The sequence below is a fragment of the Podarcis vaucheri genome (genome assembly GCF_965113315.1).
Source record: "Podarcis vaucheri genome assembly, chromosome: 7".
Lineage (NCBI taxonomy): Eukaryota > Metazoa > Chordata > Lepidosauria > Squamata > Lacertidae > Podarcis > Podarcis vaucheri.
The window spans coordinates 93,672,950-93,743,563 of record NC_138765.1 but is presented as its reverse complement, the minus strand read 5'-3'; the positions used below and the strand labels follow the sequence as shown (position 1 = coordinate 93,743,563).

General features: G+C 47.5%; 2 protein-coding genes and 1 long non-coding RNA gene across 3 annotated transcripts in view; 2 read left to right on the top strand and 1 right to left on the bottom strand.

Annotated features, from left to right (window-relative positions):
• Window positions 1-1,272, bottom strand: part of LOC309536563 — a 2,739-nt gene extending 1,467 nt beyond the window's left edge. The window contains exon 1 of the long non-coding RNA XR_014221624.1: window positions 1,194-1,272. This is a non-coding gene — a long non-coding RNA (uncharacterized lncRNA). The remainder of the gene's footprint in view (window positions 1-1,193) is intronic.
• On the top strand, window positions 1,235-5,421 carry LOC309536287 (protein phosphatase 1 regulatory subunit 3C-B-like; the record flags this gene model as incomplete). The annotated part of the gene is made up of 2 exons (XM_082230374.1): window positions 1,235-1,467; window positions 3,461-5,421. 2 exons carry the CDS (start codon window positions 1,235-1,237, stop codon window positions 4,359-4,361), a joined length of 1,134 nt encoding a protein of 377 aa, XP_082086500.1. The 3' UTR covers window positions 4,362-5,421.
• An 18,575-nt stretch (window positions 5,422-23,996) lies between these two features.
• GPAT4 (glycerol-3-phosphate acyltransferase 4) lies at window positions 23,997-55,378 on the top strand. Its single transcript, XM_082230244.1, has 13 exons — window positions 23,997-24,137; window positions 39,073-39,839; window positions 42,194-42,263; window positions 42,345-42,642; window positions 43,012-43,086; window positions 44,245-44,334; window positions 50,012-50,105; window positions 50,863-50,978; window positions 51,219-51,274; window positions 51,709-51,794; window positions 53,386-53,514; window positions 53,616-53,695; window positions 54,758-55,378. The coding sequence occupies exons 2-13, from the start codon at window positions 39,675-39,677 to the stop codon at window positions 54,864-54,866; spliced, it is 1,368 nt and encodes a 455-aa protein (XP_082086370.1). The 5' UTR covers window positions 23,997-24,137; window positions 39,073-39,674; the 3' UTR covers window positions 54,867-55,378.
• Window positions 55,379-70,614: the final 15,236 nt, after the last annotated feature.

Below are 70,614 nucleotides of genomic sequence, written 5' to 3'. Positions count from 1 at the left end.
GCTTTGGGAATGCAATGCTTCATACTAAGGGGGTGGGGGCCTGGGCCCCAAATGCAGCCCTCCAGGGGGTCTGCCTGGCCCTCAGGACAGTCCCCAGGCCATGCCTCACTCTAGCCCTGCTCCACACCCTCAAAGGCCTTTGCCCAGCTGATAAGTGTCCTTGAACTGCCACTTTCCTGCCAGGATGGAGAAATGGGCATTGGTGCCACAAACCTCATTTTTGCACAGCTGGTATGTCTGCTGCAGCAAGGTGGGAGCTTACACCTGTTGGCATGGGGCCGCAGGAGGTTGCCTATGGGCAAATAGACTCCCTGGCCTGATAAAGGTTCCCTGACCCTGTGACTCAGTTTCCAAATAAGGTTGCCACTTTTTTGCATGTGAGGCAAAGGGTGGAGGAAAACTTTGCAGGTGAATTCTGAGCTTGCACCCCTCTGTGGCTCTTTGCAGCCGTTGCCTTAAAATTAACCCCACACACACACACACACACACACTCCAGATCTTTTAAACAGCCCAGCCTCCATCTGGCCCACAACTTCCTACACTTATCACAGCAAAGCAAACTGCTGGCCATGGGCTGCCTCCTGCTACTTAATTTCATATGAAAATAGAAATATGAAATATGAAAAACAAAAGGCCATGCCCTGTTTTTGCACTGTCTCCCATTTTACAGCTAAGGTGGAAAGGGAGCTGTTTGTTGTGTTTATCACATTTACACCCCAGCTTTTTCTCCAGGGTGGCATACCCTGTTCTCTCTGTTCAATCCCCACTGCAATCCAGTGAGGTGGGTTAGACTGAGAGGCAGAGACGGGCCAGAGGCCACACGGTGACCTTTGTGGCCAAGAGTGGGGCTCTGAGCCTGATCTCCCAGGTCCTACTCTGGCGCTCTACTCTAATCCAACTGGCATCCCCTGCAGATTCTGGCCCGCGGACGCTTTTGCCATAATAAACTTGCTTGTATTTGTGGCACTACTCCTTGGCTAGCTGCCCGTCTGTTTTTTTGCTGCGAAACCAGCCTGCCCCTTTGGAAATGGATTGGTGAGAGAGAACCATTGCCTTCGGGAGCAGAGCCTCTCCCTCCCCAGCCCACGATTTGGAGCCTTAGCTGCAAGTTCCTCGCTGCTTATGGAAATGCACTCTGCACGTGCTCTGGGGTTTGCTTTTGCCTGCAAACCACCTTGCGGGTTGTCTGTTACCTGTCTGGTTGGTTGTAAGCCGCTTGGGGTTGCGCTGGGCAATGCTCACAAGGGGCCTCCGCTGCTGCTCCCCCCCCCCGCCCAGCCAGACGCACGTGGCAGAGTTGGGTCAGGTAGAGGGGCGTGGCCAGAGCGGTGGGGGCGTGGTCACGCAGGCATCGGCTCCTCCTCCCTTTCCAGCGTCTTCATTCATTTCTTCCTTCCTTCCTTTCGGGAGCGCCTCGAGCGCACGACCCGGGACCGTGGCTGTAGGCGGCGCGATGAGCTGCGGAGAGTGAGTGTCGTGGGAAGGGGACACGCGCGCAAAGGAAGGGGGAAAGGGGAGCAGACTGGGGCGCGGCGCTTTTTCAGGCGCTGCTGCCTCTCCCCTTGAGCTCTGCCCGTAACTGGGTTCCCATGGAGGCAACTTTCCCCTTCCTAAGGCTGCGGCCCCAGGGATGCGCTTCGAGGCAGCAGGCGGAAAGGCTCCGGTTCAGATCCTGGCAGCTCCCGTTAGGTCTGGAACCGAGCCCTGGAGTGGAGAGGGAAGCCTTTCTGGGAGACGCCTCCGGGCTGACCCAGGGGGGTGGGATATAAATAAATGTAGTACTACTAACTATCCTAGTAACAGTCTGAAACATCGGGAGGGCGCCAGGTTGGTGAAGGCTGGAACTGAAGCTGCTGAGCCAGATTGGCTACACTGATATTAATAGCACTTTGTGGTATAAATCGAATTAACTGAATAAATTAACTAATCATCTCAGTGTAAGGCAGCTTCCTCTGGGTCACGGGACTGTCTTTCCATTTCAGTGTAAATTGGGGGTTGAGCCGGCAAGAGGGGAGAATGGGCAACGCTCAAATGCTGGAGGCGTGTTGGAGGGACCCCCTCCAGGTTTTCTTGGTAAAGCCACTCTTGGGAAGAGCCCTGTTGCTTTCGGAGGTGAAAATGTTGCCGGTCTGACCATCCAGGTCGGGAGCTGAATTCAATAAAAAAGCATTTGCTCCTTATAAGGGGAGGAGGTGGTAGGATGGGTGATGGGGTCACCAACTTCTCCGTGGAACATTGCACCCTGTGTCTTTTAAGGGGACTTGCAGTGTAGATTTTAGCAGGGAGTCAAGCTTATCTCTGTGCTGCAAAGAGCCTCTTCTGAGTTCTGGGCATCAAGAATCTGCTAAAGGCACAAGAGAAGTAGCCCTTTGAAGACAGATAGCACTGGGTTTCCCTTATTTGGCTGCATGCACACCATAAAGTTGCACACCCACCCCAAACATGCACACCTTAAAGCATGCACACCTACCCCAAACAATCCTGGGAACTGTGTTTGTTGAGGGTGCTGGGAATTATAGCTCTGTGGAAGGTAAACTACAGTTATCAGGATTTGGGTGTGGGTGTGCTTTAAACAGGTGTTGTGTGTGCAGCCTTAGAGACTGACCATTGATTTTGTTGTGATCTTTAGCCATGGTGCAAGTAGGCTTAACTTTATCACCTGCAGTCACACTGGTGCCTTGGTGTGATCCCTGCTGGCAAAACCCAGGTTCAAATCCCCGCTCCCTGGATGGCCTTGGGCTGGCATCTATCACATAGATAAAACAGCGTGAGGCAGCCCTGATCTTCTGGGACGAAACACAGGGATATAGCCAAAATAGGAAAGTATCTGAGTGGTTGAGTGCCAGCTTGACATGCCAAAGATTCCAGGTTCAATCTTTGACATCTCCACCTAAAAAAAATCTAACATGGGTAACAACTTCCTACTGAAAACCTGTAACTATACATACCACAAATATCCAGAGGGTTGTTGTTGTTTGTTGTCCTTTTGTTCTGCTGTAGTACACGAGTGCCCTTCCAGACAACTAGAATTTGATAACACTGCGGAAGAATTGCAGAACAGATAATAAAGCTGAATGATGTGTGGACAGTCTAGTATAAATCCACCATTGATGTGCTATTATTGCATCAGTGGCATCTTGCAGAAGAAAGCTGCAAATCAACAACAACAAATGTCTGGAAGGGGCCCTGAGTGGTTGCAAACTTCCCTTTCTGCTATTTTGGTACTTGTATATCTGCCTGAAGGCTTTTGTGTGCATGCACCAGCCTCCAATCACAGGTATTGGGAGTGAAATGGATGCTCACAATCTCTACTACATCATCTGTGTGGAGTTATCTGCCCCGAATATGTAGATTAATAATCTCTATGTTGAGGGGGAATAAGTCACGCCAAGACTTGTGCTGTCTCTGATCCAGGCTAGGTGCTTCCACGTGAGTCCCTAACTCCCTCTCCGGCTTCCAGCCTTTTCCAGGTCTTCAGCACGCGGGCGATGGTTCCCCGAGCCACCTCCGTCGATCGGGCCATGAGGCTTTGCCTGAGCCACAGCCCTCCCATTCGCAAGCTGCTGGATTCCTACGAGGAGCTGCGGGAGGGTCTTGGGCACCAGCCTTTGCGCCCTTGCCTGAACAACTGCCTGGAAGGCGAGAGGCGAGACGCCATCAAGGGTTGCCGTGGCAAGAAAAAGAAGAAGGTGGTCTTTGCCGACATGAAGGGCTTTTCACTCACGGCTGTCCGGATCTTCTCCAAGATTGAGGAGGACCTGTGTGATTTGCACCAAGCTCTGTCTCACCTGACCAACTTCCGGAACAAGCTACATGGCTCCCGTCCTGAGACGAAAAAATACATGCTGGATTTTCCCCAACCTTCTGCTGATTATTTAGCCTTTCGCAACCGCTTGCAAAGCAGCTGTGTGTCTCTGGAGAACTGTGTGATCCAGGAGAAGTCCCTTTCAGGGACCATCAAAGTCAGAAACATCAGCTTTGAGAAGAAAGTGTACATCCGCATCACCTTTGATTCATGGAGGAGCTTCCGCGATGTCTGTTGCCAGTACATGCCCAACACATACGGCCTCACCGACACGGATGTCTTCTCCTTTGAGGTGGCCCTACCAAAGGCACCAGCTCCTTGCGGGAATATTGAGTTCTGTGTTTCCTTCCACTGTGGCCAGAAAGTCTATTGGGACAACAACCACGGGAAGAATTACAGAATCCGCCCCGTAATGGGTCCTTCCCCTCCCAATGCACTCTCCCGTCTGGCAAAGGGCACCTTCACGGCTAGCGAGCCCCTGGGCACCTCTCGTGCTGCCGCTCTGGTCCTCTCTCGCTTGCACACCTGGAGGCGCTCCGATGACCAAGCCTACTAGTAGGGATGCTTTGGATTGAGCTCTCTCGGCTGAGCTCCAGATCATGACTCTGACCCATTGCTCTCCTGGCGGCTCTTGCAAAGACTGTTCTGTGGCCAATGCCACATGCCGAGTCTATACTTTGGCAGTGTGCAATTTGATCTTCATTTGCAACCAAGCCATAAGCTCTTGAGGTTCATGGCAGAATTGGGGTTGGCTGCACCAGAGAGACTTTGACGGCCAGAAGATGGCCAAATCGGAGGTGCAGGTCAAGGAGAAAGCAGGCTCTCCCAATTATTCCACTGCAGGTGGGGGGAAATGGACGGTGATCTGGGAGGAGGCTTGCCTGGTTTCATCAGCATGGATTAGAAAAACTGCCTAGGACCGTCATAGCGCCATATTGGTTCTTCGCCCTGCAGGCCATTCTTAGATCAGGGGTGGGGGAGCTTTTTCCTGCACAAGGGCCTCATTCCCTTCCAGGGAACTTTCCAGGGTCTACATGCCATTGGTGTCTGGGGCCAGTAGTGCAACAAAATGTCCCAATTTCTACATACCCTCATACAACCCCCTCTGTTGTCCATCCATTGTCATTGCTGCCCTGGGCTCCCTTGGGAGCAAGGTCGGAATGTAAATTTAATAAATTATTATTAATAATATCAAGCAAGTTCAAGGACACATTCCAGCCAGGCAACAACCCTCAAAGACGGCCAATAGTGGGTGGGGAGAGGGGTTTTGACCTGCAGAGAATCCTGAAGGTCAGAATGAGAGGCTGGGAAGGCCATGTTTTGGCCCTGCTCCAGATATTCTTTGCCCCTGACTTCTGTCTGCCTCTCTCTCTCACACACACAGACAACCCTGACTCCCCATATTGCAATAAAGGTACTGACCTACCTGACCGGGTGGTTGTAAGGATTATGCATGTGAAGAGCTTTGCACGTCTAATATCTCCAACCCTACATGCACCTACCGGAGAGTAAGTCCCTTTGGCAGGACTGACATCAGGAGTAAATGTGCATAGGATCTTGTGCTGCACAATGCTGATGTAAATGTCAAATTGTTCATTAAATATTGTTCCTGTGTAGACCCTGAGTGATGCTGCCGGTCTGGCGACTGCAACCCATCTCCTTTTCCCTTGAAGTGAGCAATGGTTTAGTTTAGGAGGTGCTTCTAAGCCGTCCTGGGAAGGTGTGCCTTGCTCTCCATGTGACCCTGGCTGGATTTGAGCCCCAGTGGCTGGAAGTGCAGCTGAAAGCCCACAAACTGGGGGGGGGGGTAACCAAGTGTGATGGCAGCAGGTCTCTGTGTTACCACCTGTGTCTTCTGAGAAAGTGGGTGGCAGGAAAGTGGTGTAGGCAAAGGAGCAGTGGCCGAGAGAGGGGTGCTGAGCCCTTCCCCTGCTTGCTGCAAGCACTGGTGCCAGCGGTCAGTACCAAGCAGGGGCCACACTGCCAATCTCAGAAGCCTCCTCCCTTGCTTCTCCTCCTTACTTTTGGTGCCTCTTTACCTACCTTAACCCAGGGAGTGAGCAGCTATGGCAGAGGGGAGGAGAAAGCATGGGAAACATCTGTGTGGCTTTGCCTTTCTCCTCCTCTCTGAGAGGTGAAGCTGACCGGATCCAGAGGGAAGGATCCCAGCTCAGTGATAACAGCATCTGCTCCAGGTTAAACCCCTGCCATACCCTGGTGCAGCTGGGAAGTGGCTCCTGTCTGCAACCCTGGGAAGCTGCTACCAGTCATTGTAGACCAGTGCTTCCCAAATGTGGGTCTCCAGCCTGTTTTTGGACTGCAACTCCCATCATCCCTAGCTAGAAGACCATTGGTCAGGGATGATGGGAATTGTCCAAAAGCAGCTGGTGACCCAAGTTTGGGAAACACTGTATGTAGACAATAACAAGCTAGATGGACCACTGAGTTACCGTATTTTTTGCACCATAACACTCACTTTTTTCCTCCTAGAAAGTAAGGGGAATTGTCTGTGCGTGTTATGGAGCGAATGCCTATGGTCGGCGGGGGGGGGGGGATCTCCTGCAGTCGTGAGCAGAGGATCCATGGTTCCCCTTCCTTCCCTCCTCCGTGGCTCGCTTTGAAATAGCAAAGCGGGTTGGCTGCTTTAAAGCAACTGTGCTCTGTGTCCCTCTCTCCTCCCCACTCAGCTCGCTAAACAGCAGCAAAGCTTTTCAGCTCTCTAAGCCGGGGAGGAGGGAGAGAAGCAGAGCCTGCTTGTTTTAAAGGAGCAAAGCGGGAGAGGAGAGGAGCCTTCTCCCCTTATACCCCTCTTCTGCATTATTAGCAGCATCCTTCTCCACACACCCCACGCATACTCCTTGTCCCTTGAGTGCTTTTCCTTCCCTCCCCACTTAAAACGTGGTTACAAAGCACGGATCCACATGGATCCTCTGGATTTTTGCATTGGGCTGCCCCAAACTCACCGTCAGATCACATGTCTGTGGCCACAGTATGAACCACAAAAATCATCCACTGTTTCATTCAGAATATTTTTTTTCTTGTTTTCCTCCTCTAAAAACTATGTGCGTGTTATGGTCAGGTGCGTGTTATAGAGCGAAAAATGCGGTATCTATGCCCCTTCTGCAAGGAAGCCCTCGAGCAAGGCAGAAGGCAAAATCCTCTGTACCTGCTATGATCCTGTCACCTCTGCTGAACTACTCTCCTTACCTTATGGTGCCACTATTATGACCTCCCTAGTGGTGCAGCAATAAAGCTGCTAGCTAAGGAAGGTCCAGTATGGTTTTGCATTGGATGGGGGGCCATGTGTTGAGATTCTTGCATTAACGGGGTCCCTTCCAACTCTACAATTCCAGGGTTCTGACTTGTCTGTGAGGAAAGGGTACATTTGTGGCGGTTTAGTTGAGAAACAATGCAAGCAAGGGGGGACATAGAGAGAGAGAGATTTAAATCTTTCATATCCCACTCTTCCAGCCCAAAAGTTCCCAGAGTGGCTCAAGGATTGTCATTTCATAGAATTGCAAAGAGTGGGTTTTCACAGGGAAAACACAGAGGCAAAAAACAACAACAAAGCACTCTGACAGGGAGCTTTAAAGCACAGACCTGTGCCTAGAAACACAGCACAAGAGAAAGTCTGAATAAGCCATCCCTCTGTGATTTGGCATTTATTCGTGGTGCTTAGAAAGAAGTCGTCCATCCCTCTCTTGCTTTACTAGAACCTGGGAACATCCAGGCAGGCTCTGTGCTAAACATGTTCTCTGTAGGTGACTGCATAAGGCAAGTTGGCGAATGCTGGCAAAAGGAACTTTCCAAAATTATGAGGCTGTTTCAGACTCTTGCTCTTTTGTGGGTCGGCTTCTCTTGCGCACCAACAAGTTCAGGTTGTGCAACTGCAGTTGAGTTGGAGTTCTTGCGCAGCAAACCCACTCCCTGCAGCCATAGATTTTTGTGCTAAGAAAAGTGTTGGGGACAGGCCCTGGGAGGTATAGGTGTGACATCTCCCCAAAACAAATCAGAATGATTGCTCCCTAAACAGCATACATTGTACAACCTCCCCACAGATTTGTGGAAGCAAATCAGGATGAATACTCCATAAACGGGTTGGCAGTGACCAGAGTCTCTTTCCAGATTTTGTATGCCCTTCTTAGCTCTTTCATCTTAAGCTGGCCATTAATCTGGTTCAAGAAACCTGGATTTCCTGTGCCTGCGTCATGGAACTCAAATCCTTTTCGTTCCTGTGTCCTCTGCCGCTGTGATTAGCAGGTGACATGATGGGGAAAGTGGCAAACCAGAACTGACATCTGCATTCCCCTAAGCCAAGAGAGGCCGTTTAGAAGGAAAGCCTTTCTTGCAGAGGAGATTTTGTCTCTGCAGCTGCTCCTGGAAGCAAGCGTGGTCCTTTCCACAGCAGGTGGAGTTGGGACCACTGCAGTGGGCATCTACAAACAGCAGCATCTGCTGCCTCCATGCCAGAGATGCTGGTGAATCGACTTGGGAGCTTACCTTCTGCATGAAAAGCAGGTCCTGTACCACTGAGCTATGCCCCTAGTTTAGAAGAACATACAGGCATTTCATGCCTTGGAAGCAGGGGCTCTACAACAGAGGTACACAGGAAAGTCCAGTCTGCACATGCTGCAGAATGAGTTGGCAGACTAAGCAGAGTCAGTTCAGTGTGTTTCTTAAACTTTCCCTGTGTAAAGACAAAACAAATCAGGCCTCCCTGCAATTAGTAAAGTAGTACATCAGAGAGAGAGAGAGAGAGAGAGAGAACATAATAAAAGCCACTTCTTGATGTGCTATTTTTCTACATGCAAGGAATTTTGTACCAGATGAATACATAGTACAATTTTAACTTGGCAATAACCACAGAGTAAAAGGTCTGGCCCAAGCTGAGGTGGATTCTTTAACAGAAAGTCTGCCAAAGAAATAGAAAGGCAGTTTAAACAGATTTAGGAGAAAAAATTGACACCTTTTAATTTGGCGTCATTGAATGTATGCAATTTGTGCTTTTTTTCTTTAAAAAAATGTTTAGGGTTACTCTCATTTTGACTCAAAGCTACCAGCATGAGTTTGACCAAACTGCGGGAGGCAGTGGAAGACAGGAGGGCCTGGCGTGCTCTGGTCCAGGGGGTCACAAAGAGTCGGACACGACTGAATGACTAAACAACAAAAACAACAACATTTTGACTCAAGAAAATCACCATTTTATAGTTCAAATCAGGAAAAATAAATACAGTAAATGGACAAAAGTACAAAGATTCACGAAATGTTTGGGCGTTATGCGTACCCCTGCGTCCCCCCAGAAAAAAAGCACTGAAGCACATTATGACATATCTCAGGTAATGAGGTTTTTTCTTTTTCTTTTAAGACCACTATAGGCAGTATCTGAGTTCTACTCAGAGTAGACCCACTAAGTTATTCATGTCTGTGGGATAAATGGATACGAAAAGGCTTAGCAGAAGCAACCATGCCTCACCTTGCTGTTGTAACTGTTTGGATTGCAAAGACAGAGGAAACTCGTGGTAATATGTAATACATTAAGTATAGAAATTGCTGAGAGTAGCCAAAAGGTATTAGAGCATGGGTAGGCAAACTAAGGCCCCGGGGGCTGGATCCGGCCCAATCACCTTCTAAATCTGGCCCGTGGATGGTCTGGGAATCAGCATGTTTTTACATGAGTAGAATGCGTCCTTTTATTTAAAATGCATCTCTGGGTTATTTGTGGGGCATAAGAATTCGTTCACCCCCCAAAAAAATTAGTCTGGCCCCCCACAAGGTTTGAGGGACAGTGGCCCGGTCCCCTGCTGAAAGTTTGCTGACCCCTGTATTAGACAATCTGTGGGTGACTCAAAATCATGAGGAAAAATGGAAGAGAACAGTTAGAAAGGCATTGCGCATGATTAAAAGGGCTATGAATATTAGTCAAACCGCCCCTGGTGGAGCTATAGCTAATTAACATGAACATGTGATGTATGTAACAGTGGGGGTACATATCAAGGAGAAAATATGTAATAGGCGGACCGGGAAGTCTGTAAACTTCAATTTCTTAACCAAAAGGAGATTGTAGAAGAGAAATTTGGACAGGCTTTAGGGTATAAAGTGCTTGTGATGTAAACAGGACGGTGCCCTCCCTCTTTGCAGAATGAGCGGGGAGGGCTCCGTGCAGCGCTGTCTCGAGAATAAACAACTTGTGGTTTTGCCTGATCGTGGTGTCAGACTCCTTGACTACCTCTGGGGAAGATCCCTGGGGCAAATTTGTCCAACAGTGTCCATTAACTTCAATGGGTCTACTCTGAGTAGGACCAGCACTGGACACAATCCTGAATAAAAGCACATTTTCCTGCACACAGATGCCAGTGTGCAGGGCTACCTTTTGGATTCTGTGACATCATGTCTCCCTCGACTTGTGACCTCGTGTAGTGATTATTGCTGACAAGATTGTAGCCAAATTGAGGCTGCTGAAGAACAAGAGAGGAGTATTGGTATATTTGGGCCATCCTAAGGCCTAGGACTTGCCGATCAGAAGGTTGGCGGTTGGAATCCCCGCTGTTAACGGAAAAATCCGAGGGCTCTCTTGGACAAAACAAAGACACCAACCAGGATTACTTGGAGCAAAACAGCAGCCTGTAGGCTTGGCCTTTATTGAACTGTTGCAACAGGGTATTCCCTTCACTTGCAAGAGAGAGGAAAGACCCAGAACAATGGGCTGCAAGACCTTATAAAAACTTTTGAAATTCCCCTCCTCTAGCTCAAGCCCACCCCCAGAAACATCATGCATACATTACAGAAAGGAGGGGTTGACATCATGCATACATTACAGAAGGGGTTGACATCATGCATACATTACAGAAAGGAGGGGTTGAGGGAGGAGTTGTGGTGGTAACCTGAGTGTCCTGTCACCCAGCTGGTTCCTCCTTTCCCCCTCCCCATGAGTACTTTCCAGGTGACAATGGGGAGTTTGCAGTTTCCTGCCCCCAGAGGGAAGATCTGATCATTGTCCTTTGTTTCAGCCTGTGGTGAATCCACTGTTCTTTGTGATTTTGATTGTCTTCTGTCTGGGATTATCAGGGTTGACATAGCAACTGGGCAGGGCTCCTGTGGATGTGCTGGGATGGTGAAGGGATTATGGCTGACCAGAAACCAAGCACCCCCCTTTGATAGTCCTTGTCACATGGAGTAAAAAATGGAACAGTGCAAATCCGATGTATGGTTGATTTTCTATGAATTTATAACAGAAATGTGGCGTATGTAGTGTGTGAGTGTGAGTGTGTGTGAAGTTTGTGCAAACAGAATGATTGGGGTGGGGGGGTTCCTGCTACAGTTCCCCCCTTCGGAGATAAGATTGCAAAGGTGGCTACTTTGCAATCCTTTTCTCCGCACAATTTAAGGTGGTAAATAATAACCTGGTATTCTCCGTCCCAGATGTGTGTGTCCATGTGAACCTGAAAGGGACTTGGATATCATGCTACTTGGATATCATATATTTGCATGGAAATATAATGGTGTAACAGTGCACTGCTCAGTTACTTGTGGTATTCTAGCACCTTGGAAGAAATATTTTCTCAATAGTGATCTATGCTTTACATTTAGGCAGGAAGGTCCACTAATGACTGAAAAGTGCAGTTTGCTTCCCCCCCGCCATTTGTGTGTTCTCAGGTGTCAAGGTAGCTCTTCTGTGGTCTCACATCGGCATGGTGTCGCAGTAGTGGCAATCCCTGGTGAATCCACTTAGGGCTTTCATATTTATCATGTAGCCTGGCACCCACCACAGCTGGCACAGGTTTCGGACACGTCCTGAGAGAAATGTCTTTGCCTTGGCCAAAATCCATGGGATTTCTTATTATTATTACAGGCTCTGGTCTTGCAGTCCTGGGAAGTTGATCACTTGCACTTTAAGGACCAAAAAGCTAATTGCAGCCTGGATACATTTGCCCAATTCAAACTGAGTCCAATTTGAATTTATGTGCCCATGGTTCTCAACCTTTCAAACCAGTCTGTTAAAGGAAAACCGTTCTTAAAAGGGCATTTTGTCCAAATAAGTCAATTTAACTCTATAAGGGATCATTCCTGCTAAACCAAAGCATGTGCACCTTTATGTATCTTATAAGCTTCTCCTTGGTAAAGCAAGTTTTAGCACATTTTAAAATGGATAGGGAAAGTCGGCAGAGTGCCAGGTGGGACAATGAAATGTGGTTATCTAAACATTGGACTACACAATAGTGTGAGCTATCAGAAAGTATAAAATGCATGAGAATTGGTGTGCAAGCAATAAGACATTAAACATAACAATTACACACAAAAATACCCCCCTTTGTGGAAATAACACACTGTCGGACACATTTCAACATTCCTACATAATAACACTTAATACAAAACAAACTAATTAAATATCAGTTGCATTTGTTGTTGTTGTTTAGTCGTTTAGTCGTGTCCGACTCTTCGTGACCCCATGGACCAGAGCACGCCAGGCACTTCTGTCCTCCACTGCCTCCCGCAGTTTGATCAAACTCATGCTAGTAGCTTCAAGAACACCATCCAACCATCTCATTCTCTGTCGTCCCCTTCTCCTTGTGCCCTCCATCTTTCCCAACATCAGGGTCTTTTCCAGGGAGTCCTCTCTTCTCATGAGGTGGCCAAAGTATTGGAGCCTCAGCTTCACGATCTGTCCTTCCAGTGAGCACTCAGGGCTGATTTCCTTCAGAATGGAGAGGTTTGATCTTCTTGCAGTCCATGGGACTCTCAAGAGTCTCCTCCAGCACCATAATTCAAAAGCATCAATTCTTCGGCGATCAGCCTTCTTTATGGTCCAGCTCTCACTTCCATACATCACTACTGGGAAAACCATGGCTTTTACTATACGGACCTTTGTTGGCAAGGTGATGTCTCTGCTTTTTAAGATGTTGTCTAGGCTTGCTATCGCCTTTCTCCCAAGGAGCAGGCGTCTTTTAATTTCGTGACTGCTGTCACCATCTGCACTGATCATGGAGCCCAAGAAAGTAAAATCTCTCACTGCCTCCATTTCTTCCCCATCTATTTGCCAGGAGGTGATGGGCCCAGTGGCCATGATCTTCGTTTTTTTGATGTTGAGCTTCAGACCATATTTTGCGCTCTCCTCTTTCACCCTCATTAAAAGGTTCTTTAATTCCTCTTCACTTTCTGCCATCAAGGTTGTGTCATCTGCATATCTGAGGTTGTTGATATTTCTTCCGGCAATCTTAATTCCGGCTTGGGATTCATCCAGCCCAGCCTTTCGCATGATGAATTCCGCATATAAGTTAAATAAGCAGGGAGACAATATACAGCCTTGCCGTACTCCTTTCCCAATTTGGAACCAATCAGTTGTTCCATATCCAGTTCTAACTGTAGCTTCTTGTCCCACATAGAGATTTCGCAGGAGACAGATGAGGTGATATCAGTTGCATATATATATATATATATATATATATATATATATATATATATATCAGTTGCATATCTTGACACAATTATGATCTTTTACGCATGAATCTTTTGAATCCTGGAGCACAGAGGCTTGAGGTTCAAGTGAAAAGATGTCCTTGCAAGTCAACTCCACCCCCCTTTGTCAGGCCCACTCCCCTGGCAGTCTATATCCTTTGAAAGAGATAGCTGTGGGCACTTGGAAACTCTGGTGTCTTGTGATGACGGAAGAACTGAGTTGAGGGGTTGTTGCTGCTTTTCATCATTGCACATCTGTAGACGTGATATCCTGTAAGGGGGCAGGGTTTTGGGGACTTAAAAACACAGACAAGGAAGGGGCAAAAGGCAAAAAGGATGTCCTCCAGTTTCCATGGGAAGCTGCAAATAATAACAATCTTAGCACATTAAGCATTTTATTCATTTCAATATTATTATCACATTTCCACATAATTACTGTTATTATCTGCTAAGTTTGTTTGCTTTCCTTCACTTAGTTTTTGTTGTTGTTGTTCTTTTCATATTATAAAATAAAAATTACTCCACATGTATAGAAAGAGAACTGTAAAAAATACAAAGGTTAAAAAATACAAAAGAAAGCAAAAAATTAGATTACCAGTCAGATGAAAACAAACTTGACACAAAGACATCAGATTTAGAAAAGAATTATTATTAAATATATTATCAAAACCACGGAGATTACTACTAGACTGAAAAAAATGGGAAAACCATGGGGGAAAAAACTTTAAATTCACCATGTGCTATCTGATAAAAGAACTTCATGAAACTGACTTTCAACATGTGATGAACATGTCCCCAAAGTAGAACACACACACACAAAATTACCTATGAGGAACCAAAAGTAAAGGGATTCAGACTTGTTTCACAGAACAGAAAGAAAGTTGCTGTGGGAGGAAAAAGGGACAAACACTTTGTTATCGGGGTTCACATATCCTGTTAAAAGGGAAAATTATTTCATGTGAGAAGCCTGTCAGGAAATGGGAAATGCTGTTCCTAAAATTCCCATTGACGGGGGGGGGGGGGAATGCTTTGATATTTACCTGTGAAAAGAATTTGGCATGTTAAGATTTGGAACCTGGAAAGCTCTTGACTTTTGATGGGCTAGTGTTTTTTTTGTGTTGTTTTTTTTTTAAGCCTTTTGTCTTACGTAGCCCCTGGAGCAAAGAAACATTTAGGGTGATTTCCCTCAATGGTTCCAAGTTTTTGCATTTGGATAAGTTTGTCTCTGCAGTTCTCGAAGAAACATGTGAGAAGCCTGTCAGGAAATGCTGTTCCTAAAATTCCCATTGACGGGGGGGGGGGGAATGCTTTGATATTTACATGTGAAAAGAATTTGGCATGTTAAGATTTGGAACCTGGAAAGCTCTTGACTTTTGATGGGCTAGTGTTTTTTGTGTGTTGTTTTTTTTTTAAGCCTTTTGTCTTACGTAGCCCCTGGAGCAAAGAAACATTTAGGGTGATTTCCCTCAATGGTTCCAAGTTTTTGCATTTGGATAAGTTTGTCTCTGCAGTTCTCGAAGAAACATGTGAGAAGCCTGTCAGGAAATGCTGTTCCTAAAATTCCCATTGACGGGGGGGGGGGAATGCTTTGATATTTACCTGTGAAAAGAATTTGGCATGTTAAGATTTGGAACCTGGAAAGCTTTTGACTTTTGATGGGCTAGTGTTTTTTGTGGTTTTTTTTTTAAGCCTTTTGTCTTACGTAGCCCCTGGAGCAAAGAAACATTTAGGGTGATTTCCCTCAATGGTTCCAAGTTTTTGCATTTGGATAAGTTTGTCTCTGCAGTTCTCGAAGAAACCTCCTCTCCCCCCTTACAGTTCCCCCCTTCCTCTCTCTCTCTCTTCTTTAGCTAATCTAGCCTCTGTGCATGTGCAGAGTTCATGTCTCAGCAAACCTTTTATACCATTGAAAATGTTGCATCTTTTGGCTCAATTAGAATAAGGAAGGGAAAGGTAAGGTAAGGGGTAGATTTTAAAAATAGGGTTAGATTTTAAAACAAAAAAGAGAAACTCAGCAATTTAAGTATTCACCAAAGCTAGCAATTTCAGCCCAAGCAAAGGAGTGCTTCCTTTATGTACAGGAAAGGGCTATCATTATTGGTCATTTTATCTGGTCATTCGCGGAACAATCAACCGCTCTCTTATTTATGAGTAAAAATGGCCAGAGAGTTAGAATTCATAGGATTTTTTTTTATTGTTTTTTAACATTCTCAGTCATTTCAGCCTTACCATTTGGTCAAGGCTAATTCTACTTGACTATATGAATTTTTTATGTGCTTAAACTTTTAATAGACTTTTAAGTTTGATTTTTTTTAAATAATAGACAAAACAATAAACACTGTAATCACTTAAATGCCTGATATCACCAGTTCTGCTTCAAACATCATGGCTTCACCTCACACCTTTTAAAAAACAAAGAGCAAATCTGGGCTGAATTTCAACTCATCAGCCACAAATTGGGAGAGTTGAAAGGGACCCTGGGGTCATCTAGTCCAACCCTCCAAAATATAGGGTTCACAGTAAGATTTCTCAGCAAGATTTGTACTACCAAAGAGGCATACACATTTAAGTACAGATTTACAGCTGGGAAAGGAAACATCTTTACTCCTGAGAGGATCTCTTATAAAGCACAGTTAAAGCAGCCCTAGATTTGATTTTTTTAAAGGGAGTACACAAGTGTTGCCCCCTCCCCTCTTTGCAGTTTCCTTTAAAGGAAGCTTACTCGGGAGTAAATTTACCTGGCACAGAAGTAAGAAGGGAGAAAACAACTGAAAGAGGCAGAGTGAAACAAGGGGGAGGGGGGCATTTTCTAACAAAAGAGGCCATGAAGTCTTATAGAGACTGATATCAGGAGCCTTACAATAACTCTTCTGTCCAACCAAATCAAAGTTAAAACTGGACTCAAATATTTTTTCTTAGAATGAACACCATACTTTTATAGGCATACGCTTAATGAAATACATACACTGCATTTTAGCTTGAGAGAGCAGTTGTGCTCAACTAGGCTTTTGCAGCAGAAACATTAGGTTAACTTCTCCTTCTCACAAACTCAAAAGTTACAACAAAACATCATTTGCCATTAGACTTAGAATCACCCTCCTCACTTAAAACTAGAAGAAAGAGGTGGGGTAATCCCCCTTTCAGAACACAAGTAGCACGTATACAGGATTTCACCACTTGGGAGGGAAACTCTCTTTTAGAGGCTCTCTCAAATAACAAACATTTGCACACTCCATTCTCCATTTTGTTTTGTTTTAAGATTGATAAGGCGCAACATGGCTTCCTTAGATTTAAGATTTTTTTTGAAGCAAGCTTGCAATTTAAAACTATGTGCATTTAAGAACATGGGCTGTTATTATATCTACTGCCTTCTGTGCACCATTAAGTTTACAGTTTCATGTTCCAGCTCTAGGCTACAGCTTAACAACACAAACTTGACCATTTTTGCCCCTTTATTTTATTTCTATTTTTTCTCAAATTGGAGATGACAAGCTGGAGGGGCATATTAGAATCCTCTCTGGGGCAAAAAGGCTTCATGGAAGCTTTGTTGCCAGGAGGAGTCCAGCTAGGGTGTTTAGTGAGCTCCCATTCTCTCATATGTTATTATTGGGCCTTTTTTTCCGTTAACGAAGTACGCTAAAGACAGAAAGAGTGGAAACACACACACAAGGGAGGAAAGGCAATGGGAAAGAAAGGGGGGACAGAAAAAAAATATCCTTTCAGTACTCAAAGTACCCTTGACTAACACAATTCCTACATATCTACAAGCTTCAAACTCATTTCAAGAAATCTTATACATGAACTCAAACTCCAGCCACGGGACTCCTTGCCCGAGAAAACTTCAGCCATGGGACTCCTTGCCCGAGAAAACTTCAGCCACGTGACTCCTTGCCCGAGAAAACTTCAGCCACAAAACTAAAATTCCTTTTCCTCAGCGCTGCTTCACAAGACTAATCCTAGTGTGGGGCCCCACTTCGTGAACCGCCCCTTCTACCCTCCACAACAGCCTCCTGCCTAGCCTTTGAGACTAAGTTTGGGCTCCCTACTGGACGCCTGCGCTGTGCAGCGCCAGATTGGGGGTCCAAGAAAACAAAGTTTTGAAAGGGGAGCAAACGACCTTGCGTTCTCACATACCCAGGTCATCCCTAACAAAGGTCGCCAGGCAGGAGGGGAAGGTTCATTTGTATAGTTAGGGTAGGTGGAGAGTAAGAGAATACTTGAAAGACTCCTCTGGACGACTCCGAGAGAGGGATGTCAGAGAAACAGTAAAAGAGCCACGCTTTCCCGGACTCAATTCCAAGACGGAAAACGGGGGAGAAAAGAGATAGAGAGATTAAGACGTTCCTGGACGACCCCGGGGGGGAACGTCGGAAAACAGCAAAAGGTACCACAATTTCCCCGGCCAAGCACCGCGTAAGAATTTGTGGGGAGAGAAAGGGAAAGGTTTTGACGTTCCTAGACGACCCCGAGAGATAACGTCAGACAGAAAAGTTCCGCGATTTCCCTAGCCACCCTCCGAGGGGGAGAATCGGGGGAGAAAAGGAGAGAGAGAGAACGTACCCGGCCGACTCCGAAGGGTAACGTCAGAAATGAAAGAAGGAAAGTCTGGCTGTCGTGGGGACGTTACTTTTCCACCCCCCTCCCAATGTATTTACTTCAAACCATACTCACGTTCGAAGATGTCCCCCCGCAGATCCCGGGATCCTTTTCCCTTAGCCGGCTTTGACCTCGCCTTTGCTCCCCTGGTTGAGCTTTTGGTGACGATTGATTACCGCCCGCAAAGAGGAGGCAGGGAGAGGAAGAAGGATCCCTGGGCTAAGGTTGCCCAGTGGCGCCTGATCCCTTCTATCTCCCCTCTCACCTTTACAGGAGAACCAAGTGTCCCATCTGGGGTGCCAACTGTTAACGGAAAAATCCGAGGGCTCTCTTGGACAAAACAAAGACACCAACCAGGATTACTTGGAGCAAAACAGCAGCCTGTAGGCTTGGCCTTTATTGAACTGTTGCAACAGGGTATTCCCTTCACTTGCAAGAGAGAGGAAAGACCCAGAACAATGGGCTGCAAGACCTTATAAAAACTTTTGAAATTCCCCTCCTCTAGCTAAGCCCACCCCCAGAAACATCATGCATACATTACAGAAAGGAGGGGTTGACATCATGCATACGTTACAGAAAGGGTTGACATCATGCATACATTACAGAAAGGAGGGGTTGAGGGAGGAGTTGTGGTGGTAACCTGAGTGTCCTGTCACCCAGCTGGTTCCTCCTTTCCCCCTCCCCATGAGTACTTTCCAGGTGACAATGGGGAGTTTGCAGTTTCCTGCCCCCAGAGGGAAGATCTGATCATTGTCCTTTGTTTCAGCCTGTGGTGAATCCACTGTTCTTTGTGATTTTGATTGTCTTCTGTCTGGGATTATCAGGGTTGACATAGCAACTGGGCAGGGCTCCTGTGGATGTGCTGGGATGGTGAAGGGATTATGGCTGACCAGAAACCAAGCACCCCCCTTTGATAGTCCTTGTCACATGGAGTAAAAAATGGAACAGTGCAAATCCGATGTATGGTTGATTTTCTATGAATTTATAACAGAAATGTGGCGTATGTAGTGTGTGAGTGTGAGTGTGTGTGAAGTTTGTGCAAACAGAATGATTGGGGTGGGGGGGGTTCCTGCTACACCGCGACAGGGTGAGCTCCTGTTGTTCGGTCCCTGCTCCTGCCAACCTAGCAGTTCGAAAGCACGTCAAAGTGCAAGTAGATAAATAGGTACTGCTCCGGCAGGAAGGTAAACGGCGTTTCCGTGCGCTGCTCTGGTTCGCCAGAAGCGGCTTAGTCATGCTGGCCACATGACCCGGAAGCTGTACGCTGGCTCCCTCGGCCAATAAAGCGACATGAGCACCGCAACCCCAGAGTCGGTCACGCCTGGACCTAATGGCCAGGGGTCCCTTTACCTTTACCTAAGGTTAGCAGAAGCCTAAGATGGGACGCGGGTGGCGCTGTGGGTAAAAGCCTCAGTGCCTAGGACTTGCCGATCGAAAGTTCGGCGGTTCGAATCCCCGCAGTGGGGTGCGCTCCCGCTGCTCGGTCCCAGCGCCTGCCAACCTAGCAGTTCGAAAGCACCCCCGGGTGCAAGTAGATAAATAGGGACCGCTTACTGGCGGGAAGGTAAACGGCGTTTCCGTGTGCTGCGCTGGCTCGCCAGATGCAGCTTTGTCACGCTGGCCACATGACCCGGAAGTGTCTCTGGACAGCGCTGGCCCCCGGCCTCTTAAGTGAGATGGGCGCACAACCCTAGAGTCTGTCAAGACTGGCCCGTACGGTCAGGGGTACCTTTACCTTTACGATGGCAAAAAATAAATGCCTCCCAGAAACATCCCACCAAAGTCTGGGCATGCACAACAGCCACAGAATGGGGGGGTGGGGGTGGAGTGTCCTGCTTGGGCCCTGCCTTAAACTATTATACCAAGGGGCCCATTTTCTTACACTTGTGGTTTCTCCATAGTGATGATTTGCTAAGCATGGGTTTTACTGGATGAAATGTAATGGGCCTGAGTGAACGACACTGGAGCTCAAGGATTGGGGTTGGGCTGGATGACCCTCAGGGTCCTTCCAACTCTACAATTCTATTTTTTTAAATAAATTTTTTTATTAGTTTTACAAAAAAATTTAAGACAATACAAACATATAAAAAGACATACAAACACGTATAATTTCATAACCTTTTTTTATAGACCGTGTATCTCAGACTTCCCCATACCTCCCCTTTCTGCATCCCAATGTCCAAAAGTTTTTAGCAACTCTAAATATATCTGTCTGTCCTCTGTCCTATTAATCTTTCCTTCAATCTAGTCTTATATCGCTGTAACCCTTTCTTACTCAAACCTCGACATTCTAACATTCAGCAAGTTTATAATAGTCCTTAAGATAGATTTTAAATTTCTTCCATTCTTCTTCCGCCGTCTCCTTTCCCTGATCACGGATTCTGCCAGTCATCTCGGCTAATGTCATATAGTCCATCACTTTCATCTGCCATTCTTCCAGGGTGGGTAAATCTTGTGTCTTCCAATACTTTGCGATGAGTATTCTTGCTGCTGTTGTAGCATTCATAAAGAAAGTTCTATCCTTCTTTGACACCAATTGGCCGACAATGCCCAAAAGAAAGGCCTCTGGTTTTTTAGGGAAAGTACATTTAAGTATCTTTTTCATTTCATCATATATCATTTCCCAGAAAGCCTTAATCTTCGGGCATGTCCACCAAAGGTGGTAGAAAGTACCTTCAGTTTCTTTACATTTACAGCACTTATTATCAGGCAAATGGTAGATTTTTGCTAGCTTGACTGGGGTCATGTACCACCTGTAAATCATTTTCATAATGTTTTCCTTTAAGGCATTACATGCCGTAAATTTTATACCGGTGTTCCACAACCATTCCCAGTCAGCAAACATAATGTTACTCTACAATTCTATGGCCTTGTGACTACCTTCCTGAGTTTGCTGGACTCCAGCTCCCATCATTCTGTGAGCATTAGTCTCTCTGGCTAGAGCTCATGGGGCTTGGAGTCCAGCATTGCGAGAGCCACAGGTTCCCCATTCCTGCTGCAGTCTGGTGCCCATGGAGGTAATGCCCGTTAACTTCAGCGTGACTTGCAACGAAACATACATAGGATCAGGCTGCACAAATGTCACAGCCTGATCCTCCGAGGTTTGCTTGCACCCAGAGCAGAGACACATATTGGTGCTGGAAAATCCAGACACCTCCAACTAATTCAAGTGGATCACGACCCAGGGCAAGCCTTATGGAAATGAACAGGATCTGGGTCATAGCTTGACCATGCTCTTGCACAGCCGCCACTCATTTCAGTGGGACCTGCATGGGGGATGTTTGCCGTAGCTCAGATCTGCCCATCCTCTTCCACTCTAATGCCCTGAAAAGCATGCAAAAATTCTATACCAGAAACATTCTGATCAGCTTGGCTCAAGGAAAGACACACACACACAACTGTGATTAATAAAGGTTTATTTTTGTGTGTGGAAAATGTTTCAGTTTTTTGGAATAAAACAACAGCAACTTGTTTTGCTAATCAGAGTATCATATTGTTACAGGTTTGTGGGTGTCAGTCTGGATTGCACCTGTGGGTCCCTTCCAAACCTGAGATCCTGTGTATGTGGGGTTAGATTTCATGAGAGGAAACCTGCTAAACCAGTCAAACCAGTCCCTTGCTTATGGTACTGGCCTGGGTTGCTATTTGCATGCCCTAAGAGGTTGCTAGAGAGACCAATGGGCGGGCCTTTTCCTGCCTCACCTGACATGCCACATCATCCAAGAATGGGAAACAATAGGCATTTTTGTCCTCAATATGTCCTGTCCAAATGTTGTTGTACTAGCCATTGGCCATGGCAAATCTGAATAAAAAATAAATACAAGCAAAAGGGGTGTCGTGCCACAAATAATGGTCTCTCTTTAGATCTCTGTGTCTCCCTTACAGTTCAGTGCTATATTGTCCAGGGTCTTCTTTCTGATCTTTTCTGGCCTCCAAAGCAAAAAGGGTGACTTGTTGAGTCACTGAAGCATTTGCATCACCAAGAAGCAATAGGACCTTCTCTGTTGGGGGGAGACAAATTTCCTGTAAGGTGAGAAATTGCCTCCTGGGTCCAAGGTATAGTACCGTAAATAGTAATATAGTAAATAGTGCAAGATGTCTTTCACCTGCAGATGCCCACATATTCAGAGTCTTATCTTCGTACGGTACCCTGTTATATTATCTGTCCAGGACAGTGAAGGGCATAACTTGAAAATGCAGCTAAGCAAAAGCATATCTAAGTGAGGCTGGCCAGAGATTTGACAGGTAACTGGCTCTAAAATGGACTGTTTTTAGAAGAGGGAACTAAGGAGAGCATTTAGAGAATTTAATCGCTTGCAGATCATGTAGTGATTCTGTCCAGTGGCACCAATCCCCTTAGATGGCATTTGTCTGTAGATATAATCTCCTCTATCTTAGGGAAATAATAAAGAGTTCAAATAATATTGTGTGTTAGATTTCCACTACCGGCTGTTCACCAATTCCGCGTAACAAGTCTTTTCAGCTAATTAAACCAGGTGCAAATAGCTCTTGCAGTTAATGTTGGCCATTCACATTCCATGTGTTAGAGTTCGGATGCTGTTCCCTTGGGTGCGGAAAACAGTCTCTTGAGAAATTGGTTTTGCACCATTTCTAATCCTTTAATAGTGCTCTCATCCTCGCCCCAGATTGCCCTTGATATGTCTTCCTTCTTCTTCTTCTTTGGCGATCACTCGTAGCTGAGTAAGATTGTCTTCCATAAACACGGTTTTAACAATGAGCCCGTAAGTGACTGTGGAGGCCAATTCTGGATCCACACGTCCTTCCACAGTGGGGACATTGGTTTCCAGGTGGGAATTGATCACGGTGTGGATTTGTTAAGCGTGCCTTCCTCTTAGCACCTTTCTCCCTTGCGTCCTGAGTTTGAGTGCCAATGACACCTTTGGTAAAGCCTCTTCTCCAAATGGAGCGCTCGCAGGCCAGTGTTTCCCAGTTGTCAGTGTTTATACTACATTTTTTTAGATTTGCCTTGAGACAGTCTTTAAACATATTTTGTTGACCACCAGCATTACACTTTCCATTTTTAAGCTGGGAATAGAGTAGTTGCTTTGGAAGACGATCGTCAGGCATCCGCACATGACCAGTCCAACAAAGTTGATGTTGAAGAATCATTGCTTCAACACTGGTGATCTTTGCTTCTTCCAGTACACTGGCATTAGTTCGCTTGTCTTCCCAAGTGATGTACTGTATCAATTTTTCAGAGATCCCACTGATGGAATCTTTCGAGGAGCTGGAGATGGCGTTTATCAGTGGTCCATGTTTCACAAGCATACAGTAATGTTGGTAGTACAATAGCTTTGTAAACAAGCATTTTGGTTTCCTTGATATGTAGTATCCCTTTAACTCAGGGGTAGAGAAACGATGTCCTCTCCAATTTTGTTGGACTCCAGCTCCCCTCAGCCACAGGCAGTATCACCCATGGTCAGAGTTGTTGCAAGTTCTGGGAGGAAAGTACCCCAAGGACTCTGGGATGTCATGCAGCTTTTGCCAGAGGCAGTGATGTCACTTGACTTGGAAGGCTTCGGCGTTAATTTCGAGGCTTCCTACGGGAAGGAGCAACAGCACCTCTGAGCATGTTAAGAGTGCAGTGTCCTCCTTAATGGGCAAACACGTCCAATGTTTCTCAAACTTGGCTTCCCAGCTTAGCGAGCAGGTAGAGAGCAGGAGACTCTTCATCTCGGGGTCGTGAGGGGGTTGGACTAGATGACCCTCAGGGTCCCCTCCGCCTCTACAACTCCCCCCATCCCTGACCCCCCCCCCCAAAGGCCGAGCGGAGTCGCGCTCCAACCACAGCCGGGCCTGAGAAGGCGCGTGCTGTCACGCCTGCGCAAACCTCGCGCTGCGTCTCTCCGCCCCGCCCACCTGTTTGCGTCGCGGCGGGAGAACGACGTGTCCTCCGGAGGGGGGGGTTGGCTTAGGAGCACTATTCGACGCGCTGCGCGCGCACAATAGGACGCCCCTTCTCCGTCAGTTCTCCCTCAACCCTAGCGCCGTTCTCATTGGACGCTCGCGGCACTTCTGGAAAAGCTGCCGCCGATTGGCTGCCTCGCGAAAAGACGGAGCTCGAGAGCGCCCCTGGTGGGCGGAGCGACCGGCGCCGGCGAGTCTCCCCGGCTGGTGACGCTGTGACGTATTAGCGGCGGCGGTTTGTGCGCGCAGGCGCACCAGCTCGCGATTCCTGGCTCCGGCGGCGGCGGCGGTGGCGCCTCCTTCACCTCAGCTGGACCAGTTGGGGGAGGGGCAGAGCGCGAGCGAGCCAAGGCAGGTGAGTGCCCCGCCCATTCCGCCAGACCACGCCCCCTCCCCGGAGGACCCCCCACCGGCTCCCTCCCCGGCCGCCTCCGTCGGGCCTGGCCGGCTGACGGGCCGCCTGGGGCGGGGCGGCTGGGCGAGCGCGTGGAGAAGAGCGGGGCGGCCGTTCACACGTGACGGCGCCAGGCTTGCGTGACGTTGACACGTGTACACCGCTCTTCCTCTGCTGAAGGCGGGCGGGCGAGCGTGTCTCTCAGAAGAGCCCTGCGAGGTAGGTCAGCGGGCGGGATTTGAACCCGGCTCCAACCCCCGCACCTCCGATCTGTCTCCCCGCAGGGCAGCCTCTGCCTGGGGCTGGGGGCCTCCAGGGCAGCGCTTGGCCCCTCGACGCCTTGCAGGAAGCCGCAGCATCCCGTCTCCTGCGCCTGCCTTCCGGCGAAGCGGGAGCCTTGGCTGCTGCCCAGCTGTGGCTGCGGGAGGGCTTCCCCTTGTGAGCCAACATAGCTCTGGTCTGCTGTGGTTATTAACAGGAATCGAATCAAACCACTGCCTATGACATTCATCGTTAGTTTCTCTTGCTGTTAATCATAATTACAACATTATTAATTACTGCCCACCAGCTTGGCCCTTCCCTCTTCCCCTCCACACCCTCCCAGAACTGATGCCCAATGCTCTTGACTTGCATGATGATTGATGTCAGTCACCCTGTGTATGAAATACAATGTGCATGTAGGTGATTTAGTACCATGTACGGGGGTGGTGCTAGTTTGTTAAAGGGGGAAAAAAGATTCTAATTAATTAATGGATTTCTAGCCCGTTTTCAGGCTTGAAAGCCACTTGCAAGGTGAATTACAGCACACTTAAAACACAGCATATAATCGAACCATGTAAACAATGAGCAATGTTCAGTTCACAAATTATTAAAATAAGATAGCCTCAGCAGATAAAACTTCAGTTAAAAGCACCCAAATGCAGGGTGGAGTATAATAAAGGATTGCTTAAAATGTTTTGTAATTGTTCTTATTATGCTTCATAATATGCTTTCTATTCACTGCTTGGATAATTTCTTATTTTTATACATTATACATGTGTACTCAGATGTAAATCTCCTTGAGTTCAGTAGGACTTACTGCTAGGTGTGTAGGATTGAGCAGCAGTCTTTCAAATTCTCCCAAGGCTAGCCATGCATAGGCTTTGCATAGTGTGTGTGTGTGTATGTATATATATGTGTGTGTGTGTGTGTGTGTGTGTGTATCAGTATTATATCAGCTGTCCATGTGGTAGAGACATGTGAGTTGCTCTAGTGAGGACAATCCAGAGCGTCAGTGCCATAAAGGCCTTGTTCCTTGCACCCACCCATGGAAACTCGGCTGGCAGGAGGATCTCAGGTGCTGAACCGAGTGCTTGTATACTTGTGTGTGTGTTGGCCTGTAGTATACATTAGAATATGTATTAGAGTAATTCCCTATCTTTTTTGCATTCAGGCTGTGAGTCCTTATTTGGCCAAACACACATGTGATGCCGTTATTGGCAGGCTTGGGTGAAAGGCCAAGATTTGCAGAAATACTACTACTACTACTACTACTTCTACTACTACTACTACTGATAATAATGGGGGAAATACTGAGGAATAGGGGATGAATTCCCGAAACAGGCCAGTGAGGACTGAGCATACGCAATGGGTGTGGAATGTTGATTGACAGTTTAAGGGGGAAATAGAAAATTAGGCGAGGAGAAGAATGGAACTGAGAACAGTTTTTTGAATATATTTTTTATTTTCAATATTTAATTCTGTATTGTTTTTAACACTTGATTGGAAGCCGCCCAGAGTGGCTGGGGAAACTCAGGGAGATGGGTGGGGTATAAATAATATATTATTATTATTATTATTATTATTATTATTATTATTAGGGGATGTCTGACTCAAACAAGGAACTGGAAAACACCACTGTTGTTACACCTTTTTGTTGCAGGCTGTACTTGTTACAATATACACAAATAATTACAGGTACACCACAATCAGAGTTAAGTGCTTCAGAGTCTACTTAATTAGTGTGGAAAATATTTGCAGCCTAATTGTACACAGCTTTTATATTTTAGAGTTGCATTTTGAAATATATTTTGTTAGCCATTTCTAGCAGTTCAAAGTTTGGACCAGAAAGTCAGGACACAAGTCTTTCTAAGGAATGAATATGTTGTTTACTGATAAGTAATTCTCACCATTTTTAGTGAACTTACTCCCAGGGAAGTGTGTGTATGAATGTGGCTCTACAACACAATTTTGTGCATATCAACTCAGAAGGAAGCTCCACTGAGTTCAGTGTGGCTTATTTTGAGGACAATTGTAGCTCATACTTTCCTCTCAGTAAAATCAGTGGGTCGACCATTGGTCCATCTAGCTCAGAATTCTCGGACAATATTCACTGACTGACAGCAGCTCTCCGGGATTTCAGGCACGAGTCTCCCAGCCCTACCCTGAGATGCCTGGGATTGAACCCAGGACCTTCTGCTTTCAAGGCAGATGCTCTGTTGCTGAGCTGTGGCTTCACAGTGGCTTAATTTAAGTGGATTGTGAGAGTGTGAGATGCCTGCAAATCATTGGGGAGCAGGTTGGTTGTGGTGCTTTTAAAGAAACAAGCATTTCCAAAATCTACTAGCAGCAAGGAGGATTCTCTCACACTTAGCAGATAATGCTTCTTCTAAGGTGATGCCTGCTGTGACATGTGTGCGTCACGTAAAAACTGGATAAAACGATCATACTTTTTCTGAACAACTGTTTAATCAGGTGACAGCCTCATTATATAGGTGTGCTTATGTAAAAATGTGTTAAAGTAAATGCCAGGAACTTGTTGACTGCAGGAAAATGATGATACATTTTTAAGTTGCATGAGGCCTAGGTAGCAAGCATGGTCAGGGAATCCACATTTTTAAATTATTTGTGCACTTACATTTGCATGTGCACCATGGTAGATGTTCTTAACCTACAAACTGTGGGAATGAGGATGATGTTTGGAGATTTATTGAAGATACTCCATTTGCATGTGTGCAAATGAACACACCACCCTATGAAGTTCTCAACATCTTCAGGTCTTGGGCCAATCTTAAACAACGCCCTGCATTATAATAATTAATAATAATATGTTCTTCCAAAGAGGCAGGGGTTATAGTATCCCAGTGGCCCTAGATTTCAATCCATAGTTGAGAGTATTTTTTTAAAAAAACAACAACAACAACCCTCCCTTCCCTGAAAGGCTGAAGTACATGTCTGTAAGTCATTGGGGGCTTGGTAAGCTTTTCCTAAAGGAATATCGAGTCAGACAAGTAACTTGACAGCTAAAACCTATGAATAATTATGTGGAAGTAGCATTCCACTGTGTTCAGTATTCCCCAATAAGTGTCCTTAGGATTTCAGTGCAATTGGTTGCTCTCCTGCTTCAGATGAAACCAAACCTAGCAGCCCCACATCCACTTACAGCAGCAATCCAAAATGGAAGGTCTGGTCACAGTCCCATGGCAAAACACAGATACAATGTGAGACAAAGTCCAGAAGTAGCCCATGATCAAAACACAGGGAAGTCCTATCACCAGCAAAAAGCTTCCTTGGAAGATAGCTTTCCATTCCTACCAATCTGCTGCTTTGGGCAGTTGCAGTGCATGGATAGGCCCCCTGGCAGTTCACATGGCCTCTTGGCAAGGCAGACATCCTGCAATGCATGCAAGTTCCATGGCAGATGTATGAGTGTCCATTAGCAAACCAGTGAGGCTGGAAAGGTCTCTGTTAAAGTCGGGAAGCCTCTTGCTTAAATTGACCCTTGGTCCCAAACCAGTCAGTTGACTCTTCTAAACAGGAACATAAGACGGGCCTTGATGGGTCAGACCCAAAGACCTATCCAGCATGCATCCTGCCTCACGCACTGACCCAGTTCATATATCACTTGAAGCCATAGCTAAGAGGAAACTGAATTGATGCAAGTGAACCCTGTGCTTGTGCCTCTGCTCTTCCCCTGCTGCCGTGCTGCTGGGGAACAGGCCATCGTCTGCCTTGCCATAATATCCCTGATGTTTGTTGTCCTCTAAGCAAACCATGAGAGGTCAGCCAAGAACAAGTCTTGGCTACTGTTTGTGGTTTGTTTATATTAACGAAAGTTGGCTTTTACTTGATTTAATGTGACTGCATACCAGGATAGTACCTTGGAGGTCACAGAAACAAGGAGGATCTGACTTTGCTTTTACCAGAAGAATTAAAACTAGACTTTGCAATGTAATAATTCAGACAGCTACTCAAACAAGGACTTCCTTTGGTTAAAGTTTGGTCATTGCAGTAGCTGAACATTAAGAGCCCACAGAAAGCAACATGGGAAATGGCAGGTGCAGATGTCCAAAACTGGATTCCAAGGAATGCTAGAGGTGAGGGAAATTATTTAAGGCTTTTAAGGCTGCAGTCCTAAATTCTACAAGGAAATAAATCCACTGAGCTTTGTGGGACCTCTACATAGGACTGTGCTGTTCATCAGGTTCCCTGAATCCCACTGAAGTTTAGCCCAGAAAACAGTGGTACCTTGGGTTACATATGCTTCAGGTTACATACGCTTCAGGTTACAGACTCCGCTAACCCAGAAATAGTAAGAACTCTGCTTCAGGATGAGAACAAAAATCACACAGCGGCGGCACAGCAGCAGCGGGAGGCCCCATTAGCTAAAGTGGTGCTTCAGGTTAAGAACAATTTCAGGTTAAGAACAGACCTCCGGGACAAATTAAGTACTTAACCAGAGGTACCACTGTCTGGAGTTTCCCCAAAGCATATCTGTCTCTCTTCATAAACTCCAAAATTCTAAGGAATTCATTTGAGGCGGCCTTGAAGGTGGTCTTTTTAGAAGATAATGTTGTGATAGTCATAGGTGCCAACTCCCTGGGTGCCCGAGCACACACAAAATTCCCCATGAAAGGGCCAGGCACCCACAAATGTCAGTGCCAGGGCCATGCACGCTGCATGCCACCCGCGGCCCCAGGGGCAAGTTGGCACTCATGGTTATAGTTCTGCTGAAGTCTATTCTGCTGCATCTGACTGGTGGTTTGTCCACAAAACCCCAGAGTTAGAAAACTAAAGACTGCAATCCTTGCCATATCTGTTCAGAAGTAAGTCCTATTGAACTTATTGGGCTTACTCCCAGGTAAGTGGGGTAAGGATTATAGCATAAGGATAACTCCTTGGTTTTCTCATTCTGGAGTTTTCTGGACAAGCCCTCACCATCATGCTGGAAGAGAGGAAAGAGGGAGCTTCCCAGGTTAACATCTTGGTTTTTGACAGTAATACGTGGATTTTATTTATTTTATTTTTAAAAGGAAGACATATGGAGTCCAAATGGAACAGATAAGCAGTTGATATGTGCCGTATAAGATTTTTTTGGAGCTCATCCTGCTTAGTGCTGCCCAGAGCTGTTGGGGGGGGGGGCTGAAATTTTAGGTGCTGCCTTATCCATCTAGATTTTCAGTGAAATGCCTCACATATTTTCAATTCCTTTCTTGGCAGCTCTTGCAGGTTTTTTTTTTCTAAAGAAAAACCCATGCAGATTTTTGACACATATAAAATATGTATATTTTAAGTCAGTTCTCTATGCTGCCTTGCACCAGAGCTTAACCAAGATCCAGGATGGGCCTGTGCAGAAAGAACAAGCTTGATTCTTAATTGCTTGGTCACTAGGGGCAGAAAGCAAGTATGCCACCCCCCCCCCCAGGCAATAGTGCCATTGAGTCCTCCCTTTTAATTTGGACCTGGGTACTTGAAGGACTGGGACACAGGTGGTGCTGTGGGTTAAACCACAGAGCCTAGGGTTTGCCGATCAGAAGATTGGCGGTTCAAATCCCTGAGATCCCATTGCTCGGACCCTGCTCCTGCCAACCTAGCAGTTCGAAAGCATGCAGTGCAAGTAGATGATTGGTTACCACTCTGGCAGGAAGGTAAACAGCGTTTCCGTGCACTGCTCTGGTTCACCAGAAGCGGCTTAGTCATGCTGGCCACGTGACCCGGAATCTGTACCTCAGCCAGTAAAGCGAGATGAGCGCTGCAACCCCAGAGCCGTCCCCAACTGGACCTAAACGGTCAGGGGTCCCTTTACCTTTACTTGAAGGACCATATTCTCCCATAGGTGTCCTTCATTTCCCTCTGGCTCCTGAGGTTCTGCTTCTGGTTCCCCTGCCAGTAGAGCATTAGCATGTCCACGGGGAGCATTGCAAAAAGCACTATCTAAATGTTATACAGTGTTCTTAAGGGACCTATTAGAAAAAAAGCTTATGGATAGGTGGGAAAACTTAAAATAAGGGAATGGTTTTCCTGTTTGAATGTCTCTTGCTGATCTGTGGTGTCTACCAATCTGTTTACAACTGTAGTCTGAACGATGTTCTGAATGCTCACAAGCAGGACAGACACCTGATGCCCTTTTCCTGTTTGTATGGCCTGGCACTCCAGTTGTTGTTAAACTACAATTCCCATTAGCCCCGGCAAGCATGGGCAATGGCCAGGGATGATGGGAGTTATAGTTCAGCAGCATCTGCAGGGCCAGAGGTTCCTCTTCTGTTTACACACGAAAGCTCATACCTTAAAAGCTTATATTTAGTTGATCTTTAAAGGTGCCACAGGAATTATTAAAATATATTTTTTCATCTTTCATCTTGTTATTTATTATCCCTTCTATTTGGTTATCATTGCTCACTCTCTGGAGGCTAATCTAATCCCTTTGAGCATAATAAGCAAAGAAGAGCTTGGGAGCAGTCCAGTGGTAGCCATCCCACACCTGCCACCACAGAGGTTCTTCAAGCATCTTGCTCTCAGGGAAGCCGAGAAGAAGTTGCAGCAGCTTCTCCAAAAGAAACAGTTGTCTTTTCTGTTTTATTATTTAAGTAGTTGCTGGTTCTTATTGTGGGAAAATGTTAATGTAAACCACTCTGTGAAAATGTTAAAGGTAAAGGTAAAGGTACCCCTGCCCGAACGGGCCAGTCTTGACAGACTCTGGGGTTTGTGCGCCCATCTCACATCTATTGGCCGGGGGCCAGCGCTGTCCGAAGACACTTCCGGGTCACGTGGCCAGCGTGACAACGCTGCTCTGGCGAGCCAGAGCCGCACACGGAACGCCGTTTACCTTCCCGCTGGTAAGTGGTCCCTATTTATCTACTTGCCCCCGGGGGTGCTTTCGAACTGCTAGGTGGGCAGGCGCTGGGACCGAGCAGCGGGAGCGCACCCCGCCGCGGGGATTCGAACCGCCGACCTTTCGATCGGCAAGCCCTAGGCGCTGAGGCTTTAGCCCACAGCGCCACCCGCGTCCCTGTGAAAATGTTAGATACCTAAAATAAATGAATAATAAACCATTCTCTTTTAAAGCCAGTGCATGTCGTCCCATTTGACGGTACTGAACTCCATAGGTTAATTGTCACAAACGTGAGCATGTTGATATAATATCACTGCTGCCTCACTCGTTAGGGACCGCTAATGTGATCCGTTGAGGTTTCAATTTCATTGACCACTTCCCTTGCTTCCCTTAATGAGCATGATGGGGAGAACTTTGTAGGCTATCTCTTATCTGCCACAGTTGTGTAGTACAACAATGATATGTATTTGTGGTTATTTGATGATAAATGGAATTATTTTATTGAGCCCTGAGCAATGCAATCTGGAAGGAAGATTACTTGAAACAGAACCTATTCTGATACCAGTGCATATTTCAGATAGTGATGTAAAACAACAACAGGAATCTAGATAGCAAGCATTGCTGTTTAAGTCTACAATTACCAGTGAGAAAATGTTTCCAGCTCTGCAAGCCGAAATTGTGATGGAAGTGAATATGTCTGAGTTTAATCCTTGTCACATCCTGCTCTTGTCTGCTCTTGCTTTGCTTCCTTCACCTGCTTTGTATATGGCAGAGTTTCTGAATTGCACAGAATGCTGCTGAGACCTGTCTGCTGAAGAGTTCTGTTCTTGAAAATCTGCTATGCAGATTTTCTGGGACAGTGAAACTTGATGTCTCTGGAAGTTTACCCACTCTTGATTCTTTCTGTCTTGGGGACCACAACGTTCTGATGATGTTGTGATTAACATATTTCAGTCAAAATAATTTTGAGTCAGCTTTCCTGCTTATTTGTATCAGGTGCACATTTCTAGTCAATCAGTTTGGGAAACATACAAATGGCTTTATACCACTGCTAATTACTTAGAATCAGGCTGATGCCCTCAGGCAGTGATTTCTCTTGACTCTGATATGTTGCTTCCCACATGGAGGAAGCCATTTCGTCATTCCCAGCGTGAACCATGGAATCTCTTGGAACATTTTGCAAAGATTACACACCCCAGCTGGGTGTACATGCTCTTGACTGCTGTTCCGTTCCATTGGTGATGCAAGATCATACACTGTTCCAGTTGAGGGCAGCCAGAGGTGAGTTTCTCTCTGGAGCCTCTTGTTTCTGTTTCTCCGCCCCCACCAGAAAAAAAGCAACCACCCCTTGGTCTCCTGGGCTAAAGCTCCGGTTCTTCACCACCTCCCTCTGTGACTTCTATTCAGCTTCTGTGAGTAAAATTCTGAGTGAGCAGCAAAGTACTGTTTGACTGTTTCCAGATTTTGGAAAGAGAGTCTGTGGCCTTGGCAGGGCTTTGGATTTGGTGTAAATGGCTACTCAGTCAGTTCAAACTGACTGGGACGGGGGTCTTCTGTGTCCTTAGCTTCCGCCAGGGTGGGATCCTGGGCAAATGGGAGAGTTGGTCAGGGGTTTTATATACAGTGGTACCTCAAGTTACAAACACTTCAGGTTACAAACTCCACTAACCTGGAAGAGTTACCTCGAATTGAGAACTTTGCCCCAGGATGAGAATGGAAATGGTGTGCCAGCGGCAGCAAGAGGTCCCATTAGCGAAAGCATGCCTCTAGTTAAGAACAGCTTCAGGTTAAGAATGGACCTCCAGAATGAATTTTCATAACTAGAGGCATCACTTTATTTATTTATTTATACCCTGCCCATCTGGATGGGTTTTCCCAGCCACTCTGGGCGGCTTCAAGCAAAATATTAAAATACAGCAATTCACATAGAGAGAGAGTTGTAGCATCTCCATCATGCCTCAAGGCTTAGTTGATGTTGCAAGTGCTGATGGGCAGATACCTGGGCTAGAGTAATAGTGTTTTTACCGTATTTTTCGCCCCATAGGACGCACCGGCCCATAGGACGCATCAAGGTTTTTTGGGGGGAAATAAAGGGAAAAAAATTTATCCCCCCCCAGGCGCTTGTGGGGCAGGCAGCGGGGAGAAGCGCTCTTCTCCCCGCCGCCCGCCTTGAGATCAAGTCCGGGGACAGCAGGGAGTCGCGCTGTGTCTCCCAGCTGTCCCTGGAGGTTGTGGGGCAGGCAGCGGGGAGAAGCGCTCTTCTCCCCGCTGCCCGCCTTGAGATCAGGTCCGGGGACAGCAGGTGCCCTTTTCCCTTCCAATATTTCATTACAGACTTCCTTTAATGGTTGTATTAACCATTCTTTCAAAGTTCTGTAATATCTAGAAGTCAGTCCATCCGGTCCTGGAGATTTACCTAATTGCATATTCTGAATGGCCCCTTCTACTTCCTGATCCGTTATTTTGTAATCCAGCATTAATTTATTTTCTTGGGAAATTTTTTGTAGTCCATTTATTTTCAGGAATTTATCAATGTCCATTTCATTCTGCTTTTCTTGTGTATATAGTTGTTTGAAATACCTCTGGAAGCACTTTCTGGTTTCCACTGGATTCTGTATATTCTTTCCTTCCACTTCCAGATTCGTAATGGTATTTAATTTTTGTCTTTTTTTCAATTGCCAAGCCAGCAATTCCCCATACTTATTTGCCGATTCAAATGTCTTTTGTCTCATCTGTTTAATCTTCCATTCTATTTCCTGATTCATCATTTTCATATATTGTACTTGGTATAGCTTTATTTCTTTCAAAATCTCCTGAGACTTTGGTTTCGCCCTCAGTTTCTTCTCTCCTTCCTTTATTTTTTCCAAAATTTTATCTTTTTTCTCATTTTGCATTCTCTTCTTAATTGTGTTCTGTTGTATCAAAAATCCTCTCATGACAGCTTTACTTGCATCCCAGATTACTCTTTTTTCCACTGTAGTGTTCATGTTTATCTCAAAATAATCTCTCAAAGTTTTTTGGGCCTTTTTGATAAATTCATCATTCCTAAACAAAGAGTCATTCATCCTCCATCTAAAGGAACCAGTTGGCATTAATTTCATTTCCATCTTCACAGCATTATGATCAGAGCTGGTCTTGGGGCAAATTTCAACCTTGCTAATCTTTGGAGCCAGTCCTCTAGTTACCCAGATTTGGTCAATTCTTGTCCATGTCATTTTAGCCTCAGAGAAGAAAGTTCCCTTTCTTCCCAGAGGGTTCTTCATTCTCCAAATGTCAATTAAGTCCATGTTTTCAGTCATGTCAAAAAAAGTTTTAGGTAGTCTTCCATCCTTAGTGATTATTTGTCTTTGCGCCTTATCCATGTTTGTGGATACAACGCCATTCATATCTCCCATCAGAATCATATTGTAATCCAAATAGTCCATCAAGATTTCATGTAGCTTTTTAAAGAATTCCGATTTCCCTTCATTTGGTGCATAAATACCTATTATCAAAAATTTATCTCCTTGTGATTGGATTTCAATTGCTACAAATCTTCCTTACTCATCTTTAAAGATAAATTTAGGTGATAGGCTCTCCTTTGCATAAAGAACCACTCCTCTTTTTTTAACTTTATCCGATGAGATAAATTCTTGGCCTAATTTTTATTGCTCAATAATTTCCTGTGTAACCATGTCACATGCGTTTCTTATAGACAAATCAAGTCCAATTGCTCTTTTTTCAATAAATGGAACACTCTTCGCCTTTCTTCCAAACTGTTGAGGCCATTCACATTCCAACTCAAGGCCTGCAGCGCCATCCTGTGGCTACTTAGGTGCTCCCCCAACTGCCCCCAGAGCTTGCTCCTCTTCTGTTGGTGGTAACGTTGGCTTGTTAGCAGGGGGGTCCAGTCCAAAGGACAATGCTGAAATGTCCAGGGTATCTTTTTTTGTTGGTGCTTTCTCCTGTACTCTTTGCTCCAGTCCTCTGTCTGGTGATCCTCTTTCCAATGTTATTGGCTCTTTTCCAATTCCCTTCTGTAGGTTTTCTTTGTGGTTATACAGGAACTTTGTTTTATCTTCTACTGATCTTATCTTTATTTTCCTTCCTTTAAAACTAAAGGATAAGCCTTGAGGAAATTCCCACCGAAAGTTGATTTTGTTCCTTCTCAACAGTTCAACCAAATCTCTGAAGTTAAATCTCAAATCTAAGAGATATTTGGGGATATCTTTAAATATCTCCACTCTAAATTGGTGTATTGCCAAGCCCTCCTTGTAATGCCAACTCAAGATTTTATCCCTCTCTTCTTTGGATCGGAGTGTAATCAAACAGTCTCTTATTCTGTTCTTCTTCCCTCCTCTTCCAAGTCTAAAGGCTCTCACAATTTTAAACTCCTCTTTTTGTAAATCCCGGTTCCAATAGGCTGCAAATTCCTCTGTAAGATAGTCTATCAAAGAGTCTTTTTTCTAGTTCAGGTACTCCCCAAATTCTCAAATTTGTCTGTTTCTCCTTGAGCTCAAACATAGAAAGCATCTGCTTCTGGTCTTGTACTTGTTTCCACACATCTGAGACCTCTATTTCCAGTTGTGCTACCTTCGCTTCAACAGTAACAATCTTTTCCTTAGCTTCCTCTGCAGTCTGTCTAGTTGAGTTAGACTCCTTAACTAATGTCTCTATAGCTTCTGTATTAGAGTTAACCTTTTGTTCTAAGCTTTTTATGCTTTGTGTATTTTGGTCCAATTTTTGTGAGTTTTGGTCCAATTTTTTATTCATATGTTCCAAGGAATTGTTAATTTTACTCAAAACAAGTGCCCAATCTTCTTCCGAAGGCGTTCCTCCTTTTGGTTTAGTATACATTGACGCAGCTGCAGAGGAAGCAGGAGGGCCAGATGTAGAAGCTCTCCGAAAATACCTCCCAGACCTTGTTGTCTTTTCTTGTAAAAAAGGATCTATTTTTTCTTTCCCATCTGCCATAACACTCAAGGCCCTCAAGGTCAGTACAGTCCCAGAGTTTTATCTTTAAAACTGGAAAATTCCACTCCTTGTAGCAGTTTCAAAATCCTCCTCTAGAGGGAAATAGTTATTGTTTATCTTGTATTAGTCCAAAGTATCCTTTTTCTTTTTATATTTTTCTTTTAAATTACAATAACAAGTTGCGGCAATATACAGTGGTGCCTCGCAAGACGAAATTAATTCGTTCCGCAAGTTTTTTCTTCTTGCGAGTTTTTCGTCTTGCGAAGCACGGTTTCCCATAGGAATGCATTGAAAATCAATTAATGCGTTCCTATGGAGACCGCCTTCAGACCAGGTCCAGGGACAGTCTGTCCCCAGACCTCTTCTGAAGGCTGGCGGGGGGAGAAGGACTTTTCTCCCCACCGCCAGCCTTCAGAACAGCCTTCTGAAGGCTGGCGGTGGGAAGAAAAGCCCTTCTCCCGCCGCCAGCCTTCAGAAGAGTTCCCGGAGGGCTGCCTAGGCTGCGGATAGCAGCCTGCTGCCCGGTGCGAGGCAGACATCTGCAGCTTGGGGTGCCCTGCAGGACTTCCCCGCAGGGCTCTCCAAGCTGCGGATAGCAGCCTGCTGCCCCACACGAGGGGCGCTCTTTAGCAGAGCGCCCCTCGCTTGGGGCAGACACCTGCAGCTTGGGGAGCCCTGCAGGACTTCCCCGCAGGGCTCTGCAAGCTGCGGATAGGGGCAGCAGGCTGCTATCTGCAAGCTGCGGATAGGGGCAGCAGGCTGCTATCTGCAGCTTGGAGAGCCCTGCGGGGAACTCCTGCAGGGCTCCCCAAGCTGCGAATGTCTGCCCCACGCGAGGGGCGCTCTGCTTAAGAGCGCCCCTTGCGCGGGGCAGCATGCTGCTATCCGCAGCCTAGGCAGCCCTCCGGGAACTCTTCTGAAGGCTGGCGGGGGAGAAGGGCTTTTCTTCCCACCGCCAGCCTTCAGAACAGCCTTCTGAATGTTGGCGGTGGGGAGGAAAACCTTCCTCCCACCGCAAGTCTTCAAAACAGGTCCGGGAACAGAGGAGAAGCGCTGCGCGCCTTCCCCTCTGTTCCCGGACCTGTCCTGAAGGCTTGCGGTGGGAGGAGGGCTTTCCTCCCCACCGCCAACATTCAGAATGCTGTTCTGAATGTTGGCGGTGGGGAGGAAAAACCCTCCTCCCACGCAAGTCCCGGGAACAGAGGCGAAGCGCTGCGCGCCTTCTCCTCTGTTCCCGGACCTCCCACCACAAGCCTTCAGGACAGGTCTGGGAACAGAGGAGAAGGTGCGCTGCACTTCCCCGCTGTCCCAGGAGATTTCCCTGTGGGCTTTCGTCTTGCGAAGCAAGCCCATAGGGAAATTCGTCTTGCGAAGCCTCTAAAAATCGGAAAACCCTTTCGTCTTGTGGGTTTTTCGTTTAGCGAGGCATTCGTCTTGCGGGGTACCACTGTAATTAGTATCAAGCCTTAACTTTAGTTCAGAAAGAAATAGTTGAAACTTTTAAACCAGGAGAAAATAGTTGAAACAATGATTCACTCACTGACAGTCAAATAGTCTATTCACAGTCAATGCGGAGCTCCACAATGCAGCGATTTAATGGCTGCTGTTTCCAGGTTCCGAGTGGTGAAAAGTTAACTTTTCCCTCTTTTTCTGCAGGCAGATGTCCAAAAGTCCTCCCCCTTTTCCCCTGCTTCCAAGGGGGGGGGGTTCGCTATTTTATACTGGAAATTTAGACATCAAACACAGTCTTTCAGGCTTTAGTTTAAACCTCTTTGCTTCAAACTATTTACAAAAAGAGGAAGGCGGACTTTCTGTTTTGCGCCTCCCCCATTCGTAGCCTAATTCAACTTTTTAAGGTTCCAATTTCTTCACTTTACTCACAGGTAATTACTTTAAATCCGAATGTCCACAGAAAAAAGTCAGTGCTCCCTGGCAATGGCTGTGCAGCTTCACTCCGTGAAAGTAGCAGTCAGTTCGCAGCACCGCGCCGCTCACCCCACTTTGCTCCGGAGCCCCTAAATGGGATTCCCCGCGAGTAGGTGCCCTGCCGAAACCCCACGTTCCCAGGCTTCCTCCACCTGGGATTTCTAGCGGGTCCCCACCTTCGCCGTGGCGGGCGACCCAGTTTTCACGGAGCCGTTTCCTCCGCTTAGAGAAACTCCGCCATTCGCCGCTGGCGCTGACCCCGGAAGTACTGCTTTCATTTTGAAAATAGTTGCATGTTAATGTGCTAGCCTTGTAAATCGCTTCTTGCTTGGTTACCCCCGCCAGTCAGAATCACCTGTAGCCAACTAGGCAGGGAAGTTGTCCAATAGTTAGGTCTTATTCATTTCCTTTTATGACCACAAATCAGACAAGCTGGGAGCAATGTTTGTGGACTACAGTCATACCTCATGTTATGTCCACTTCATCTTATGTTCTTTCAGGTTACGTTCTGCAGCGACCCGGAAGTACTAGAAAGGTTACTTCTGGGTTTCGCCGCTTGCACATGCGCAGAAGCGCAAAATGACGTCACACACATGTGCAGAAGCAGCGGATCACAACCCGCACGTGCGCAGACGCGCCGCTGCGGGTTGCACTCTTTTCATGTTGCGAACAGGCCTCTGGAATGGATCCCATTTGCAACCAGACGTACCACTGTAGTAGCTTTAGTGGACTTTGTCAACAATACACAGATCTGACTGGCAGGATGAGTTGATCCTTCCCAAGTTTTCTCCTTGCTGTCATTTTAGCGAAAGGTACTTGAGCTTCCCCTTCGCTGCTGTCCTGGAACTGGTAACTCTTGCGTTCCCCTCTCCTGTTCTGATATTTCAGTGGCATGGTGTGCCTGACCCTTTCTCTTTCCTCCCCTAGTGTTTGAGACCTGTGAATGCTGCAGTCTCACAGAGCATCTTCCAAAGAAGAGGAAGCACCTGCCAGTTGTGACTTGATCCCAGACGCCCTTGGAATGACATTTGCTACAGACTCCATGAGAGATTCGGAGCTGGCCCTTGTGTCTCAGTGGCAAGAGCTCTAGCTCTGTAGCCCACCAGGCTTTCCTCCTAATGCTGGGCAAGAAAAGGAGCTCACCTCAGCCTGGCAAAGAGGCGTTTCATGCCCTTGACAGCTCAGAGGGGCTTCATCCTCGCAGCTTCCTGGGAACTGCTGCCGAGCACATCTCTCCTTGCTCTTGGTGCACTTCGCTGTGGCACTCCTGGTGTGACCTTCGTAGTCTTAAGCCTTTGCCATTTCTCTTTGCTCTGTTGCCTGTTTCCGGACTGGATCATGGGGGTTCCTCACCACCCCACAACTGTTGGAGGAAGGGTGTGAACTTTGAAATGGCACCTGTGAAATGCCAGGGACCTTCTGCACACACAAAGTTGCCACTGGTTGACACAAGAACTGGCTGACTGCCCAGGCATCCTCTCTGCCTGCCTCAGGATCCCACAGGACACTCGCCTTGCCTGCTGCTCGCCATGTTTCTACTACTGCCCTTTGATAGCTTGGTGGTTAACCTGCTGGGCATTTCCCTGACCGTACTCTTCACTCTGCTCTTGGTTTTCATCATTGTGCCAGCCATTTTTGGAGTTTCCTTTGGCATCCGCCGCCTTTACATGAGAACCCTGCTGCAGATATTCCAGGTGAGTCAAAATTCCTGATGTTGCTGTGAGTGGAAGGCAGCAAGAATTAATACCCTCCACTGGATGGGATGTGTCAGCAGTCAGGGTGACTCAGAGCTTTTTGACAGCAGCAGGCTTTGCAATCAAGATTCAGGCAAGGCTTTATTTGCTCTAGGGCTGGCTCTAGCAGCTGTTGTCAATGCCAAGACTTAGCCCTGGAATGTATGACGTTGGAGTCAACGAAGATGACCCTGAGCAGGTGCAAAGTGCTACTAAATAAGTAACTACAAAGTTTTCCCATGCGTCGGCAAGGGGAGAGAGTTTCCAGATCAGAGGGCAGGGTCAAAGAGCCCGTTAGCACTGCCGTCAGTTTTTCTAGAGTTTTAAGAGTGGGCTTTGTGGACCACCTTGCACAAAAGGGTCTCCCTAAGGAGGAGTGGGCACAAGCTCCCCTCTGACACCGTCCAGATCACTTTCTATATGGGCTGTGATTGGTTTGGGAGGCAGAACCCCCCCCCCGCCCCAGTCTGCTCGTGATGGGCAGCTGTGTGAGCCACTGTGCTCGCGTAAGCAAATCATATATCATGTTGAGTTTAGCAATTGAGAGAAGAGCAGTCAATGAAAGTGCCTCTGCTCTGCATAAATCTTTTTGTTTCCCTGAGGTCCACATCTCCTGGAACCTAAAGGCACACCGTGGGCCTTTGTGCTCCAGTTCTCTTTCTGATCATTAATTCTGCCAGGCTCTTAGGTGCTGGGCTGGCACAGGCATACCCTTAACTCCATCTAGGAAACATGCTGAGGGTTCCAGCACACTCTCCTCTCTCCTTCTCTTCTTGTCTCTCTCCAGCCCTTCTGTCAGCTGGTTTCAGCATTACATTTACTATTTCTAAAGTGATTTCAAATCAAAGTGTTCTGCAGTAGACCACATCATCATCATTTGAGCTCAATTTCACCCGAGTTGGTAACAGGCGCACACAACAGATGCTCTTAAATGTCTTTTTAAACATATGTTTAGAAGTGAGGGGTTCAAAGAGAGTGGCATGTCCAATTGCATACCCTGTTCTGAATTGCTTAATTGTGGGCTTACACCGGCTCAGTGCATGTGGGTCACTATTGCAGCTTTCTCTTCATTTCAGTGAGGAAGCTTTGGGCAGACTCATAGAATCATAGAATCATAGAGTTGGAATAGACCACAAGGGCCATCGAGTCCAACCCCCTGCCAAGCAGGAAACACCATCAGAGCACTCCTGACATATGGTTGTCAAGCCTCTGCTTAAAGATCTCCAAAGAAGGAGACTCCACCACACTCCTTGGCAGCAAATTCCACTGTCGAACAGCTCTTACTGTCAGGAAGTTCTTCCTAATGTTTAGGTGGAATCTTCTTTTTTGTAGTTTGGATCCATTGCTCCGTGTCCGCTTCTCTGGAGCAGCAGAAAAGAACCTTTCTCCCTCCTCTATATGACATCCTTTTATATATTTGAACATGGCTATCATATCACCCCTTAACCTCCTCTTCTCCAGGCTAAACATGCCCAGCTCCCTTAGCTGTTCCTCATAAGGCATCATTTCCAGGCCTTGGACCACTTTGGTTGCTTGTTTATTATGAGGGGCCAGGTCTGCCCTTGTCGGAGCAGGGAACTCAACAAACCCCACTAGGCAAAGCAGCCTTGTGTCCTGTTCATTCTCTTCTAAGTCGCTGCTCCTCCTAGCCTGGTGTTGCCCACCCTGATTCATAGTGGCTTTCCGAGGTCCTATCCCAGCCACTCGCAGTCTTACCAGCTTAGGCTGCTGGGGGTTGCTTTCCTGCACACCTAAGAGAGAGCTTCCTGGAGGGCCCATTGTCCTGTTCCTCATCCAACAACAGACAACCAAGCATCCAGAAAGCTGACAAACGAGTGATGAAGCCAGTGGCCACCCCTGTTTATCTCCAAGATCTGGTATTCAGAGGTGAACTACTAAATGGAGATGTGACTGTTGCCCATTTGTAGGGCAGAAGGCAGGAAGGCAACTAGTAGGGGGGAGCCAGAGCCAAGTCAGTCTACTTTTGTCCCCATCCTTCTCCTTTGCCGAGTTCCACAAGGGCAACCTGGAGGCAGTGGTGATGGAGGAAGAGGAAGCTGACTTGGTTGTAGGCAGGCTGGTCCAGGGGTGGCTAAAAGCAGACTGAAGTTGGTGGGACAGTTCCCCATTCACCCTAATGGACCAGCCCCCGCTGTGTTCACTCTGGTGGTTGGTCCACCCATCCTCTTCCCTGAACTTGTCCAGCTGTTTTGAAAGCCATCTGTGTGTCTCTTGCCACATTTCACAGGAGCGAGTTCCAGGTCAGTTGTGTGTGATTGGTAGGATTCTCCTTTTTCCACTCTGTTGTCTTGCAGTGGGCAACGCTGAGGATTGAGCGTGGGGCCAAAGAGAAGAAGCACCCGCTTTATAAGCCCTATGTGAATGGTAAGAGGCCTTGCTGCCGTCTCTCTGGGGGAGGAGGGGGGTGTGGCGGGTTTCGTTCCCCTCACTGTGTGTCTGCTGCAGGGATCATTGCAAAGGAGCCCACTTCCTTGGAGGAGGAGATCAAAGAGATCCGGCGGAGTGGTAGCAACAAGGCCCTGGATGCCCCCGAGTTTGAACTCTCTGACATCTTCTACTTCTGCCGCAAGGGCATCGAGACCATCATGGATGATGAGGTGACCAAGCGCTTCTCGGCCGAAGAGCTGCAGTCCTGGAACTTGCTGAGCAGGACCAACTACAATTTCCACTACATCAGCCTGCGCCTCACAGTCCTCTGGGGCCTGGGCGTCCTGATCCGCTACTGCTTCCTCCTGCCACTCAGGTAGGGCCTGGGGCCTCTCCGGGGAAAGACTGAGCTGGGTGATGGCCCCACCGCAACCGGGGCTCCCTATGGTCCAGGGATGGGGAACCCGTGGCCCTCCAGCCAGTGTTGGACATCAATGCCCATCTGCTCCTGCCAGCAGGAGTAGTTCTTGGGGATGATGGGAGTGTAGCCAAGCAACATCTGGAAGAACCTCCCCACTTGCTCCAGAATGAAAGCTTGGGGGGGGTGTTTCATGTTGTGCCTGCCCCATGGTGGAACTATGTTAGTGGCTGGGGTACCAGTGCAGTTGGTGGTCCTGCCTCCTCAGGGTTCTCATCTCTCTCTCTCTCTCTCTCTCTCTCTCTCTCTCTCTCCCACCCCCTGCAGGGTAGCTCTGGCTTTCACTGGCATTAGCCTCTTGGTGACTGGCACAACCATGGTGGGTTATTTGCCCAACGGAAGGTGAGTTCTCAATAGTGGACCCCTACAAAGATCACCACCTGGCAACAGGTGCTGAAATACTCTTAACTTGCTTCGGGTACTGGGATTAAGGAGCAAACATCAGAGGAAAACTAATGGATTTAAATGTGGACTCCCTGTTTCTGCTCTTGTCTCTCTGGTCAGGCTCTGTTGATTCAACCTTCATATCACCATTTTGCCCTCTGGCAATTAAACGTGGAACAAAAGTGGGCAAGACTTTTTTTTTTGTATTCTTCTCTATTTGGGTGGTGGGAAGGGGGAATTGCCCTCAGCATCTCAAGAAAATTTGAATAACTGAGCAAGAATCTTAAAAAAAAGGCAGAGCAAAGGAGAAATAGAACTCTGTTAAGATGATGCCATTCTCACTAAAAGGTCAGAGCTTATCAGTATATCCAGAAGGCTAGCCTTTCTGCCTTTCACCCCAACCCTCTTGAGTCACACCAGTCCAAAGGGGGCTTCCCTGAGATCTCCCTCTTTTTGCATGTGTGCAACTTGTGCAAAAAGCAACTTGTGAGGAAGCACCCCCACCACAGGGCTGCTGTTGCACAGGCTTCACACGGCAGGCTCCAGCCCTTTCTTAAAAGTGGGTCCATTGACCAAAGCCACCAGTCCAGGAAAATGGCAGGATCCTTCTGTCTGGATTTGGAGTCGTTCCTCATCAGCGGATCAGAAGAAGAAAAGGATGGCTGCGGTTTTCTCTTTTAAAGCCATGCTGCCACCTGTTCCTTCATGTAGTCCTATCTGGATGGTGATTTTGAAAGCCAGCTGCTTCCAGAGGGAGGTGCTAAAGGTTGCCTGGTATGTGGCCATTTGGAGATGTGTGTCTTCCTCTTTTCTTTAGGTTTGTAAGTGCTATTTTGAGGAAAGCAGGGGCACCTAGACATAGATGGTTACTCTATGCTATAGCCGTTGTGATAGTGTGTTTTTAATAGATTTTTAAAATAAACATATGCACATAGTTTTAATATTTAATATTAAGCATTCTTTTACGGTTTATACAGTAGTTGTTGTTATTTTCTTTTTTCTAGCTGTTCCTATTTTATCTGCAAGCTACTCTGAGTACCTATTAGGGAAAAGGGTGGAGAATGAATGAATAGCCACAACAACAACTTTCAATTTAATCAGGTGTTTGCCCTTTAGGTGCAAAGAGTTCCTGAGCAGGCACGTTCATCTGATGTGCTACCGGATCTGTGTGCGAGCTCTCACAGCTATCATCACCTACCACCACCGGTATGGAGGGGGTGGGAGGGAGGTTGTAGTACACATGCCCAGAAAAGGGGGAATGTTGACGGGGGCCTGTGTCTTGGCTGCATTTCTGTGGCTTTCATTTTAAAAAAACAGAAAGAGGAGAGAACAAGTTTTTAGATCTTATGGCTGCAAAAAGAATGCCTGATAATGTGAGAAGCCAGGAAGGTGGTTGAACAAGAATCCCAATAGTCAGAGGGTACGATCAATGCCTTTACAGCTCCTCCTTATGTCTTCTTAAATAAAGCATCAGCAAAACATCTATACAGCAACACTGAAACACGCAGAAGCAAAACAAAGCTATTATTAAAATCACTGGCTGTTCAAGGGACATTTAAAGCAACTGCATAGGCCTGTTGACATTAGAAAGTCTTCAAGAGAAATGTGAAAGTCAAAAGCAATGGTGCCTGATGACTCTCTGTGTCCTGGCTCACAGCCTCAGTATCCGCTCTAAGTACTGGATACATGGTTCAACCATTCATAGAATCATAGAATCATAGAGTTGGAAGAGACCACAAGGGCCATCGAGTCCAACCCCCTGCCAAGCAGGAAACACCATCAGAGCACTCCTGACATATGGTTGTCAAGCCTCTGCTTAAAGACCTCCAAAGAAGGAGACTCCACCACACTCCTTGGCAGCAAATTCCACTGTCGAACAGCTCTTACTGTCAGGAAGTTCTTCCTAATGTTTAGGTGGAATCTTCTTTCTTGTAGTTTGGATCCATTGCTCCGTGTCCGCTTCTCCGGAGCAGCAGAAAACAACCTTTCTCCCTCCTCTATGTGACATCCTTTTATATATTTGAACATGGCTATCATATCACCCCTTAACCTCCTCTTCTCCAGGCTAAACATGCCCAGCTCCCTTAGCCGTTCCTCATAAGGCATCGTTTCCAGGCCTTGGACCATTTTGGTTGCCCTCCTCTGGACACGTTCCAGTTTGTCAGTGTCCTTCTTGAATTGTGGTGCCCAGAACTGGACACAGTACTCCAGGTGTGGTCTGACCAGAGCAGAATACAGTGGCACTATTACTTCCCTTGATCTAGATGCTATACTCCTATTGATGCAGCCCAGAATTGCATTGGCTTTTTTAGCTGCCGCGTCACACTGTTGGCTCATGTCAAGTTTGTGGTCAACCAAGACTCCTAGATCCTTTTCACATGTACTGCTCTCAAGCCAGGTGTCACCCATCTTGTATTTGTGCCTCTCATTTTTTTTGCCCAAGTGCAATACTTTACATTTCTCCCTGTTAAAATTCATCTTGTTTGTTTTTGCCCAGTTCTCTAATCTGTCAAGGTCGTTTTGAAGTGTGATCCTGTCCTCTGGGGTGTTAGCCACCCCTCCCAGTTTGGTGTCATCTGCAAATTTGATCAGGATGCCCTTGAGTCCATCATCCAAGTCGTTGATAAAGATGTTGAGTAAGACCGGGCCCAAGACAGAACCCTGTGGCACCCCACTAGTCACTCTTCTCCAGGATGAAGAGGAACCATTGATGAGCACCCTTTGGGTTCGGTCAGTCAGCCAGTTACAAATCCACTGAGTGGTAGCATAGTCAAGACCGCATTTTATCAGCTTCTTTACAAGAATATCATGGGGCACCTTGTCAAATGCCTTGCTGAAATCAAGGTAGGCTACATCCACTGCGTTCCCTTCATCTACCAGGCTTGTAATTCTGTCAAAAAACAAGATCAGGTTAGTCTGACATGACTTATTTTTCAGAAATCCATGCTGACTATTGGTGATCACAGCATTCCTTTCTAGGTGCTCACAGACTGTTTGCTTAATGATCTACTCCAGAATCTTCCCTGCTATTGATGTCAGACTGACTGGGCGGTAATTATTTGGGTCCTCTCTTTTCCCCTTTTTGAAAATAGGGACAACATTTGCCCTCCTCCAGTCTGCCGGGACTTCGCCTGTTCTCCAGGAATTCTCAAAGATGACTGCCAGTGGTTCTGAGATCACATCTGCCAGTTCTTTTAATACTCTTGGATGCAGTTCATCTGGCCCTGGAGACTTGAATACATCTAAACTAGCCAAATATTCTTGTACTATCTCCTTAGTTATTCTGGGCTGTGTTTCCTCTGCTGAATCATTTGCTCCAAATTCTTCAGGTCGGGCATTGTTTTCTTTATCGGAGAAGACTGAGGCAAAGAAGGCATTGAGTAGTTCAGCCCTTTCTGTGTCCCCTGTTTGCATTTCACCATCTTCTCCTCTGAGTGACCCCATTGTTTCTTTGTTCTTCCTTTTGCTACGAACATACCCATAAAAGCCTTTTTTGTTGCTTTTAACCTCTCTAGCAAGCCTGAGTTCATTCTGTGCTTTAGCTTTTCTGACTTTGTGTCTACACGTGCTGGCTATTTGTTTGAATTCCTCTTTGGTGGTTTCCCCCCTTTTCCATTTTTTGTACACATCCTTTTTTAATCTTAATTCAGTTAAAAGTTCTTTAGATAGCCACCCTGGCTTCTTTAGGCACCTTCCATGTTTCCGTCTCATTGGTATTGCCTGACGTTGTGCTTTTAGTATCTCCCTCTTAACAAACTCCCAGCCATCATGAACTCCCTTTCCTTTTAGTATTGTTGTCCATGGGATCTCACCCAGCACTTCCCTAAGTTTTATGAAGTCGGCTTTCTTAAAGTCAAGAAATTGAGTCCTAGTATGCTTGGCTGCTCCTTTCCGCTGTATAGTAAACTTCAGAAGAGCATGATCACTCGCGCCTAATGATCCTTCCACTTCTACCCCACTAACCAGCTCATCAACATTGGTTAGGACCAGATCTAAAATGGCTGTTCCTCTTGTTGCTTCTCCCACTTTCTGGACAATGAAGTTGTCTGCAAGGCCAGTGAGGAATCTGTTTGACCTTATGCTCTTGGCTGAGTTTGACGTCCAACAAATATCCGGGTAATTGAAGTCCCCCATTACTACTATCTCCCTTCCTTTTGCATGCTTGGCCATCTGTTCCAGGAAGGCATCATCTATGTCCTCCGTTTGGCTTGGGGATCTATAGTAAACTCCCACAATGAGGTCTCTGTTATTCTTCTCTCCCTTAATTTTGACCCAAATGCTCTCACTTTGGCTTTGAGGATCTAAATCTTGGATCTCTTCACAGGTATACACATCCCTGACATATAACGCCACTCCTCCTCCTTTCTTGTCTGGTCTGTTTCTCTGAAATAGATTGTATCCCCCCATTATTACATTCCAATCGTGGGACTTATCCCACCAGGTTTCAGTGATGCCTATTATGTCATATTTAGTTTGCTGTACCAAGAGCTCAAGCTCATCTTGTTTATTTCCCATGCTTTGCGCATTAGTGTACAGACATTGAAGTCCATTAATCATTCCCCCGTGTCTCTTATTTAAGGATTTTTTCCTTCCACCACTAGGTCTGCGTGCTGTTTGCTCCATTTGGTCTATGACATTTGGATGATCATCTTCATTAATTGATAGACTCCTACCTTCAGGAGCACTGTCTCCCTCCCCCACATTAGTCAGTTTAAAGCCCTCCTGATGAGGTTTCTGAGATTTTTGGCAAAAACATTTCTCCCAACCGTTGTGAGGTGCAGCCCATCACTTGCCAGAAGTCCATCTTCAAGAAACTGCAGTCCGTGATCTAAGAATCCAAACCGTTCCTGTTTACACCATTTGCGAAGCCAGCTGTTCACTTCCACTATTTTCCCCTCTCTCCCTGGGCCACGTCGTTCAACTGGGAGGACAGATGAGATGACAATTTGTGCATTTAGTTGCTTCAATTTCCTGCCGAGAGCCTCGTAGTCTCTTTTGATCTTCTGGAGGCTATTGTTTGCAGTGTCATTGGTTCCCACATGAACCAAGAGGAAGGGGTATTTGTCAGTGGGTTTTATGATTCCTTGCAGTCGTTCAGTTACATCTTGGATCTTAGCCCCGGGGAGACAGCACACTTCCCGAGACATCTTGTCAGGCCCACAGATCACTGCTTCTGTTCCCCTCAGTAGGGAATCCCCTATCACCACTACACGCCTCCTCTTGGGTTTGGTCGGGGTTCTTCCATGAGCTGTCCATTCCAAGGTCGCCTGCACATTCCCTGAGGACTGACTTTGCTGCTCGTCTTCATTTACCTGATCGACAGAAATGAGGGAGAGATCCTCAAATGGAGTCTGCTCTTCGTCTTCCATGCTAGGGGAGAGGACCTCAAAGCGATTGTGTATTTCTAAGCAATCAGAGTGAACCCTGGACCTCCTACTTCTTTGAGTCACGTTTCTCCATATATCTGGCTCCTGTGTTGGTGAACTAGACTCCTTCTCAGGGGAGTCCCCTGTCTCCTCCTTGGTGGAGACGGTGTGCTCTGTTGCTTCCAAGAAGAGCTCCAGCTCTCTAATTCTTTGGAGCGTAGCTACACGTTCCTCCAGTTGCTGGACTTTGTCTTTTAAGAGGGCAATCAACATGCAATTGCTGCAGGTAAAGCTGCCTGCAACCTTTGGCAAGATGGCAAACATTGCGCAGGAATCGCAGGCGACTGCAGCTGTTCCCTCCCCTTCCATCTTGAGATCGTGTCGTTGGGCTTGGCTACAGAGGTCCTCCGTCATAAAAAGCTTGAAGATAGGACAAATAACTTCCCCCACACAAAAAAACACCTAGATCTCCCCCAACAAACGTTTGAGACTAGCTCCCCTAAATCTAAAAGATGGATCTAACTGCGCGCGCCGCTTTTTGCTCCTTCTTCAACTGATGCCCTGCAAACTCTGATAAGCTCCTCCCACAGCTAATCCCCTGCCTCAACAGAAACCCTGCCCCCTCTGACCTTTACACAGGGAAAACAGCTAATCATTCATAAGCTGTGTTCATAAGCAAAGATGCTGTCCCAACACTTCCCAGGTTCCTCCTGCTCTGCTTTTAAAGACGCTTGCCTAGAGCTTGCACAGCTTCTCCTGATTCTGATGCTATGGAGAACTAGGGCTGCATGTCCTCCGTGTGCTAATGGCACTGTGCTCCGAAACACCTAAGGACCGCTCCCAGTGGTTTCACATAGAGGTTAAATAGCATTGGCTACAAAATAGTGCTCTGTGGAACCCCCTAGCACAGGTGCCAGGGAATGAACACTCTTAAAGTGCTCCTCTCATGGGGAGGAATAGAACCCCTGTGCCCATTGCACAGAGTCAGTCTCAGGGGAATACCGTGGTCAGTGGTCTCAAAAGCCAGTGAGAGATTGAGTCATAGTAACAGAGCTGTACTCCCCTGATACAGGGGCAACCAAGGCCTATTTAGTTCTGAAAGTCAGGTTTAAACCCAGATTTGACCTGGTTAATCAGTGTCATCTGCCACTGTCCCCAAGAATGACATGTTTAGCAATGTAGAATACATTGTGCAAACATGGGACACAAATTATTATAATTTATATGGGTCATAGATCTGAGGTTTCTTTGACGCAGAACTTCAGGATTGTTGGTTTGTTTGTTTTTTAAGTTCAGAACACATAAAAACCTGATTGTATCTACTGTGTGTGAACTGTGCCATTATCTGTGTGGCAGGGCATTGAGGTTGCTTGTTCCTTAAGGATAGACATTGGGGGAAGAAGGACACATGGAAGGAGGCCCCCTGCGGAATGCTTTTCCAAGACAGGCTTAGCTTGTGCTTCAGCCTTTTCCTTTTTCTTTTCTTTGGCTAATCTCTTTTTCTTTCCCAACTTCAGGGAAAACAGACCCCGCAATGGAGGAATCTGTGTGGCTAACCACACGTCCCCGATTGATGTCATAATTCTGGCCAGTGATGGTTACTATGCTATGGTGAGGATGGCGAACCATGTGCGTGTGTGTGTGTGTGTGAGAGAGAGAGAGGAGGATCACTGTGTAGCAGCAGAAGGTTCTTGAACATAACATTTATTGAAAATACTGGATTCGTTTTTGAAAAATCAGGGCCATTGCCCAATTCTGTCAGGCAGCATTGGTGGCACTGGGTTGTTTTTAAACCAATCTGTCAATGTGCCCCTCCCAGCAGCCATGGGGAGGAAGCATGTTCTGTTCATGCTGCTACGATGTGCCCACCACCCAAAGGAACAGTCATAAGATAGGAGTGTGGAGGCCGTTTGAACTCTCCTTGAGCATCCTCGCTGCTCCTGCCTTTTTCTTGAACCTTGGGAGCTCCTCTGCAGGCAGATGGGGGAATCCTTTGGCGCCCTTGGTGGTCTCTGGAGAATGTCAGGTGCTTGGGTGGTCTGCTGCAGCTATTTGCACACTCCTGAGCTTCTTAGACAAGAGAGGCCTGTGTTCCTCTGCAGCCCGCCCTGAGGACCCTGTGCTTTTGGACAAAGGGAGGGCAGGTGTCTCCCACATTCCATGATGGGTGGGTAGCAGTCAGGTCCCACATTCTCACCTTCCTTAACGCTTGGCATTCCTGTGGGATGGAGAGTTTTATACAGACAAAGGTATCTTCCTCTGCAAGTAGAGCTGCTTGATGGTGGCGTGGCTGTCTTAATGGGAGGCTGCTGAACCAAAGTCTCCCCCCACACCCTGACTGACCTATGACCTCTTTTCTGTTCCTCAGGTGGGCCAGGTCCATGGGGGGCTCATGGGGGTAATCCAGAGGGCCATGGTCAAGGCTTGTCCCCATGTCTGGTTTGAACGCTCGGAGGTGAAGGATCGCCACCTGGTGGCTAAAAGGTGGGTGCACAATCTGTCCCTGCTCCATATGCCCAGCAGGCAAGGCTTGTGGGTTGTGCTGCGTATGGTCTGGGGAGTTGCAGCTCTGACTGGTGACAGACTTGCTACCTGGCTGATTTGAAGTTGAGGAGCTTGCTTGGTGGTTGCTGGGGCTGCTGGAATCTTCTTCTGGATCAGCCAGGCATGTACCTCCCAGTGATACACACACATGCTCTCTCTCTCTCTCCTTTCTACCTGCAGGCTGTCCGAACATGCTCATGATAAAAATAAATTGCCCATCCTTATTTTCCCTGAAGGTAAGCAAGAATTAAGGAAGAAGGGTTAAGTCCCAGGGCTCTCTATAGTCATGGTGCCCCAGCCACAGGACGGATGAAAGCATCCTATTAAACATATAAACTGTAGAGGCAAGTAAAGGCTGGAGGGACTCACAGTCCTGAATTCCAAGTACTTAACAGAAAGCAGCCACTTGGGTGGGTAGAGACTGAAGGCCACTCTATCCCTGCATCTCTATGGCCCACAACCTCTTGGCTTGGTATGGTTCACCACTGAAAATACGTTCTGTTTGAAATTGGATGTGCCACTCAGACTTCATTGAAAGCTATGCCCTTGATTTATGCCGCATTCTCACAAATACACAGGCTTCCCCACCCTACCCCAACCCCATGGGTAGGTCCTCTGTCCCACCATTGGTGATCCCTGTTCCTACAGAAATGGCCATTTCTCTTCACAGGCACTTGCATCAACAACACTTCTGTGATGATGTTCAAGAAAGGGAGCTTTGAGATTGGTGCCACTGTTTATCCGGTTGCTATCAAGGTGAGAGCTATTACCATTGAGCAAAGCACCCTGAAGCTTGCTAGGTGGGCCTTGGGGACTGGAGGATAATGCCACTGTGGTCTGTATGGAGCCAGGAATGCTGGAGATTTGAGAAACCCTGGGAATTTCTGGCAAGAGGTTCCAGAATCTTGTACTATGCAACACAGGCCCTGCAACTTTTCACAACCTCTCAGCCTGTTATGCCATTGAAAGTACAGTGGTGCCCCGCAAGACGAATGCCTTGCAAGACGAAAAACTCGCTAGACGAAAGGGTTTTTCAGTTTTGCACTGCTTCGCTAGACAAATTTCCCTATGGGCTTGCTTTGCAAGCCGAAAACGTCTTGCGCTTTTTTCTTAAAGCCGCTTGAAGAGGTGCAGTTGTGACGGACCGTGCTTCGCAAGACAAAAAGACATGCGGAATGAATTATTTTCATCTTGCGAGGCACCACTGTATTTACTCTTGGGCTTTACATTGGACACGTTCCACTGGGGAGTTCTGTAGATGAGCCACCTTGGAATGATTGGGAGTGATCCCCATTTATTCATCGGGACTTTCATAGGAGAATTCCCCACTAGCCTATGCCTATTTGGACTAAATTTCAGATCCATGGAATTTGTTTGGGGCACATTCAAAACTTGCATGAGCATGTAGAGAGTTGGGTAAAGCAGGCCACTGCACGATGGCACACAGACAGAGGAATTTCAGCTGCATTGCTCTACACCTTGGGGTGGGGACCTATGGCCCTTCTTGAACTTTAAGCTCTCATCAGTCCCAGCAAACATGGCCAGTGGCCAGGAATGAAGGAAGTTCTAGGTCTTCAGCAACATCTGCAGGTTCCCCACACTTGGTCTTCCCCACAGTGAAAACTGGGCATGTTGCTCTCTCAGCCTAATTTACTGATCTCATGGGGTTGTTGTGAGGATGGAACAGGATAATCTCATGTAAACTGATCTGAGCTCCTTGAAGGAAGAGCTGGACACTGCTGTTTAAGAAGGATGTGGACAAGCTGGAAGGTGTGCAGAGGAGGGCAACCAGGGTGATCAAGGGTCTGGATACTAGCCTGATGAGGAAGAGGGGTTGATGGAGTTTGGTATGTTTAGCTTGAATAAGACTGAAAGGTGAGATGATAGCCATATTCAAACATTGTAAGGACTATCACATGGAAGAGGGAGCAAGCTTGTTTTCTCCTGCTCTGGAGGGTAGGACCCAAACCAGTGGATTCAAATTACAAGAAAGGAGATTCCAACTAAACACCAGGAATAACTTTCTGACAATAAGAGCTGTTCAACAGTGGAACAGACTTCCTCAGAAGGTGGTGGACTATCCTTCGTTGGAGGTTTTTAGACAGAGATTCGATGGACATCTGTCAGAGATTCTGTAGTTGCAGAGTGTTGGACTAGATGCCTCTTGAGTTCCCTTCCAACTTTATGATTCTATGGATGCAAATATCATAAATGGAAATCCTTTATTGAAAGGCAGTTCCTACAGGCATATTTCTTGCCGTGTGTTGAATGTGGCATAAAGCTCTTTTGCTTTCAGGAGGTGTTGAGTTCTCTACCTTCCCCTCCCTCCCCTCCTTTTGTCCTTCAGTATGACCCCCAATTTGGAGACGCCTTTTTTAACAGCAGCAAATACGGCATGGTGACTTATCTGCTCAGGATGATGACCAGCTGGGCTATAGTTTGCAGTGTCTGGTACCTGCCGCCAATGACCAGAGAGGTGGGTACCTGAACTTGGAGTAGGGTTGTTATCAGAGAAATGGCAGCCATCCCCACCAGGCTCCTTTCTGCAAATTCCAACCAGCCTTTCTTCTTTTTTAGCCTGATGAAGATGCTGTGCAATTTGCCAATCGGGTGAAGTCTGCCATTGCTAGGCAAGGGGGTCTTGTGGATCTCCTGTGGTGAGTCCTGAAGCTGATGGATCGGGAGGGTGGGGAGAAGCTGGGAGTCATGCCATTGGTCCACCTGACCCAGTGATCTGGGCACATTTTGCTTGGAAAGCAACGGCTCTACCTCTGAGCTCTGCCCACTCGGGGAAGGGCCGTGAGAGCAGCAGCATCTTCCTTACCTGCAGAAGGACCCTCGTTCAGTCCCCAAAGGCATGTGTGGGCAGGGCAGGAGACGTCCCTTGCTGAAAACCCTGGAGAGCCTCTGTCAGAGCAGACATTCCTGGGTGAGATCAGCCAATGGTCTGCATTTGTATAAGGCAGCTTCCTAAGTTTCTGTGTCACAGCCATGTTGGGATGTGGATGGGACTCTATCCTGGCTAAATCTGTGGCTTCCTTGGGCTCAGTCTACATGTTAAGATTCCTGCATTGCAGGAGTTTGGAATAGATGATCCTCCGGGTCCCTTCCAAGTCTATGATTCTATAGTTATGCAGATTTCCATGGTTCTTCCTACTACATTTTTAAGAGCTCAAAATCAGCTGTATGCCAGTAGAAGAAGCCTCCTTCACCTTTAAAAGATGTGGGGAGGTTGATTTTAAGCTGGAAAAGAATAGGGAGAGTAAAGACTTCAGCAATGTTTCCATGTTTGGCAGCAGCCTGCATAGGATGTTCTCTGTTTAAAGACCAATGTGGTGGGGAGAACCATGGACACCGGCCTCAGCTGTGGCTTGAGCCTCCAGCAACCCAAAGAGCTAGCTGCCTGTAGCCTGCAGCGTCTCTGCAGCCAGCCGCTGCTGAGCCTTTTCCACAGTGGATGGATTATGGGAGTGGGGCTGGCCAAGCAGCCTTGAAGGCACTGACTGTGGTGGGGTAAGCCCATGCGCCTGAGGCTCCCTCCTTAGCACTGCCACATGATAAATCTGCACACAGCGGCTGTGAATAGAATTTGCAAGTGCAGTTTTTCCCTTCCTGCTTGCCAGGGCTGTACGTTCCCTCTTGCACGCTGGTGCTTTTAGCCAACAGGGGAGTAATTTTCTTTTCTTGTCCGTCTGCCCTCTCCCTCTCTCTTTTTCTAGGGACGGAGGCCTGAAGAGGGAAAAGGTGAAGGACACCTTCAAGGAAGAGCAGCAGAAGCTCTACAGCAAAATGGTTGTGGGCAACCATGAAGACCGAAGCCGCTCCTGAGCTTCGTGGAGCAGGGGCTGCTGCTGCGGGACTGTCAGCCTCCACCTCCTCCCAGCCTTCTGGAGCACATTCTTGGCTGAGCTGCCGCTCCAGGCCAAGGTGGTGCTGCCCAGAGGCTCATCAGCAAGAGGCCTTATTTCAGCTGCAATGGCTTGGCTCGCTGCTTAGACAGCCACAGTGGAGAACTTTTCCCACAATGGGAGTGGCTGGATGGGCTGCCCCACGTTTTGTATCTGTGTGACGGTGCTGGAGAATGCCCGAGTGTGTGCGTGCGCATGTGTGCCTGCACTGGAAGCTGCTGTGGTTGCAAGAGCAGCTGGACTTGTTGAGCCCCTGCTGCCTGTGGTAGGTGCCCCCAGCAGCTTCCTCTGCCCTTTGCAGCCCCAGGGAAAGGCTCTGTCCTCTTTGCATTCTGTCTTTTCACTCTTTCTCTCCCCCCCCCAAAAAAAGAGAACTGACTGAGACTGCATAGGGTCCCTTTGCATTTTTTAATTAAAATATATAGAGATGGAGCTTTGTGCTGAATAATCCCTCTGCTGTTTTTCAAATGGAACCGCAAAGATGGTGCAGCGCTTTGGCTCTCAAAACTGGGAAGGGGCCTCCTTAAAAGAAGTGCCAGTTTAAGGAAGGTACAAGGCCTTTCCCCTTCCTCTTTGGCACCTTTTGTGTGTGTGTGTGTGTGTGTGTGTGTGTGTGTGTGTGTGTCCTACATGGACACAAGTGGCTGGGTGCAGAAGTGGCTGCACTCTGTTAGAGGGCAGTGAGATGGCCAGTTTGGTACACAGAAAATATCACCACTATAGCAGGAAAAGGTGTGACCCTGGGTGGGGAATTCTGCTTTGCCCATTCCAGGGAGAGGCCACATATAACCGTGGCCTGAGCTTCACTCACATCAACCCCTGCTAATTCTGGCCTCTGAAGAAAGTTGGTTTTTAACATCTGCTAATGCAGACTCAAGTTTAAGATACTGAAGTCAAGGGCCCTGAGTCAGAAGCAGTCTTCTCTGCCATGTGAGAAAACTTCTGAGGTGCTGCGCTGACAAAGTCAATGTCCAGCTCCATCCCTGCCCTGTGCTTTGCCTCCTAGGGCTGCTACTTTGAAAGCAGCGCTTGCTGCTCACAGTGGGCTGGGCTGCTCTCCACCTGCCCTCCTGCCCCTGGTGACGCATAATGGCCTCCTTCACAGGCTGATGAGGGAGCAATGCACTTGGAAGCCACACAGGTGCTTTGGGGCTGGGGGCGTGTTTCATCTTCTTCACATGGAAGCTTTTTGGCCCTTCCCCAAGCCAGATCCTTGTTTGCATTTGCATTCCTAACCCACCTGCCTTCTCAGAGATAGAATCATAGAATCATAGAGTTGGAAGAGACCACAAGGGCCATCGAGTTCAACCCCCTGCCAAGATAAATAGAATGGAAACATCAAAACCCTCTGAAGCTGGCGAGAGACCAGAATGATCCAATCCAACCCACTTCTTGAATAAGCTTTGGTGCTCAGAACCTCTACGGGCAGTGAGTGGCCTGCCCACTCACAGACATTGCTTATACCGGCAGCTCACAGCAGAACAGCCAGGAACAGCTCCAGTCGGGGAACCTGTGGACTGATTTTGTTATGGGCATCCACCAATGGCATTTGGCCTGTGGGCCTGAAAATGGACAAACTGAACAAGGAGTTCTGGGTTTGGGAGCTCACGTTTGAGATTTGCCACGGCATAATGTGTGAAAAGGCATTTTTTCAGGAGCGGGCTGAGTTGATGGGGTCATCCGCTTTCTCCTCCCTCTACACTTGCCTGTTCTGTTGGGTGGCTCCTTGGCTCACTGTCAGAAGTTCAGCAGCACCCAAGACCAATCCTACATTGGCCTGGAATCCAGTCACCAGTAAAAAGCATGCCAGGACACAGAGTTCTGTGCATTTAGGATTCAGAGTGGGGTATTGGCACTGTCAGTTCATTTGGAATATTTTGCCACCGATCAGTAAAAAGAGTAAACCAAGGAAGCAGTGAGGGGGGTGGGCAGAGATACAAGGGGCCCAGACCCAAAGAGACGGGAGCCTACCTTCCTCTCCCCTGCTTTCAGTATTGGGGAGAAACTTGGCTTTCCAAAAAACAGCTTCAAGCTTCTGCTCTGGCTGCTCCATTCTGTAATTTCAGCCAGGTGGGTTTGGGGGTCAGTTGTTGGCCCAGCTTTACTGTTGGAGTTTTAAGGTCTTGCTGTAAATATTTGTGGGAGGTGCAGTTGTCTACCTGCTCAGGAGACCCATGAACCCACAATCTTCTCTGGCCCACTTCAGACTGATCAGGCCCCCCTTAACTTTCACTCCCTCATGATGCCCAACCTGATGGGGGGGAGGGATTTCCAAAATAAGAGGTTAATAAGAAGAAAGAGTCAGTGGGACAGTCTTCCTTGGGAGGTGGTGGACTCTCCTTCCTTGGAGGGTTTTAAGCAGAGGTTGGGTGGCCATCTGTCAGGGATGCTTCAGGTAAGATTCCTGCATTGCAGGGGATTGGAGTAGATGACCCTTGGGACCTCTTCCAACTACAGTTTTATGATTCTATGTGCCTCTGTACTGAGCCTGAACAGCAGGCAACTGCAGGGCCCAACTATAATAATAATAATAATTTATTATTTATACCCCGCCCATCTGGCTGGGCTTCCCCAGCCACTCTGGGCGGCTTCCAAAAGAATATTAAAATACTGTGATACATCAAACATTAAAAGCTTCCCTAAACAGGGCTGTCTTCAGATGTCTTCTAAAAGTCTGGTAGTTGTTCTCTTTGACATCTGATGGGAGGGCGTTCCACAGGGCGGGCGCCACTACCGAGAAGGCCCTCTGCCTGGTTCCCTGTAACTTGGCTTCTCGCAGTGAGGGAACCGCCAGAAGGCCCTCGGTGCTGGACCTCAGTGTCCGGGTAGAACGATGGAGGTGGAGACGCTCCTTCGGGTATACTGGACCGAGGCCGTTTAGGGCTTTAAAGGTCAGCACCAACACTTTGAATTGTGCTCGGAAACGTACTGGGAGCCAATGTAGGTCTTTCAAGACCGGTGTTATATGGTCTCGGCGGCCGCTCCCAGTCACCAGTCTGGCTGCTGCATTCTGGATTAGTTGTCATTTCCGAGTCACCTTCAAAGATAGCCCCATGTACAGCGCATTGCAGTAGTCCAAGCGGGAGATAACCAGAGCATGCACCACTCCGGCAAGGCAGTCCGCGGGCAGATAGGGTCTCAGCCTACGTACCAGATGGAGCTGGTACACAGCTGCCCTGGACACGGATTTAACCTGTGTTAAATCCGTCAACTATGTGTTCGGATCAGGAAGGGAATAGACTTACCTCATTCTTTGGGGAGTTGTTTGGTGTTCCTCTTTGCTGCCATTCAGGGATTCCATTTGCTTCTGTGGTGCCCTTGAAGTCAGGCTCCAGTTGCCTCAGACCAGCAGGGGAGGGGGTAGAATTCACCCCCAGCACTGTTCTCACTGTGCGCCATGGAGCATGCAAAAATGTTATCGAGGCACATAGAGTGAATTATCCATGCACACGTTTTACCTCTTCTAAAAAGGACCTGCCCCCACTTGTGCCCCATTTTGTGTCTTGGCTTCTTCCTTGAGTTGAGAGCCTGCTCTTGTTCCTCCAGCAGCTGCAACTGCTCTGGTTTCCGTCATGATCTCTTGAGTCTTGTGGGAATGTTGCCCTAAGGAGTGGGGCAGGAGGTGTCTCTCCTTGCCCCCCACCAAGCGCTCACCATTTCCTGGGCAAGGGAGAAGAACACTGCTGTGATCCTCCCTGGGGAAAAGCCCATTCCTTCTTGTGTTTGCTCAACCCTGAACTTTGCCCACATTTGATAAGGAGGATCTTGCTCTTGCAACAAGCACTTAAGGGGTGTGTGTCTTCTGTCTCGGTGCCTCTGCTGCTCTCGGCCCATGAATATGCACGTCTCATGGCTTGGGGAAGCAAAGTGTACTCTGCCTTTTATGGTTTGACTCAAGAGGCCAAGGTGGGGGGTTTGTGGATGTCAATGATAAGGCCAGCCCCTCACACCCTTTGGAAGGAGGAGAGCACCTAGGTTCGCATGAGCCAGCAGTCGTAGGTGCTTCTGCCTGGGCTATTCTTTGCAAAACCTCACAATCTGGGCCTGAATCAGACCAAAGTTGTGTCTAGCATAGCATTTTGCACCTGCCAGCAGCCATTTCTCGCACAGCACAGAGGCAATGTGACCACCCTCATCCAGCAGCTTTGGGTCTGTTGGCAAAAAAAGTGGAACGGCCCCACCAACCTCAGGCCCCACCCCCGCTTGCAACCTGTTCAGGAAGTGGCAACCCCTGCCAGCTTCCTCTTCAGTCTCAGTGTTGTAGAACTAAGCAGGGAGAAAGATGGGGACAAACCTGGAATTACTTGGTTCTGACTGGCCCTCCTGTTGGCCTCCCTAACTTCTGCCCTTCCAGTCCCCATGGGCATCAGCCACCACCTCTGCACCCAACACTTTCACTACCTCCTTCCAGAGCTACCAAATCCCTTTGGGGACGGAGCAAGCAGAGCTGGAGGCAGCATCATATGCAGCAGCAGCAGCAGCAGCAGCAAGGAGGGCTGTGGTCTGCCTCCTGCCACAAACTTGGAATTAGTTTCCTCATTGCCAGGGGAACTGCGAAAGGGGAGGCCCTCCAACAAGAGCACTGCCTCGCCTTTGGCTCACCTCTGACCAGGTTTGGGGCTGTCCAAAACATCTGGAGAGCACCAGACGGGGGGAGGCTGCCCTATCATAATAGCGCCCGAAAGGCCAGTGGCGAATCCCAGGTAATATTTGCTTATTGGTTCATGGGGAAAACAAATTGCACTTGAAAGCTGGTATGTGAATGTGATATTGAGCCTGCCCTCGTAGATTCACCTTTGTGCTCTGCACTGTGTCGAAAGCACCTATAGGAGAAGGTAGGTCAGCTTTCACATGGCAGCTTATTGCAAAATGGGAGCTTGTCAGGCATGGAGGTCCAAATGACATCCTCCTCAAAGTTGTCCAAATGACATCCTCCTCAAAATGCCATCCCATCCCCCCCCCATGTAACCCACATTTACTATTTTTGCTGTTGTTTTTCCTACTTTTCCATGGAAGCAGTAAATCTGGATTAAATGGAGAACTAATACGGGAAAAGGTTTTGACTGGGGTGTTGGACAGCAGCAAGTCCACAGTCCTCTTCATCTTGTGGCTCAGAGGTGCGGATCCCACTGCGTCTGCCACCTCCTCCCATACAAAATCCACCACAATGGAGGCCAAACAAAGCCATGATCAGGAAGCCGCTGCTGATGTTCGTATCAGCCCTGTTGTGTATTAAGCAGGGACAAAGGGAAGTGTGGCTCTTTCTAATGCTGAGAAGGTTGTGCAGGGGAGAAGCTGAACCCTTCCTCTCTAGCATTTCAGGGGATTGGACTGCATGCACAAGTCTATGATTCCCCATGTTCTGTTGCTTCCTCTTGGCTCAGTCTGACATCAGAGTCAGGCTAGGAGAGGAACAAAATCACCTGGGGAGGCAGATTCCAAAGCAGTGAGGAGGGGGAGAGATCAGCTCCCCTCACCCCACAACTCCCCTTATATTTGACGGTCTGCAGCCCCAGGTGGGCAGCCTCATGCATCTGCCAAGGCCCATGCTCCAGCGGGAGGTCCTCTGGCAACCCTCCTCTTTGCTTGTCCTCTGGGCAGCCAAAGAGGGCAAACGAGCAAGCAGGGGGACAAGGCAAGGAAGAAGGGACCCAACCGAAGGCACTTTGCCCAAACGCCCCATAAAGCCCAGAGCCAGCACTGTGTCCAGTTTAGCCAGCAATTGACAACCTACCTGGTCAGCTTGTATTTGCCAAAAGTACTTCTTTGTTTGCTTCTCTGCTCCAGTACTTCTGAGTGCTATAGACTTTGCATAAGGCCCAGTTTTAATCTTTAGTCTGCAAAGGGCTGCCTCTTCCATTACCTGTCAGGGACTGGTTGGAGGCAGAAGGCACTAGCTGGGGAACTGCCAAGGAAAGGAGGCTCAGAGCCTGGGGAGTGGTGATGAGGTGACATGAGAGGTCAGATGGAGAAGACTGGGAGGAAGAGGTGGCGGAACCAGAAGGGGCAACCCAGTTTTGTCAGCAGGGAGAGTCTGTGGCCGAGAGAAGTCCAGACCTGCAATTAATTTGGGCCCAGTTCTCCAACCCTAATCCTAATCCTAATCCTAACCTTAGACACCAAACTGGGAGGGGGAGCCAATGCCACAGAAGACAGAATCAGGATTCCAAATGATCTTAACAGATTGGAGAACTGGGTGCAAGCTAACAAAATGAATTTCAATAGGGACAAATGTAAGATTCTGCACCTAGGCAGGAAGAACCAGATGCCCATATATAGGATGGGGGACACCTGGCTTACTAGCAGTACCTGTGAAAAGGATTTAGGGGTCTTGGTGGACCACAAGCTGATCATGAGTCAACCGTGTGATGCAGCAGCAAAAAAAGCTAATGCTATTCTAGGCTGCATCAACAGAAGTCTAGTGTTCAGATCAAAGGAAGTAATAGTACCACTCTATTCTGCCTTCGTCAGACCACACCTGTTAAACTGCGTCCAGTTCTGGGCACCACAGTTCAAGAAGGACACTGACAAGCTGGAACGTGTGCAGAGGAGGGCAACCAAGATGATCAAAGGCCTGGAAACCGAGACTTATGAGGAACAGTTGAAGGAGCTGGGCATGTTGAGCCCGGAAAAGAGGAGACTGAGAGGAGCTATGAGAGCCATCTTCAAATATCTCAAGGGCTGCTGCCACATGGAGGAGGGAGCAAACTTGTTTTCTCCTGCTCTGGAGGGTGGACTCAAACCAAGAAAGAAGATTCCAACTAAACATCAGGAAGAACTTTCTGACAGTAGGAGCTGTTCAGCAGTGGGGCAGTCTCAAGAGGTTGGAGGTTCTTAAGCCAAGGTTAGGCGGCCACCAGTCAGGGATTCTCTGGCTGTGATTCCCACATTGCAGGGGGTGGGCTAGATGATCCTTGGTGTCCCTTCCAACTCTACCATTCTAGGATTTTAGGATGGTGGACTAGATGGGCCAGTGCCTGATCCAGCTGGCTCTTCTTATGTTCTTGACTGAGTCTTGAGACACCAAGACCGTAGGGGAGCCTGTGGCCCTGCGGATGTTGCTGGACTCCCATCATCCTCTGCCACCATGGCCGGCAGACAGGGATGGTGGGAGATGTAGTCCAGCAACACCTGAAAGGCCACACATTCCCCAATCTGACTTAGAGGAATATGGATGTTATCTAGGCTGCAACAACCAGTGGAAGGTTTGGCCAGAGAGCTTGTTGTTGAGCGCACCCAGGAAAAGGCTAACTTTTGGGGAGCATTGGGGAGGCTGCCTGCTGCTCTGTCTGTGGCATCCCCTCTCAGCTGGCAAAGAACCAATCCTCAAGGAAGCCTGGGTATCTCTGCATGCCTTCCTGCCCTTGCCCTGGCACCTGATGATCTCTGAGGAACAAACAGAGAGCGGGCAAGTCTTGGGGAGAAGAGTCCAGGTTACCAGGCCACACAGGTAACTTTGGAAGCATCCATCTCAGCTAGGATGTCCCCCTCCCCCTCAGTCAATACATCTCTCTCTCTCTGATGGGAAAGTTAATAAATTTAGCTCTAGATTAAAAGTATCGATCATTTCATTTGTAAATGATATATAAATAGGGGGCTCCGTGGGCGGCAAGTGAGGCAGGGGCCGACAGGAGCTGCCACTCGGCTGCTGGGGGGGCACAGGGGGCCCCCTGATCTGCATTCTGCCCTGCTGCAAACATTGATTTCCTATTAGTCTCCCTGCACCACCCAATAGCACATCATTCCAGGATCCGCTATTAATGGCCTTTTGATAAATAATCACTTGTAAGTCAATAAATTTTTATTAAAGAGTGTGGTGCTTTGATTTATGAAAATCCGACGGGGTTTGTCTGGGAGAAAACGGATGTAGAATTGAAGTGGAGGGTCCATCCATCCCGCTGCCACCTTCCTCCCCCCGCCCGCCTTTTGCCATCTGCTCATCAGCTCTCGCAGCCCATAAAGTGATCTTGAACTCCTCTTTCCAGCAGAGGCACAGCACAGCTCAGCTTCACCTTGTGTTACTTTGCAGGTAGAATAGGCTAAAGCTTAACAAAGGATTTTGCATAACCCAAAAAAACTTGCCTTCAAAAAGTTGTGGTGCAGTGGGATTATTATGCAAGTTTTGAAGTCACACAGAGCTCTTCAGCAGACAGGTTGAAACCACATTATAGAATCATAGAATTGTAGAGTTGGAAGGGACCCCACAAGGGCCAGACCCCTGCAATGCAGGAATCTCAGCTAAATAATTCCTTATGGAGGACTATTCAACCTCTGCTCAAAAGCCCCTAACGAAGGAGAGCCCCCACCTTCCCAGGAAGTCCATTCCACTGTCAAACAGCTCTTACTGCCAGAAAGTTATTCCTAATATTTCTTCTCCCTTTTCTTGTAATTTGAACCTGTCTCTTTGGGTCCTACCCTCTGGAGAAGCTTTCCTGTATTTATGTGTGAAACGCAGCCTTGGACATAAGTCCAGTATAAGTAACAGCAGAGCAAAAATTAAAACAGGAAAGAATGAAAGCGTGATAGTGAAACCCCCATCCTCTCTCGCACACACCATGTAATGGCCTATCCCTATCCCTGGGCTAGTTAAAAGGTTTTTCAATACTTTTTAACGCATGCCTAGTCTGCTTTAGGGGCCTTTTAAAATGGTTAGGTTGGGCCGAGGGATTCCCAAGATATGACATTTCAAAAATAAACAATATTCTGCACTAGGCTAGTTGAACTCGGCAAACTACATACCGTATTTTTTGCTCTATAAGACGCACCAGACCATAAGACGCACATAGTTTTTGGAAGAGGAAAACAAGGGGGGGAAAGATTCTGAATCCCAGAAGCCAGGACAGCCAGGGAGAGGCTGCACATGGCTAAGGCTCCCCCAAGAGCCGTGCTCCCTTTAAAGAGTGTGTGGAGCATGTGGGGGCTTTTCCCCAAGGAGGGAGAAGGGCAGCACGACTCTTTAAAGGGAGCACTGAGTAGAGCCTCCTGCCTGCATTCGCTCCATAAGACGCACAGTTATTTCCCCTTACTTTTTAGGAGGGGGAAAGTGTGTGTTATAGAGCAAAAAATACGGTAAATTCTGCAAATCTGTGCCTATTTACTTGTTTGGCACAGTTCACTCAGCTTCCTCTAGCCAAGTAGGGGGAGCCAAGTAACCATGTGTGACACTGAAGGTCTCTTCCATGGCCAGGAGAAATCCAGGAGGACATGACAGCCAAATGGAACCTTCCCTTCCAGTGGCAGTATATCTTTGAACTTCTTAAGCTTCCTACCCCACTCTTGTCTCCAGACATTTTTCCAAGGGTTGCTCATGCCTTTCCAATCATAAGGGCTTTTCAAGAAATGTCATATAAAAATGGATGTTTGGGTCAGTTATTGATGTCCTATTCTACTTTTTCACAGCAAAGCATAATGGCCAGAACCAGGGACTGGACCACTCAGGAATATCAGGAGCCTGGTCCTGAAAAGGTGGGTTTCCCAAATGCACAAAATTTCTTTGCAGATATTTCTTCGGTGTCCTTTTATCAGGAGTGTAATGTCTTGAACTGAGAGCTTCTGCTCCCCGACGGAGAGTCCAGGGCAAAAGAGCGAGATATGGGGCACAACACTAGAGGTGCCAGGAGGTGAGGGAGGCATGTCACTAGCTGAGGAGGGCTGCAGCAGGGTGCCACAGCCCTCGCAATGCCCAATGCCCCAATGCCCACGCAGCTATGAAGCTAATTGGGCTGCCGTGGGCCAGAATATTGCTAATACGAAATAGATTTTTCTAGTCGCTTGTTACCCAAAGGTCTCCAAGCGACTTACAATACATTTTAAAATGTAAACATAAACCCACCACACCTTTAACAGATTCATACACGGCACACACACACACACACGAATGCCATGCCAGAGACTGCTCCCTCCCACCCCCACCCTCCCGCCTTCCTGCAACCGCCCAGAGGGTGGCACCCCCACCGCGAGGAGGGTGCCAGGAGAAAAGCGCGCTCTGCCTGCCCGGGCTCTCGGCCTCCGTGTCTTTGGCCTCATCCGTCCCGATGGGCGCCGGCCCTTCCATTTCGTTTAGTTTCAGCGACTAATTAATCTTAAAAAGGGATCCAGATCAAGGTGGTGGAAAGTTCTGCTTGATACTTTTAGAACTGTCTACAGACACACCGTGCCAGGATAAAAGGGAGCCGGGAGGGAGCCGAAGCGGGCAGGAGGGCAGACTGGCAGGAAGAGCCCGAGGCTCAGCGCCTGCCATCGCCTCGCGGCGGCGCCCCTGGTCCGCGGGGCTCCAGCCATCTTTCTCGCTGGGCAGAGGCGCTCCGGGTCCCCGAAGCTTCCCGGTGCCATTTGTCATCCCCCCCCGCCCCCCGCAGCCACTCGAGGCCCTTTGGCCACCTGCTGTATTTTTCTTCCTGCGCTGACGGGGTGGCAGACAGGTGTTAAACTACTTAATCACTTTAAAATTGTTTTAATTTTCTGTTTTGTATTGATCTCCCCAGCACCAATTAATCAGCTCACTGGACCAGGCAGTTAGTACATTAAAAATTGTCAGCTACGCCAAACAGCTTAGAAAATGTCAAAAGCATATTCCAGCGGCAGCCAGGCGGCCCGAGCCCGACCAAGGCGCTGCTGCCGGGCCGAGCAAGGGGCCGCTGGGACGGGCTCCGGGCTTGCCGGGGCGCGGTGGGCGCGGCGGGCGCAGCGCAGCTCCCAGGAAGAGCAGCCTGCCAACAGCTGGCCAGGCGGGATGCCGTCAAAGGTACAAGTCCCCCCTGCTAAGCATCCCTCTTCCTCTCCTCTGACTTAAGTTAAAATCCAGCTGAGCATCTAGCAGCCACCCCAGAGGGGAGGGGAGAAAAAGGGGAAAGAAGGAAGGATAGAAGGAAGGCTAGTTCAGGGGGTTCGCCGGGTCCCTACCAACTCTGCAATCCCATTATTTCCTTCCTTAGATTTAACAGCAAAACAAGCAGCTGACAGCGACAAAACGGGCACGTTTCCAGCCTCGCTTGGAGGGCAGCCTTCCCGCGCCCCTTCCTTTTTCCAAGACTGAAAAACCAGACAAGGGAGCCTCTCTTCTGCGTCACCGGGAGGCGGCAAGGAGGGTTAGGAACGGGAAGACTGAGCAGGCAAGCGGGCGCCCGAAGCCCAGGCCGCGCCCCCCGGAGGCTTCCCTGGGGGCGACTAAAGGCGATGGCGCTGGCCTGCCAGGAAGGAAAAACATGGCCCAGCGCCTTGTAAGACACTTTGGGGGCTTTCCCTTTTTTAAACCATCTAGCGGTGTATAGATTTTATGAAATAAAAGTGAGCCAGAGGCTCATCTCGCGCCCACGGTGGCCAACCAGGTGCCCGGGAGAAGCCCCCGAGCAGAGCCTGAGCCCCTGAGCCACGCTCTCCTCTCTTGGGCTTTCTGGAACTGCTGTTCGGAAGCCTTCCTGCCTCTCTCCGACTGCAGGAAGGGAGAGTGAGGCTATAAATGGTGCAGCTGGGAGTCTGGGTGTGGGGAGCAGCCAGCCCCCCACTGCCCCGCCCGTCATGCCCACACCCTTTAGCTAATCGCACTGTAATGCATTTTATCTGCCATTGATTTTCCTGGTCACGACTTCGCAGCTCTGTTTGCTTTCAGCCACCTGCCATTTAATTGTCTCTGAAGGGAGCAACTGTTGGCCCCTTTTGTGGTGGACCAACCCTATCACCTTTGCACAGGGGAGACTGGTCCAGGAGGGCAAATGGGGCATTGCCCCGCAGTGGCGTAGCGTGGGTTCTCAGCACCCGGGGCAAGGCAAGTAATTTGCGCCCCCTAACCCGTGGATTTTAGCACTCGAGTCTCTTCCGTGCCCCCCCAGATGTTGCGCCAGGTGCGGCAGCCCCCCCTGCACCCCCCACGCTATGCCACTGCTCCCACCACAAGTCTTCAGGAAAGCCATCGGAAGGCTGGCGCGGGGAGAAGGTCTCTCCGCCCCACCGCCAGGCTTCGGAGCAGCCTTCCGAAGGCTGGCGGCGGGAGGAGGTCTCTCCCGCCTTGGAGAGGTTCCCGCTTCCTCGAGGGGGGCCGGCCAAACGCACCCCCCCAAATGTTGCGCCCGGTGCGGCTGGCACCCCTGGCACCCCCCACGCTACGCCACTGTTGCCCCGCCAAACTCATTCTGCCCTCAGCCAGCCCCCCGCCTGCCCTCTTACTTGTCCAGCCCAGTCAGCCCCCACCTCCCCTCCCTCTCTCCATTGTATGAAAGGTTTTTATTTCAAGTTGAAAAAACAAAGAAAAAGCCACATACAAAAGTTAACATCAAGTACCAAGCCTTTTCTTTTTCTTTACCATAAATACTAAAAGAGAGAAAAGGAAAGAGAAGAAGTAAAGACTTTTGATTCCCCATCTATCCACTATATGGACTTTCTGCAAAACACCTGCTGCAGGAAAGTATGCAACTCTTATGCTTTCCACGAACCAACCTTTTTTCAGTCTTCAAACCCAGATATCACAAGTTCATTTTCTGTAAAGTCCATAAGGGGTTTCCAGTCATTGATAAATGTCAACCATGATTTTTCTCTGATGAAACACATCAACTTCGCCATCTCAGCCAAATCCATTCATTTCAGTGGTCATTCTTCTCAGTTGCCACCTCCGCAGCCTCAGCAGGCTTAGCTAGCCCCTGTCTTGATGCGAAATGGGAAGTGCCCCCCTGCTCTGCCACCTCTGCCTCTGCCCCACCTGCCCCACAGCCTCTGGGGCTGGCAGAGAGGTGGCGCTGGCAAAGTCTTAGAGAAAACTTAACGGAAATGGAGAGAGATAAGTTTCAGAAAGAGACAGGATTAGCACTGGTTAAGAAAGTAAAATACTTAGGGGTTAATATGACTGCTAAGAATGTGAATTTATTTAAGGATAATTATGAAAAATGCTGGGTTGAAGTGAAAAAGGATCTAGAAATATGGTCAAATTTGAAGTTATCATTGCTAGGCCAAATTGCTGCGATAAAAATGAACGTATTGCCAAGAATGCTGTTTTTGTTTCAAACTTTGCAAATTTTGGATAAAATGGATTGTTTCAAGAAGTGGCAGAGAGATATCTCTAGATTTGTCTGGCAGGGCAAGAAATCTCGAATAAAATTTAAGATATTAACATGCTAAAGAAAGAGGTGGATTTGCCCTGCCAGACCTTAAACTTTATTATGAATCAGCCGCATTTTGCTGGCTGAGAGAATGGATGCTTCTTGAAAATACGGATGTGCTGGATTTGGAAGGTTTTAACAATGTATTTGGTTGGCATGCATACCTGTGGTATGATAAGGTTAAAGCACACAAAGCGTTTAAAAACCATATTGTCAGAAAAGCATTGTTTAATGTTTGGATAAGATATAAGGAATTGCTAGAAAATAAAACCCCAAGATGGTTGTTACCAATGGAAGCAAAGGCACAGAAAAAAACTCAATATGGAGGCCAAATGGCTGAAGTATTGGGAAATCCTGGAACAAGAGGGAGACAGATTAAAATAGCAGAGTTTTGAAAAACTAAAAAATAGAGTACGAGATTGGCTCCACTATTATCAAATAATGGAGGCATATGATTTGGATAAAAAACTAGGCTTCCAGGTGGAAAAATCAAAACTGGAAACAGAATTGTTAGATCCTAAAGTTAAGAATTTGTCAAGAATGTATAACTTGCTGTTGAAATGGAATACACAAGATGAAATGGTGAAATCTGTTATGATTAAATGGGCACAAGATGTTGGACATAATATCATGATGGCTGACTGGGAACAGTTATGGATCACTGGTATGAAGTTTACGGCATGTAATGCCTTAAAAGAGAATTTAATGAAAATGATTTACAGGTGGTACATAACACCAGTCAAGCTTGCAAAAATTTATCATCTGCCCAATAACAAATGTTGGAAATGTAATGAAACTGAAGGTACTTTTTTTCACCTTTGGTGGACATGCCCAAAGATTAAGGCGTTCTGGGAGATGATCTATAATGAAATGAAAAAGGTATTTAAATATACCTTCCTGAAGAAACCAGAGGTCTTCCTCCTGGGCATGGTCGGCCAATTGGTGCCAAAGAAGGATAGAACTTTCTTTATGTATGCAACAACAGCAGCAAGAATACTTATTGCAAAGCACTGGAAGACACAAGATCTACCCACCAGGGAAGAATGGCAGATGAAGCTGATGGACTACATGGAATTGGTGGAAATGACTGGCAGAATCCGAGACCAGGGAGAAGAGTCGGTGGAAGAAGATTGGAAAAAATTTAAAGTATATTTACAGAAATATTGCAAAATTAATGAATGCTAGAAGGATGTTGGAATGAAGTTATATGGTTTTAGCAGAAATGTAATAAAGAATTAAGTAAAAGTTGATTGATAATGGGCAAAAATGGAAAAATTGAAGGATAGACTGTTAAGAAAAATTATAGAACAAAAATTGAGAAAGATGGAAAGAATTTGCTGAAATAGTTAACTGAACTAGAATACAAAAAGGGAGGTGTGAGGAGGTTGAGGAAACAAGTAAATGAAAAGTAAAGATATGGAATATTGGATGTGTTTTTAAATGTTTTTGTTTTTAAACGTTTTTCCTTTTTTGCTTCAATGTATTGATTCCCCCCCCCTTCTTATTCTGGTTTTCATTTTCTTTTGATGTATTGTATTGTAACTTTTTACTGTCTTCCTTCTTTCTCTTTTTCTGTAATTGTTAAACTTTTAATAAATATCATTTTAGAGAGAGAGAGAGAGAGAGAGAGAGAGGTGGCGCTGGCACTGGCGCTGGTTTCCCCTGAGATCTCCCTGAAATACTGGTGCTTCCTCTCCACTGGTGGTGGGGTTGGTGGGGCAGCCGGGGGGGGCGGGGGCTTGGGGGCTGCTTCACCTTGGGGAGGCAGGCCTGGTTCTGCCTGTCCTTGGCTCTGGCCACCCCACTCCCAGCCATGGGTCACGGTAAGATTTAGGGATTCTTTGGGGGATGGAGCCACATGCATTTTACTCACACATGACCACGTTCATGCGTGGTGCTGGGAAATATAAATAAATATCATACCCAAAAATGGCAGGAGAACGTCTGGCCTGCTGGGAGACTGTTCCTGCCTCTCTCCCCCGGCCCAGGCTTCATAAGAACTGCTGCTGCTGCCCAGCAAGGGCTATTTGGGGGGAAGTTTTGTGGGGAGTTTTTGCTGTATTTTTTTGTATCTTTATTTCTATGCAGTAATTGTTCAGTTTGGTTATGTAGTTTTTGATGTGTTTTGTTTATTTTTATGACTACTTTGCTATGTAAATCTTTTCGTATTGTAAGCCGCCTTGAGCATTGTTTTAACTGTGGAAAGGCGGTATACAAATAAAATGATGATGATGATGATGAAAGCAGCATGCCTCGGATCATCTCCCGCAGTATCTGCCTGCAGTATTTAGCCTGACCTCCGCCCTCCCTAACCCTCTGAGAAAATGAACACGAGAACTTAAAAGGTGATGCTGGTCAATGTCAAAATGTCCTGCCTGGTCTCTGGTGTCCAGGCTGCTGTGCCCCCAGCAGATCCCTCTCTTGCCCCACCTTAGTTACACCCCTGCCGCCGGGATTAGCACAGGGCTATCTGGCCACAAGCGCGTGATCTGTTGTGCACACACTGCTGACACACGGCTCCGCAGGCAGGGCAGAAGTGGGAGCAAACACACCACTGCTATTGCCAGCGCATCAATCCTG

Excerpts from the sequence above, each read along its gene's own strand:
- GPAT4 (XM_082230244.1), top strand. The coding sequence starts at position 39,675 with ATGTTTCTACTACTGCCCTTTGATAGCTTGGTGGTTAACCTGCTGGGC. Across the intron at positions 50,979-51,218 it reads CGCCACCTGGTGGCTAAAAG|GCTGTCCGAACATGCTCATG; the intron begins GTGGGTGCACAA and ends TTCTACCTGCAG. Across the intron at positions 51,795-53,385 it reads TTTATCCGGTTGCTATCAAG|TATGACCCCCAATTTGGAGA; the intron begins GTGAGAGCTATT and ends TTTGTCCTTCAG.